This window comes from Pyrus communis, chromosome 11 (assembly GCF_963583255.1).
Source record: "Pyrus communis chromosome 11, drPyrComm1.1, whole genome shotgun sequence".
NCBI lineage: Eukaryota > Viridiplantae > Streptophyta > Magnoliopsida > Rosales > Rosaceae > Pyrus > Pyrus communis.
The window spans coordinates 21696023-21768111 of record NC_084813.1 but is presented as its reverse complement, the minus strand read 5'-3'; the positions used below and the strand labels follow the sequence as shown (position 1 = coordinate 21768111).

At 35.3% G+C, this 72089-nt stretch overlaps 5 protein-coding genes and 1 pseudogene across 7 annotated transcripts; 3 read left to right on the top strand and 3 right to left on the bottom strand.

Moving 5' to 3' along the window:
* The first annotated feature begins 20638 nt into the window (after nucleotides 1-20638).
* LOC137708298 (LOB domain-containing protein 41-like) lies at nucleotides 20639-22070 on the top strand. Its single transcript, XM_068447343.1, has 2 exons — nucleotides 20639-20968; nucleotides 21087-22070. The coding sequence occupies exons 1-2, from the start codon at nucleotides 20779-20781 to the stop codon at nucleotides 21812-21814; spliced, it is 918 nt and encodes a 305-aa protein (XP_068303444.1). The 5' UTR covers nucleotides 20639-20778; the 3' UTR covers nucleotides 21815-22070.
* Nucleotides 22071-24296: 2226 nt separating this feature from the next.
* Nucleotides 24297-27014, bottom strand: LOC137709207 (uncharacterized). The gene is made up of 6 exons (XM_068448311.1): nucleotides 26974-27014; nucleotides 26717-26849; nucleotides 26131-26234; nucleotides 25855-26026; nucleotides 25627-25758; nucleotides 24297-25511 (listed from the first exon to the last, which is right to left on the bottom strand). The coding sequence occupies exons 1-6, from the start codon at nucleotides 27012-27014 to the stop codon at nucleotides 24297-24299; spliced, it is 1797 nt and encodes a 598-aa protein (XP_068304412.1).
* A 5305-nt stretch (nucleotides 27015-32319) lies between these two features.
* On the bottom strand, nucleotides 32320-33615 carry LOC137749312 (NDR1/HIN1-like protein 6). Its single transcript, XM_068489405.1, has one exon. It carries the CDS (start codon nucleotides 33405-33407, stop codon nucleotides 32676-32678), a length of 732 nt encoding a protein of 243 aa, XP_068345506.1. The 5' UTR covers nucleotides 33408-33615; the 3' UTR covers nucleotides 32320-32675.
* Nucleotides 33616-40664: 7049 nt separating this feature from the next.
* LOC137709353 (uncharacterized) lies at nucleotides 40665-44898 on the top strand. 3 transcript variants are annotated; one of them, XM_068448439.1, is made up of 10 exons: nucleotides 40665-40827; nucleotides 41989-42091; nucleotides 42438-42538; nucleotides 42732-42800; nucleotides 43131-43246; nucleotides 43370-43424; nucleotides 43519-43639; nucleotides 43832-43879; nucleotides 44017-44111; nucleotides 44500-44898. In XM_068448439.1, exons 3-10 carry the CDS (start codon nucleotides 42446-42448, stop codon nucleotides 44599-44601), a joined length of 699 nt encoding a protein of 232 aa, XP_068304540.1. In that variant the 5' UTR covers nucleotides 40665-40827; nucleotides 41989-42091; nucleotides 42438-42445; the 3' UTR covers nucleotides 44602-44898. The 3 variants fall into 3 exon arrangements, with proteins under 3 accessions (XP_068304540.1, XP_068304541.1, XP_068304542.1); XM_068448440.1 differs by having other exon boundaries at nucleotides 42429-42538; XM_068448441.1 differs by lacking the exon at nucleotides 40665-40827 and adding an exon at nucleotides 41351-41563 and having other exon boundaries at nucleotides 42429-42538.
* A 10232-nt stretch (nucleotides 44899-55130) lies between these two features.
* LOC137709453 (xanthohumol 4-O-methyltransferase-like) lies at nucleotides 55131-56950 on the top strand (annotated as a pseudogene).
* Nucleotides 56951-66652: 9702 nt separating this feature from the next.
* LOC137707985 (uncharacterized) lies at nucleotides 66653-70416 on the bottom strand. The gene is made up of 6 exons (XM_068446944.1): nucleotides 69417-70416; nucleotides 68986-69206; nucleotides 68395-68617; nucleotides 67905-67990; nucleotides 67519-67610; nucleotides 66653-67384 (listed from the first exon to the last, which is right to left on the bottom strand). Exons 1-6 carry the CDS (start codon nucleotides 69504-69506, stop codon nucleotides 67125-67127), a joined length of 972 nt encoding a protein of 323 aa, XP_068303045.1. The 5' UTR covers nucleotides 69507-70416; the 3' UTR covers nucleotides 66653-67124.
* Between the last annotated feature and the right edge of the window lie 1673 nt (nucleotides 70417-72089).

The window sequence follows — 72089 nt, the reverse complement described above, 5'->3', positions numbered from 1 at the left end:
CATACATACATATTTGTGAATGTTGCTACTCTGAGCATGGTTGTGGTATATTTATATATTCTATTTTCTGGGAAATTATATAGGTTTTACGGAGAGGGGTTAGAACTTTTGAGATTGAAATGATTTTGAAAAGCTTTGTTTTTGCTCACTCACACTTTCTGTTTTGTGCCCCTCCATGTTCTAGTTAGAAGCGCTTTGGTGGTTCATAAGGACTTGACGGTGGTTCTGACAGAACAACACAAATGTAGGATCACCTTTGGGTGTTGTGTAATTAGTATTCGTTCTTTTGGACTGCACTTAGGCTTTTTGTGCTCTGATTTTGTTTATCACACTTAGTCTCACACTAGTGTGTTACTTTAACTAGCTTATTTAGTAGTTTGGTTTTTATTTATTCGTACTTTTATTATTATTATTGCTTCCGCACTGTGCACATGGCTACGTCACCCTCACGTGACGGCCATCACGCCTTGATTTCGGTCGGGGTGTGTCAAATTCTACCTCACTCAGACCATAATTGCACAAGTAATTATGCAAAGGTAATTATTATTTTAATGAATAGTAATTATCCGAGTGCATCTCTACTTTGAAACTGATTAGTCAAGGCAATTGGTATTGAACTTTTTTTAAATGTTAATAAAAAATAATTTTATGTTTAATTTCAAATAGAATTTTTAACCAATCCTGTCACACCACGTGTTATTCTCCAAAAATTACAATTCGTGTGGTTTGATCTTCGATTAGATATTTAATCAATTATGTAGCGCCACGTGTTATTCTCCAAAATTAAAATTTGTGTGGTTTGATTTTTCGATTAGATGTTTAATCAATTATGTAGCGTCACTTGTTATGATTTTGTAATTTTTAGGGTTCTTTAGATATAGACCCATACAACTTGTAATTTTTAGATTAAAACCCATATATCTTTAAACATCCAATATAAACCCAAAATTCAAATATGTTGCCACATTAGAAATTAAATGGCCTATTACTTAAGATAATTTACAACATATGCTACAACCCTTCTAACGTTTTCTCACACACAACCCTCCAATTTTGGCTTCAATCATGCCCACATAATATGTGCATTAAATTCTAATTAATCCTCTCGACGTTTTTTTAGCCACTTATAATCATATGTATTTGAAATAAAATAATATTTTTATATTTTGTAGGTAAACCATTTCATATATATATTCGTCACATTATTATTATGGTGTGTAACATAATTTACCTATATTTATATGTAATGTATAGGTAAATTAATGTTGTAGGTAAATTAATTTACATGTATTAGTACATATGTTAGGCTTGGATAAATAAAAAAAAGTACATATGTTAGGCACGTTTTATTGTTACCATATGTATGTCTATGTAAAGTAATTTACCTATATCTATATGTAAAATATAGTTAATTAACTTTGAATAAAATAACATTTCTATATGTTGCAGATAAATTATTTTACATGTATTAATATATACAAGGCACATTTTATTATTATTATATATGCGCGTGTAAAATAATTTGCCTATATTTATATGTAAAATATTATTATTATATATGTGTGTGTAAAATAATTTACCTATATTTATATGTAAAATAACTTTGAGGCAAATAACATTTCTTTATGTTGTAGGTAAATTATTCTCCATATATTAGCACAACTATTAGGCACATTTATTGATTCCCCACATATTTGTTAAATTACATCATATATATTGTGATCGAATCACAGTATGAATATTAATGCTTATTTCTCTTTTCAAGAATCATTAATCCACCTTTTAATCCGTATACAATTAATTGTATAGGTAAAAAATGTAATTAAGGGTATATTAGGCATTCAAAAAATGTACAATGGTGAAGTCAAACATAGTTAATGAATTTGTTTGTGTGGAGTCTAGTCAATGAGTTTTAATCAAGTAAAAAAATTATGTCGGGTTTTATGTAACGAAAATTGAATTTCAAGGGCTACAGTCATATTTTTAATAATTTGTAATTTTTTTAATATTTTGTTCTCACCCAACTAACATGGATAGTTGGATTACATTTTTTTGTTTTTTGCAATCCAACAACCCATATTATGCAATGTGGACCCAACGGTAAAAATAATTTTTTTTTTTTGCAATCCAACAGCCCATACTATTGCAAATCCAACGACAGTTGTGGTGAGACTGGTGAGTGCACAGGCCCCAACACCTGGGTTTTGGTCTGCTGAGTCACCGTCAAGCACGTGTACTAGCACATGTGAAGTACACGTGCCTGACATAAAAAAAAAAAAAAAATGATAACATAACTGACGTTAGCTTTATGTCACATAGACTAAAGCACACATGACTGCTTGATACGGAATGGATGGGCTCACGAATAGTCTGACTTTTTGGGCTGGGATGGAGAGGATTTTTTTAGTTTTAGGGGATTCGATTGCCTATCCTTGGCAATTAATGGGAGTAGAGTTGCTCTTAATATCTGATGGAACGGTAACATCTTCATATACGTAACCACACACTGATTTTTCATCAAAAAATCTTCATAACATTTGTCAAATGAGTGTAATTACTTTCATTCAGTCTCACACCAATAGCTTGAAGGGAAAATCATCTTTCGCATCCACCATATTCAATAAACGTTAGAAACGAACAGCTAATTAACCCATAAAGAAACTAAGCAAACATTCAAATTGAAAATGGCAGAAAAGTAGAATGCTTAGCACTCGAAATCGTGGGTGTACTCAAAATATGTACACAAAGAGCCAAAGCCAAGATGAACAAACAAAAAAAAAAAAAAAAAAAAAAAACCAAATCAAACCAAATCAAACCGACCCAAACAGTTTGATTGTGCGAACCAAATTGACAAAACAAACAAAAAACTCTAATCCAAACCAAACATGGGAAACCATTTCAAAACAAGGAAATGAAATTAATTAATTTGCAAGTTTTAGGATTATGTGTGGAAGTCCACTCTTCGTAGTGATTTTGGTTAAGAAGTGGATTACCAGGACTTCAATGCTCCATCTGTCAACTTGCATAACGTTATTTAAAAACAATCGATGGAGCTCTACCCCAAGCAGCTAATTAGTAGAGAGCTCGGGTGATGGAAACAATGGTTGATTTCTTTTATTTACTTTCAAACTTCTTAGTCCTTACAGAAATAACTCGTGAATCATCCCGTTAAAACACCACTCTCAATTATCTACGCCAAATTTGAGAGTGTTAACTCTATTACATATTGATCACATATTGACTACATGTCCGCATTTAAATAATGTGATTAACCGCAAAGTAGAAAAACCGTGTGTGCATATACATATGTTTGTGTATATTCTTCAAGCCAAGTCAGATTGGACTCGTCCTTGTTAAGCTTGCAGATATTTGCTTGATAATTTTGGAATACAAGAGACCATAATCCAAATCTTCCAACTTCGAGGAAACCAGCCGAATCAAATTCATGCTTGTTATTTCTTTGCCCCTTGGGTCAAGAAATTCATTCAGTTTGGGTATAACATAAAACTCAAATTATCTACATGTTAGTGGCGTTTCTTTGATACTTTCAAGGGGTCTTTGAAACTTTTGCCCTCATAATTCGGTGTTTGGTTTGATATTTCTTAAATTTTTTAAAAGCAACTTCTTAAAAAAGTTAGAGCCTTAATATGTTTGGTAAGTGAAAAAAAAAGTATTTTCTTATTCAAAATTATGGGTCCAAAACAGCAGAAAACAAAAGTAGCTCTACACATGCTTCTCAAAAATGCGTTTTTTTTTTCATTGGAGGCAAATGAACAATACCAATTAATGAAACTTTCATATTAGCAATTATAACCACTCCATCTTTTTTTTTTTTCGAAAAACAGTTTTAGCATTATATTCCAACATTTTTTTCATAGCTATTTATTCTCAATGTGAAATGGATGCCTATAGTCTCACTCCATTTTAGCATATATGGAGGCCAACAATTATGAACAAAAAGGAAGTTCTTTCCATTTTGACTCAAACACTTGCATACTCCAACATGCCACGACAAAGAAAAAACTTTAAAAACTCTAATTTTGTGGCTCATTTCTCTAATATTTTCTCTACCTGTTGTAATCATACTAACACTCACTGTCGTACTAACAAATATTAGCCTTCATGCACATGCGTGAATACAACACTCACTATCGTACTAACAAATACTAGCCTTCATACACGCGCGACGTTCATGCGTGTGCATAAGACATTTTTTGAATCACATTGTGCTACAAGCGACTTATACGTTTTAAATGTATTTAGCGTAAATTGAAAAAAGGAAAGTCAAATATTTGAAGTAAATGAATAATCTTAGATCATGCTAAAAGAAAGCCCTTATAAACAAATTAAAGCAGCTGAATTCACATAATAAAATCGGTCTCCATAGAATTTACATTAAGAATAGAGAAAATAATATTTAATAAACAATTGATTGAATCACATTATTGCTAGCTCATTGTGAGACTAAACCCACCCCCTCCCCTTAGTGTTATTCAATCATTACTAGCTCATTGTGAGGCTAAGCTCATCCTTCCCCCTTAGTGTAGATACTATCGTTTGTTAAAAAAAAATAAAAAATCATTTGACAACTAATTTAATCACATTATTATCTGCGTGCGAAAGACCTTTTTTATAACTGGCATTACAAGCCTCTTAAGATGTTTTGAACGTGTTTAAAAATAGAGAAAATAATATTTAATAAACAATTGATTGAATCACATTATTGCTAGCTCATTGTGAGACTAAACCCACCCCCTCCCCCTTAGTATAAACAATATCGTTTGTTAAAAAAAAAAAATCATTTGACAATTAATTTAATCACATTATTATCCGCGTGCGAATGACTTTTTTTATAATCAGCATTACACTTCTCTTAAGATGTTTTGAACGTGTTTAAAAATAGAAAAATTGAATCATATTATTGCTAGCCTATTATGATGTACTAATTTAAAAATAAAATAAAAGCACAAAAAAATTAATTAATAAAAAACTGTTAAAATGATGAAAATACCCCTACCTTATTTGATGCATTATTTTGGGATGCCTTTGAAGTTTTTTGTCTTAGGGGCATTTTTGTCCAAATTTTTTTGTTGAAGCTTGGTGACACCAAAATCACTATTCACTTTTCCATTGACTTTATATATAAGAAGATATGCAACTCCACATAGTTTTAGACATAAAATTGAGTGAGAAAACATAATATGAAGGAAGACCAGAATTTAATAGAAATTTTGTATATATTTGCTATATTAATGTACAATTTTCTAAATGAAAAGGGTGAGAGGGGCACACGTCCCCTGAGCCTATGCTCCTCTCCCTTTGCCAATAGTTGCGAGACAAGCCAAGATGAGGTTAAGTTATAGATTCGATTCATTTTCGTATAACAAACAAAAATTCCTAAATCTTAAAGCTTTGTTGGGTTTGAAGGATTAGATTAAAATGGATAAGCATCTATTTTTAAAGTACGTTGAAAGAAGAAATGAAAAAATTGTGATCAAAGGGAGCATGATTGTTCGAGAAATAAATTTACCTATTCCAATCATCCCCAAAATAAAAGAATAATAAAGAAGAAGTTTTTATCGTATCTAATCCTCTTACAATCTCCTCAAATTGAAAAATAGTTCTCATCTACCTTTGATATTCTTGCATTTTGTAGAGTTATTTGTTCCAGTTACATCGATCCTTTATACCAAACGACTCGGAACCACATAACTTTCATACAAAAGTCCAATAGCAACAGGAAAACAAACTAAAACACAAAACAAAAAGCTGGAAATACACATGCATGAAAGAACCAGATAAGTTGAATGCATTGAACCTTGCTTCAATCAGCAAAGTCAAACATATTGTTCTAATATGTAACTAGAAGTTTTGTATTCAACACAATCAAATACTGTGTGCTTAGATTCTATTTGGCACATAATCAATATTGTTAAACTAGATTATGAACTAATAAACAATCAGATTATACTTTTGTAGTTGCTTTACGCTTAATTTAAACACAAAAACACAAAGAACATATTCCACAAATAAAATAACGATAACTAAATAGAAAAAACAAATGCAATTAGGTTTGAGAAGCGCCCACAGATCGGATGGCGGTATTACAAAAAGGCCTCCTCAAATTGAGGAGTTAAAATTGTGATGGAGAGAGATAAAGCAGGTGACGTTTTTCCACGTAACGTGGGTGGAGTCTGACATTGGAGATCAGAAGAAACGTGGTGGTCACGCGCTGTTCTCGTGGGGTTCAAGGTTCATGGGTTGTTGGAAGCTACTTGCATTTGCATGGATGCCACATTTTCCGACCTTTTCTTCTGCGTCCTACACGTGTCATTATGTTTCAGAAATATAATAAATTTTTAATTGTGACGGAAACACAAGGAGTACACCACGTGTTTTAATAGAAGTGGTGGGAAATTTCATTTTTTAAGTTATTAACTTTTTAGCACATATATCTCACTATTTATACAATTACACATGATGTTTCATCTTATATACCCATTACATTGAAAAATCTCTTCAGAAATAGGTACACCACTTTTTCCTCGACGTTCTCGTGTCCATCCCCTCGTCCTCGTTTGCTTTCCGCAATGGCAAGGTATGGGCTAACAATAAAGGAGAGTTTATATCTTCAAAATTGAGGGGTTATTCTTCAAGATATTTTATTATTAATTTTATAAAATTTTGTATTTATAATCAAAACGGTTAATATTAAGAAATTATTCTGTAAATATTACTTGGAAATTTATTTAACATGAGGTTGTTTGGCCAATAAATTGTAGCAATAAAGAGACAATTTGTATACATTTCAATTATTAGACATATTATTTTCTATTAACTTTTTTCAAAAGTGATTTTTGTAGAGTGATTTGTAGTATAAATTATTTCATTTATAATCACCAAATTCCTTAAATCGGTAACAAGACATCCAAGAACTTATCCTCAGTCAAGTTACCTTTCTAACAATATATCCTCTTTTTCTTGTATATCTTTCTTTTGAGTCATGGCACATGATTATTAGTTCATCTTGAATTAATTGAGGTTATTGCCATCATTGGTTCTTGTTGTGTTGATTGAGGTTTTTAATTTACGAGTGAGACATCTCAAATTTTAGTACTTAAAATTCTTATTATGTTAATGAGGTTTTATTAGGTTCTAGTACTGTCGTTTTATTTTGTGATACGAGTGGTGTGTACGAGGCTCGGGAATGAATTCACCATCATATGGTTGACCGACAATTATTAGCGATTCCGGCTTCATGTAGGCGTTTTGCAGCTTACAATCTAATGAGGTTTTATTAGGTTCTAGTACTGTCGTTTTATTTTGTAATACGGGTGGTGTGTACGAGGCTTGGGAACAAATTCACCGTCGTATGGTTGACCGATGATTATTAGCGATTCCGGCTTCATGTAGGCGTGTTGTAGCTTACAATCCAAAACTAAGGACGGGTTTTTGGAGTTAGCTCACCATCGCGGGATTGTGACTCTTTGTTCCGGCCATTGTAGCACGTATGTTGCCCGAGGCGTAGGGGGCATGATGATTTATGTATTCCAATGAAATTATATATTTTATAAGTATAATCAGACACTTATTTATACGCTATAATAAATTTACTTAAATTCTCCTAGTCCGCCTTGTCTTCCGCCTAGACACTTAAACGTTAAGTTCTAGCCCGCCACCTAACTAGCAACTAGCATCTTTTACAACCTTACATATACTCATCAATTAAACTCATTCATATTGAAGTCAAATATTCCCAAATATTGTGATTCCAATTTATAGGAATCCAACCTAACAGGGCAAGTGTCCTTATGTTTAATTGAGAATGTATGGTACTCATCTTGTTACGTAACACATGAGTTTGTAGACCATGGATTTCTTTATTAACTCTTGCTAACCAGCTTTTCAATCATTATCTTAAAATTAAATACAACCACAGATTAATAATTGGATCGTAAACGTGTTAAAGAAATGTATTCTCTGATCCATTTATATGTAAACACACATTGTTTTATAGGTAGAGCCACTCCCACAAGCCATCAGCCGCGAGGGCAAATATATTATATTAACTTTGTTGATGAGTCGCCCACGGGCTAGGCCATGGATTATAAAACCAAAACTAGGGGAATTGGGGAGTGGTATTTGAGAGCCTATCGACCATTTGGAGATGGAGAGTTGAACAAACGACTTCTACCATGGAAATTTGAGAAGCTTCCCAAAAATTTAGGAGCAAATAATGTGGATGTTGCTTGTGACCAAAATTGGAAAATGATGGAAATGGTCATTTTTCAATTTCACAATACTTAGTGCACGACCAAAACACATGGCTGAATGGGCATGCAGCCAATTATCAAGACGTTGTCATTCCTCAGAACCTAATCGCCACGCGCACTGTCCTCACTTCTCGTTCCTGTCCACAACCTGTGCATGGAAGGCACATTTTAACAATCGTTCTATTTATCCTACACGTATACCGTGGTGCTCCAGAACCAGAAGAAGCTTTGGTGCTTTGTTGGCTGTGCCTGCCAGTGCCATCTGACTCATTTTAGATAATACTTATTAAAAAAAAAAAAAAATTCAAAGGATACTTTTAAAAAAATGAAATTTTTACAAATTTTTTATCGACTCATATTTTTTTTATAATGTTTTATAATATTAATACGAAAATTAGTATTAAATTATGAGATGACAGAAAATGAATACAACAAAGACAAGTTGATATTTTATAAACTTGGTTCGAAAGTGTATTCGTCCTGCTTGCATTACAACGAATAAGAAGTATATATAGGCAGATAACGAAATAGCTTTATATGATTATTTAACAACCAAAGAAATGAAGCAAGTTGGGTCTGGATAAAAAGATAACAAAATAACACAGGGAAGTGAATGTCCACAATGACGATTTTATGGTCATTTTCTAATGAGACACATTACACTTATTTTGAATGAAACCAAATAAGTCCAATGAATAAATCACATTGGATTTGGACAAGATAGGCAGGACGTTGGTGCAAGTCTCTGTCTTCCAAATAAGATCATTTAGATAATTATTTATTTTTTGTCATAATTTTACTGTAAAGTTAATTAGAAGAATAACTTTCCGTCTCTGGGTGGAAAACAACTATGTGTTTTGTGTGTGTGTGGACCTAGCTTTTAAAAAAAAATAAGGTAAAGAATGCGTGCATACCATGTGTAGAAGGTATAATTAGGGTTGGGCAAACGGATCCTGGACCCGCGGGTAGGGGCGGGTACCCGTTGTTTGGGGCGGGTAAGGGCCGGGTCCAAAATTTCTAAACACAAAACGGGGCGGGGCGGTTCGGGTATACCATATTAGCGGGGCGGGGCGGATCTTGAAATAGAAGTGGACGGGCCCCCGGCCCGGCCCGTTTCTAGAATGAATAATAGAAGAAAATCAGTTTCTCTCCCTCCGACGAACAACGAAGTCGAACAACTCGTGTACCCAGCAAGGTAAATATTTTCTTCTGCTTCCTTTCATTTGCTGCGATTTTCACATGGATCTTGCTTGTTTTTTGGTTGTGATTTGATTGAAATGGTCATCTGGGTCTGTTTTTATTTGATTTTTGGAGCTGGGTTTTTGTTCTTTTGGGATTTCCCGAGCCTACCCGAGCCCACGAGACTTCGTAGACTTCGTTCGTTGATGATGGGATGGGGCATGGAGCAATTCATGGAAGCTTCCCTTGAGAAAGGAGAGAGAAAAGAGGTCACCGGAATTCGCAAGGTCAGAGAAAGAGAGAGAGGAGAGAGAGGCTCTCTAAGATGTCGACGGCAAGACCACGAAATTGGTTTTCGACGAAGCCCAAACCCGAGAACCACTCAGATCGAGTTCAAAACGGCGTCGGAGAGCCCGCTGATGTCGATCCAGATGAGGAATTTCTCAGCCCTGTCGAAAGATTCGATGCTGGTGTGCGTAGAGGAAGGCTTTAGAACGGTGATTGTGGAGTTTGATTATCTAAGCTTGATATGCATGCTACGGAAAGAGCAGCAAGAGGACAGCAACCTTGGTTGCAGAATTTGAAATTGGAAGCCTACCTTCCATGGTCGGCGTCAATGAAGAAGAAAAGGAATGATGATGAAACCTAGCTTCAGGGTCAACACCAATCCAACACAACAGGACCCGTGGACCCGGCTCGAACCGGCCCGTTTCAACCGGGCCGGGTAATGTCCGGTTCTTATATTAGAAAATGTAATCCTCGGCCCGGCCCGCCCCGTTCTTTTTGAACCTAGGTCCGGTCCGGTCCCTTCAAAATTGGGCCCGGCCCGGCCCGTGCCCAGCCCTAGGTATAATTGGATTAGGGGAATGCTAGCAAACATTTCGCTTAAATCTTCTCATTTTATCTTTTTGGCTATCTTTCTCATTCTTCAATGTTGTTGAGTTCGAACTATTTACTTCCTAGATCATCATTTAAAGATTAACTCTGCAAAAATCAACCAAATTAGAAATCCTTAACTATTTGATTAACATTGCCAAAATTTCAATGTTTATTTCTCATGGTTCATCTATTTATTGGATAATCATTAGATGACTAAATAATTTTAGATTTAGTGAATATTTTCATACATTATCTTAAAAGGGTGATCTACAATGTAGAAGGTTCTTAGTGCAAATACATGGGGTTCCCTTATCATCAAGCAACATTCCAGAATAAGAATGAGAGCTAAGAAGGTAGAACAAGAAAGTATAAATGAGAAGGTTGATAGCACTCATTATGGTAATACCTAATTGGTATTCTTATTTTTACACACACACACACACTCAACTAAGCTTATTTAAGGGACACGCTTATAAGCCGTGTGGGATCTAAGACTCTAGCCTAATGGGGTCACAATGTAAAAAATCCAAACGCAGCATGTAAAAGTTTTCCAATTTTTTGCACAAAGGCATTTAATTGAGCACTTAGTAGGCATATGTCATCATTGTGCCTAGATATGTCGATAGCTTCCCAAGACATGCATCACTTGCCAAGATTTGTCAAATTATGCTGAAGCGACATTTCGTCGAATAGTTCGGAGGCATTCCAGTCCAATACCAAATGGCCATAGGGTCATCCTACAAACCTTCCCCATATATTTTCCGACTTCCATAGGGACCCTCATGGCACACTAAGTATTGTGTTTCAATGACCCCAATCATTTATCTTTTTAAGTACTCAAATTGAAAATCATATATATATATATGATTGTTAGATTAAATGGTCGTCATTTTAGTGTTTCCTTGGAGCATCGTATTCATCTATTTGGTTGACTACAATAAGCTGTCGTTAATGATGTTAATGATGTTTAATTTATCTAATTTTTTGCATATATGATCTATGATTAATGATATCAGATCATACTTTATACAATTCACTTGTTAATAAGGCAACAATGCTAATCACTTGTTCATATATCTATTTCAATCACAATTAGGTAACTAAATAATTTTTTATTTGAGTGAATTTTTTACTACAATGATTCAACACAAGGACCTAAAAATATAAACTATTCGGGTCATGATATAGGGTTTAAGAATTTACCTAACTATTTATTAACATTGCATTGCCTTATTAACTAGTTAGTACCTGAGCACTACTCTATTATATTTTTACATAAATGATGCTCTTGATCAGCTCTTGTTTAATTTCAATTAAGCCATGTGGGATAGTACAAGCCTGGATTATGAAATTGCATTGCATGTGCAACATCTTTCATGGAATGTATACGATAGAAAAGCTTGATAAGCAATCTTGCTCGAGACTATAATTGTGGAAATTCAAAGGGTAGCCAAGTTGAATAAATATTAAAGTCCTAAAGGCTCGTAGAAGTTCGAATTTTGAGAAAGCCAAACTTAATTAAACTAATGCAACTATGCCAAATTTACCAGCAATATAATATAGAACAATCCTTGCATTCTTCGGAAGAATGCATATATTCTATATTTTGCAAATAGTGTATCTCTATCGTATAAACTCTATAATTGGAACAATTTAGTTTCTTAATTTTTATTTGAAATCTCCATGAAAAAATTATTGAAATCGGACATCGTGTGGTTATCCAAATGTATCAAATAAATTGAGGGTCATTATGGATATGTTAGTTGATACTTACATCGTCGATTTGTTTCTTACATTTGGATGGCTAAACGATCTACGATTTGAATGATTTTTTGTAAAGATGATCTTCAAATGAAGATTAAGAAATTTACCGATTCCGATTATAAAATTTATATGATAAATATACATTATTAAAAAATAAATAAATAAATAAATAAAAGTAGGATATGTGCATTCATCCGAAACTCAAAGTATCATCCCTTGAGATACATGAAGGCTTATGTATATATTAGGATAATTTATACATATTAATCTATGTTGTTGTGCGTCCCTCATTATTACAAAGAATATTGTTAATTATTTATTAAGAAAGACCATCATTAGGGTCACTGCAATAAGGTCCAAATAAGAAATGGGACGACCCAAATCTTGTGTTCGAATTCACATGAACTTAGAACTAAGTCATGTACGAATCAACATATCATAATGCAAGTTGTGGGTAATAAAACATAACATTAGTAAGTTTGTTCGCACATTCACGTAGTGCTATTAGGTACCTGAATTATTCCCTCCAACAATATAAAGCACATGTGTTTCCTAACCCAACTTGTCATCTTTTGCTTAGCAAAATACGAATACTTTTAGCTTATGATCAACTAAAATATAATGTTTAGTTGTTTTGGTTAGCTGGAGGCTTGATTTATAAGAGTAGTGTTACGGAAACCGCATTTTTATGTGAAGTTCGATTAGTGCAGAATGTTATATACAACTAACCATCAACGAGTTAAAATATTAATCAACGTGATATATATGTACATACCACTATCGACGGTAACGCATTAATTATATGATATTAATCTTATATATGGTACTAGATCTGTGACACCATTTTTTTACACAACTTTTAACACACGTTTTTTGGGCTCACTTTGTAATGTAATGTATTTTGACGATTCGAACCATCTATCTTTTAGAACATATTCATAGATCATCATTGCAAAAAATTAGACAAATCGAAAATCATTAAGACCTTCATTTGTAGTGAAGAAAATAGATGAATACGATTCTACAAGAAAGAATCCTAAACCTTTAAACTAACAGTCATATGGTTTTAGATTTAGGTGACTTTTGGTAGACATGATTTTTTAGAGAATACCTAAAATATAGACTACTCAGTTCGTTAAAATACATTATAAAATGAACTTCACAAAAATATGTGTAAAAAGTTATATAAAAAAATAATGTTACAGATTCGTCCCCTATAATATTACAAATACGTAGTATTCCTAAAATCATATATTACATTCATAATCAATTAATCACACTCCGAGTCTTAATTAATAGTTTGTTGCAAAGTGCAAACATTTTTTAATTAGAGGAACATAAATTTCCCAATTAGGAGTCTGTGCATCCAACTAGGGATCGATGGCAACAGATCGGTTTGGGGATGAAAATATTATATCCATTCCCATAATCACGAAAATTAACCATATTTATAACCACAAATTAACCATCAGATATTATCCATAACCATACTTACCGGATAACGGATTTCGCATTGGTTAACGGTTATATCCATCTTCGTTAATACAAAAAATATATTCGCCCAATTGACACATGATAATTTAGTAAATATTAATTTCGTCATTAAATATTTGATGTATAACATGATTTAATTAATGGATCTTGTGGAACATAAAAATTAAAGTTAAACATTGATAATGTTGGTTGATCTTTGATATCTCACATAAATATTATTAAATTCTCATATATTTTGATTCATATCAAAACTTTTGAACTTTGCCACAAAATGCAACTCACACAATGCAATTTTTGTATTCTCAAGGTAATAGATTCAATGAAGAATGAATATACACATATATATATATATATATATGTATATGTATACATATAATTATATTATATATTATTCGGTTCGGATTCAGGTACATATATGAATTGGGGACCCCTATAACCATATCCAAAACCATAACCAAATAATATTCAAGGTTTTTCCTCATACCCAAAATATACCTGAATTTTCATACCCAAATCCAATACATTCGAACGATTATCCACGGTTATCGGGTTTAACGGTTAGAATTGTCATCCATACATCCAACAAACCTTTTCCCTTTTTTGGTAAACATTTTCCTTTTAAGAAGTGTATATGGTCGGATGGCCCATGTTGTTTTCAATAAAATGAGGAGGTAGGGGACTAGGATTCTCTCCTTTCATCTTTCCATCCCCTCCTCTCATATTCTCTTATTTTGTCTTTCTCTTGCTATAAAAAATTAGTATAAGATGTTGACATGGCTTAACCGTGACCGTTCAAATAGGAGAGGAGGGAAGAGGAGGGAAAAAAATATGGGAGAGAATCCTACTCCGGAGGTAGGACACAGATTTTTAATAGGTGGTAAATGGTATCTTTCTTTCTTTTTTTTTTCTTTTTTTTTATTTTTTTAGGGGAAAGATAGTAATATATTGAAATCAGCTAAGTGAAATACAAACAGGAGTCGCACTTCAACTCCCAATCCCGCAACGGGGAAGAAAAGTGTTGCCTAATCACACAAGGAGCATCAAAGAACCTAGAAAGAAGAGGCAATTAAACATCACCATAATACCCTATAGGTAAACAAAAAAAAAAAAAAAAAAGGGAGAAGCCCCTAAAAAATTGCACAATAGAGGACAGGGTAGTCGTCACGAGAGAGGATCATCACCAGCGAGGGTGGAGGCATAGTTGCCCAACTCATAAAGCTCAAGCAGGTAAATGGTATCTGGAGCCTCCTAAACACTAGGATTGACGCTGCTATGCAACGATGTCATTTTGTACGCACATCTTTGGGGGCTTGTGCATGTAACCGATCGACCTGCTTTCCAAAGGATTCACGAGTGCATTTAGCCTTTTAAATTGAGTATTAACCGCTTAGTATTACAGTCTAGTAGTGTTCATTTTTACTCGTAGGTGAGATGTCTTAAGTTCGATTCTCGTTAAAAATGAATTTGAACCACATTATTACAAATTCATTGTGAGGCTTAGTCCATTGCCCCCTAGTGTAGTTTAATATTAAAAAAAAATTAGAGTATTATGTCAAAAATTTCATAGACCGTAACCACTACTAATTGACATTAATACTATCTTTGATTAAATTACTTGGACAATTTAACAAAAAAACTAAAAAATAAGAAAGTTGAGGTTTAGTTATATGAAAGGTAAATCAACTTACTTATAAGTTCATACAACTTCTTTTTTCGATTAACGTGAAATTCATTTTCAAGAAGCACAATACTCAACTACTGGCCATACCTACTCAATAAATTTTCAACCAAAAGAAATTGGTATCGAGGAATCTCATTAAATTAAGTTTATTTTTTCATGATTTCGAAACAATATGCATCATGTGGTAGGAAAGTGGAATAAATTTATTTCCAATTCTTTGTAGCCGCCCACTAGTGATCCCATGCGTTTGGAAAGGAATTAGGAAGGATGAAAAATGGATAGGATTTTACTCTTTATGCGTACATGCATTTCACCTCATGCTTTTGGTATATAATAAACAAAGAAAACGACAACTATTTATTATTTTATTTTCTTTGTTTGGTCTACTGTATCCCTATTGCATTACGAAATTACTCACTCTTGAAGAAAGAGCAAGAATTATGATGAATCAAAGTTGACGGAGGGTTGGCTTTCAACCAACTTTGTCCTCGCCTCATTGCCTGCAAAAATTGATCGATAATATTTATGACTCCATTATGTTGGAATTATATTCATGTCAATCACATTTTAATATGTACGTAAAAATGTATTTATGCACGCATGTTAATTTGTGGATTGACAATAGTAGTAATAATAACAACATTAATGTATGAATTGTAATGGGTAGGGCAAGCACTTCCAAAAAACCTATTTCCCGACGAAAGAATTTCGACAGGCTAAATAAGGATTTCATCGTTAAACGTTTTACAACTATTTCCCAACCAAAGGATTTCAAAATATTTTTTTGATTTTATTATACAAAGTTTAAGTCTCTAAAAAATCTAAACGTTAACCATTTTTGCCCAACAAAGTGTTTTATTTCGTCGGATAAAGTTACTTTGTCCGACCAAAGTCGGTACGTCAAACAAAAGGTAATTTTCGGTAGAGCATCATGTACTTCTAACTCGGTATTGTCACTGAAGATGAGTATGATGACTTTATTGGAATGTCAATAGTAGCAATCAATAAATATGAAAGTAAATAGATATAAAATCAATAAGACCTTTAGGTGTAACAATCAAGTTTTATTAACTAATTATGTATTACAATGTAATAGATACACATATTTGAATACAAGTGACGTTGTAATACTACAATGTATAGTATGATGCTCCCACCTAAGAATTTTCTCATAAAAACGAATTAATAGTGTTAGTATATGAATGACTTGATAACAACATGTTGATTAATGTTACGGTAGTATGACACTCACAACCAAACATTTCTCATACAACCGGATTAAACCATTTTTTCGAAAGAAATAGCTGAATCATTAAGATTAATTAAGAACAATCGTATAAAGAATTTATATTTGGCCTTTGGCCATAATGAAGTTGGATAGTTGTTCAATCCTAGAGTACATTAAACAAGTATTCTTTAGCAAATTCACCGAAATCCAAAATCCAGAAGAATAATCCACACTGGTACCTATCCATTTCTAACTTAGTATCGAATACATAAACCACCTGAGTGAAATGGTTGGTGTAGTCTTTATTTTCCACTAATGAAAATGAGAATTTCTGTCGACGAAGGTTGGTTGAGTTGGTAATCATGTTGCCAGTAATTCCTTAGAAGAAAAAAAGACAACGAATTTGCTAGAAAATGACTTTTCGAACTTAATAATTCTTTAGAAAAGAGAAAATGACTGAACAATTGCCAAATCAAAGAGCAGCCACATTGGCTTTTTATGAAATACTCCTGATAACTGTTTAGCAGCCAAACTTTGCTCATTACCATCCTAAACTACACCAAGCTTAAGAAAAGAGTTTGATTTCGGAACAACTAGAGGAGGATACTCTAACCACTGGTTCACGACTTGCAATTAGAATTTTTGAGGGAAAGGTACGATATTGATTGATAGAAAGTAAAATACGTACAATATTGAGGATAAAGCATATAACAATAGGTATCGATAAAAATCTTGTTGGAATTTTAACCTGATCGAAGGAAAAAAGAGTAACTTACACCGTAAAAAGTTAACTAGTACTATCCTCGATAAAAATATCTGCAATTATATCAAGTGGTTCTTTCAACTAAGTTGTACAATCATTGACACTCAGACTAAACCGTGCGATCCTGTGTGCTATCTTGTTTGCCTACCTTTCAATTTTTAAACTGTTAAATTTATTTTTTATTTTTTTAAACAAACAATATTAGTTACATTATGATGAGCAGAGTGGATTAAGTCTTACAATGATCCAGTAATAATGTAATTCAAATTCAATTTTAGCAAGAATCAAACTTAAAACCATTTATTTACCAGTGAAAATAAATACTACTAAATAGTAATACTAAGCAGCTATTAAATTTGTTAAGCAGGAATAAAAAAATTTCAACAAAACAAAGAATAAAAAAATGAAAAGAAACCCAAGAAACTGGAGTTGCGTGTGGAGTGCCGTTAGGACCGAGGTGTTGGCAGTGTCCACGTAAAATAATCCAACTAGGATAACTGTTTAGCAGCCAAACTTTGTTCATTACTATCCTCAGCTACACTAAAGCTGAACAGAATAGTTTGATTTCAGAACTACTAGGGGAGGATACTCTAGCCACCGGTCCACGACGTGCAATTAGAAATTTTGAGGGAAAGGCACGATATTAATCGATAGAAAGTAGAATACGTACCATATTAAGGACAAGGTATATAACAATGGGTCTCGATACAAATTTTGTTGGAATTTTAATTTGATTGAAGGAAAAAAAAACTCTTCACCATAAAAAATTAACTAGTACTATCCTTGATAAAAATATTTGAAATTATATCAGGTGGTTCTTTCAAACTAAGTTATACAATCATTGGAACTCAGATTAAACCGTGCAATCCTGTGTGCAATTTTTTTTGCCTACCTTTCAATTTTTAAACTGTTAAATATTTTTTTTTTTTAACAAACAATATTAGTTACAATATGATGAATAGAGTGGGCTAAGTTTTAAAATGGTTAAGTAATAATATGGTTCAAATTCGTATTTAGTAAAAATCAAATATAAAACTGTTTATTTACTAGTGAAAAGAAATACTAGATTGTAGTATTAAGTAACTATTAAGGAGGAATAAAAAAATTTCAACAAAACAAAGAATAAAAAAATGAGAAGAAACCCAAGAAACTGGAGTTGCGTGTGGAGTGGTGTTTGGACCCAGGTGCTGGCAGTGTCTACGTAAAATAATCCAACTAGGACGTCCCGCCTTATAGGATAAGCATGATATTTTAATTTCATAAACAAACATAAAACCCAATATAAAACAAAGCAAACGTAAAAGATTAAATACTTAACAACTATGAGGTGGTCCAGTTTCGAGAAAGAATTTTAGACTCAGTATTTCACAAAGTATGTTTTGAGTTTGATTCTTATATTTGGTAAAATCGTGCGATGTTGGCCTACTAACTAAAATTTTTTTGTGAGTCTTCTCGGTTCAGCTCTCTAGAAAGGTTGATTGATGTGGCGAAACCATCAACTAGTCTATTTAAAAAAAAAAGATAATTAAATACTAATTTTAGAGTTAACTCGTGAGTCAGAAGGACTACAATTCTCTCTTCTTCTTTTTCCATACTCTTCTTTCACATTTTCTTATTTTACCTTCTTTTTATTATAAAAAATTAATATAAAATGTTAACGTGATTTAACCGTAATCGTTTAAATAAAAAAAATGAGAATAAGAAGAAAAAAAAGAGCATAGACAATCTTACTCCGAGTAAAGATCCCTCCAAAACCGTTGGCGAATAGGTCATGTACTTTCTAGGGCGCCCACAGTCCCTACCAAAACCGGAAACCGACACCCTGTTTTTAATCCCCTCACCCGGTTTTTCCCGAAACCAGTACGACCTCCCGAAAACCAGGAGCTTTTTTCACCCTTTTTCTACTCCAGCTTCTTCTATAATTAATTTCCCTTTTTTATTCTTTTTTTTTTTTTTAAGAAAAGAAATTTTGCTGTTTCCTTGGACCCCACCCCACTGATATGTGGCGATTCGACCGCACCCTTGCACCTCAACGTGGCTGCCACGCGCCACTTCCATTTTTTAATTAATTAATTTGTTTTTGTTTTTGTTCCATTAAAACAGCGAGCTCTTGGAACCCGATTCGACCGCACCCCGACACTGAACGTGCCTGACACGCGCCGCTCTCTTCCCTCCTCTGGTTTTGTTCCTATCTGCATGCCTCTCCACCCTTTTCCCCACCTGTCTCTGCCTCCGCCGTGCATTTACCATCTTACCCTCACCACTGCAATCGTAATTTCCTTGAACTATCTAAATCAAAGTTCTTGAGTGTAACGTAGTAATGTTACACTTACTATTTATTTGTAACATTTTTTTAATAAAGGTAGAATTCACCGATATATCTAATCTTATCTATATTGAAGAGATGATACGAATAAATGATAATAATAATATTTTTGTTTCAGAAATTCATCTCTTTCATAATGTACACTAAACATCAAACATCATTATAGAAGTTAACTGATAAATTTCTCACCTACGAATGAAGAGATCACTAATATTATAATGGACTACTAATGTGTCTATAATCTTTTGTTTATGATGAGGTTCTTCACACATCCCTTTTTATATTTGACACACATCTCTTTATTTTGACTGCCGAATTGGATTCATGGAAAAATGATCAAAATACAAAAATTAATAAAAAATTATGTGAAAGGTACAAAGAAGTGTGTGTGAATTACACTATATTTTATTTGGGATAATGCTGAGGAGACCAAATGTAAGAGGTACAAAAAGTGCGAAATACACTATATTTTATTTAGGGTAATGCTAGGGAGATTAAAATTTTAAACTAAAATTTGCAAATCAAATAATGTGTTATCAATAAGAAATAAGGACGTTAATCAACGTTTAAATAATAATTCAATTATCAATAATTAGATTATTTAATTTATAAATTTGATTTAAAATTTTGATATAAAAAATTTAACCTCCCTACTATTGTCCTTTTATTTGTTTATAATTACCCACCAAATATTTCAACTTCAAAATTCTTGAAATTGCAAAACCAAAGTAGTTTTCCCAACTTGACACCCATCCCATCAAAAGGGTGAATCCCCAAAACCCAATGGAGGGAAGCAAAGGCTCCCACTAATTGGGAGTTAGCCTCACGCGCTGAAATCGAGAGTCATGAAAGAAATTAGTACAATGGATTAAGCAATAATAAAAATGATTAAAATATCTAAACTAATGAATCTTAATCCTTGAGTGTGGAAACCAGTGTCTTATTTTGCACACAATTAAAAAACAGCTGCGTCCCCCACCAGCCAGTGGGCAGAGAGAGAAAAATGGTAAACCCAGCAGCTCACCCCATATAAACCCAACCGCGCACCCTTCTTAAATCCCCCACCCTCCTCCTCCTTCTCCAAAATCCTAAACCCAAGAACACCACTTTCTCTCTCTAAATATCCTAAGATTCTCTCTCTAAATACCCAGAAAAATCCATCTCTCTGTTTTGAAGAAGAAGAAAGCGAAAATGCGGATAAGCTGTAATGGATGCCGAATACTCCGCAAGGGCTGCAGCGAGAATTGCAGCATCAGGCCTTGCTTGCAGTGGATTAAGAGCCCGGAATCCCAAGCAAACGCCACCGTCTTCCTCGCCAAGTTCTACGGCCGCGCCGGACTCATGAACCTCATCAACGCCGGCCCCGAACACCTCCGCCCTGGTCAGTCCTCTTTCTCTTTTGATTTTTCCGGTTGCATGTCGTTATTTTCCGCCATTTTGTTTTCCCGAGAAACAAACACAATACAGGGCGCTAATAGTTTTTGCTTTTGGTAATACAGCCATCTTTCGGTCTTTGCTATACGAGGCATGCGGTCGGATTGTGAACCCGATTTACGGGTCGGTCGGGTTGTTGTGGTCCGGGAGCTGGCAGCTCTGCCAAGTCGCCGTTGAAGCCGTGCTGAAAGGCCAGTCGATTACGCCGATTACTTCCGAAGCGGCGGCGAATGGGCATGGTCCGCCTCTCAAGGCCTACGACATTCGCCACGTGTCCAAGGACGAGAACTCGGCCGCGTCCAACGATCCTCAGAAGGTTAAGACCCGGTACCGCTTCAAACGGTCCGCTGTCAAGCCGAAGACCAATAAGGTCGGTTCCGGCTCGGGCTCTGGCTGTGGCTCGGGAGCTGATGAATCGGCCAAGCCGAGTTGGACTGGCTGCTCTGCGGACAAGTTCAACCGGTCGATGAGTCACGAGTCATCGCTGAGTCACCAGTCCGAGGCGGCTGCCACCGTGGACGGTGATAGCAAGGAATCGGAGAGCATGATTTCGTCCGAGACGGCTGAGGCTGAGCTCTTTTTCCGAGCCGAGCCAGAGTCGGCTCGCAAGCGGACGGAGTCTGTTCAGGATGGGGAGCTAGCTTTGGAGCTGACGCTTGGGTTGCAGCCGCAATCACGTGCCAACCACGTCGTTCCGGTGAAGAAGAGAAGAATTGAGGCTGGCTTCGGCGGCGTATCGCCGGCTGACGACGGCGCGTGTAAAATAGAGCTGGGGCTGGATTACGTGGCTTGAACGGTGGAAAAAAAAAAGGAAACGTTAAAAACGGTTCAGTTTTGACGGCTCAGATCGGTTCTTTTGTTTGGCATTCAAGGGATGAAGACCCCTGCTTTTGTTCAGAGTTGTTTTAAGTTTCTAAGTTTTGATTTATTACCTTTTTACCCTTTGTGAAGCTGAGGTCAGATGTACAAATGTGGTTTTGACTTTATCCTTGAACTTGCATATACAAGATGGTTAATGAACAGAGGGACAAAAACTCAAAATCTTTTTCTTTGAAATTTACATTTTACCAATCTATCATCCTTAATCCCGAAAAATCTATCAGGAAAATACACCGATACTATGACGTCGGAACAACATTTTCATGAGAATAGAGTAGCCAAGTAAGAACAAGTAGAGAGACGAGTAGAGTACAGTAAAGTACCAGGTGGGCATGGAGAAGGATTCTCTCCTTTCATTTTTTTTTTTATTTGAATAGTTACGATTTAGTTATGTTAACATCTTATATTGATTTTATTTTTATTAGAGATAATAAGATAAAAAATAATATATGAGAGGAGGTGAAGGAAGAGAGTGAGAAGAGAATCCTCCTCCGGTGGGCACTGCATGAAGCCTTGGTTTCCCTTGGACACATGGCATTGCGCATGCAAAAGGCCTTTGTCTGGTTTTATGGGTTTGTTTCGCCAAAGTGAAGGATAAGGATAAAAATCTAGAACGGATACCATCTTTTTATTCTTTTTTCCATCTATTATTAGTCTCCCTTTGAGTTAGTTTGAGTGCTGATAAGGAGAACTTGTATGGTGGCACGTCACATCGGCGTTGCATAAGTTACATTGTATTATATCAGTTATCTGGTTGTTAAATTGGTAATTTTATTTTTTATAGATGTCTATGAGTATATCATGTGGGTGGGTTTAGAAGTATCCGTTGCTTTTGTCTTGATGGTTAATACAAGTGAAGAAGTCTTAGGTTTGATTTTCGTTAAAGACGAATTTTGAACCACATTATTACTAGTTCATTGTGAGATTTAGCCTATTCTCCCATCCTCTTGAACGTAGATAATATCGTTTATTAAAAAAAGTTGTGCGGCGAGGCTACAATGCTATAATGTATTGAATATTTTGTCATTTAAAGCCTTTAAATCCACGTCAACGGCTTTTCAATTTTCTCCGACTACAAGATTGTAAAACTTTGCAAGTTGTGAAGTGTTTTGTTGTGCGTGTGTTTGTGTTAATTGTAACTCTTTGAATTGTTAAATTTTGTAGTCTCCTATTTTGTCTGATTTTTCGGTTGATATTCAATACTCTGGATACTTCGCCGCTTAGAGCCTTTATTTCTTTGATAAGTATGTGATTGGATCTAAGGCAATAAGACCAGCAATGCTTTATGGCACAGAATGTTGAGCGGTGAAGTATCAACATGTATATAAAATGGGTGTAGCGAAGATGAAAATGTTTCGTTGAATATGTAAGCACGCGAGAAAGGATAAGATTAGGAATGAGGATATCCAAGGTAAAGTAGGAGCAGCCGAAATTGAAGGAAAGATGAGAGAAAATCGGTTACGGTGGTTTGGACATGTGAAATAAAGGCCTGACGCTCCGGTTAGAAGATGTGATTACAGGACAAAGGTTCAGGGCCAAAGGGGTAGAGAAAGATTGAGGAAGACTTTGGAAGAGACTCTAAGAAAAGACTTAGAGTACTTGGATCTAACGGAAAATGTGGCACATAACCAAGCGCAATGACGTTCTAGGATTCATACAGCCGACCCACTTAGTAGAAAATGGCTTTGGTGTTGTTGTAACTAAGGCTCTAAGTGACGGAGTACTTAATACTTTAGAGTTAATATAAATTTTCGTAAGCTGTGAACTACTTTTCGTGTGTGTGTTAATTATAACATTGTAAAATTTTGTAGTCTCTTATTTTATTGCGTTTCGCTCTTTAGTCTCCTTACATTCTGCCTATTTGTCATGATAAAATGTCGTTCTTTAAACACCAAAGTTCAAATTTCATTTGATGTAAAATAGAGTACCTTAGAATAGAACATCCCCTTGTTAAAAGGAAAAACCACATAAAACACCAAATTCCCCAATTTTTAAGCACCGTTTTGTAGAAATTATGGGACTAGTGAAATACCAAAACATTCTTAAGAATTTTTCCCTGAACCAAAACAATTGGAGGAAAATGACGGAGGAGGACCATAGTGCGACACTGACTAATTGGGGTTTGAAGGCCCAGCTCACACATAAATCGATATCAAATGAGTAACTGTGTCCCAAAATTTAGAGTAACAATATCGCTCGTAGTAAAAATGAAGATTAACCATAATAACAAGTTGTTCTAAACAGTATGTAACAAAAGAACCAAAAAAAAAAAAAAAATCTACTTTCTATTACTTGGAAATTCAAAAGAAGAAATCCTCAGAAACTTGAAATGTGTAATTGAATTGAAAGATTACAAAGCTAGGGATCCTATACAGTGAAAACTGCCTTGTTCTAAGCTAAATTTTCTGGTTGCTGCAATGAGGCTTATTTTTCAGACGCTCTTTCTTTAGTGCCATAAATTTAGCTGCTATGTCATCATACTCAGGCAGCTTAGGGTGGACGTGAGTAGGATACTGGAAGGCGTCGGAATATGATCGTTGAAAGTCTTCTTTGTGATTGTCCTTGGCTCTTTCAGGCGGCATTGTCACGGTTCTGAAATAAGGAGGCACCGTTTCCTTTCTTGCACTCCAAGAATTAGTCACATTTGGAGATGTAGAACTATATGAGGCACGCCTGCATCGAAAATGCGATTCCTCCACTCTTCCTTTCAGCACCTTGTTTTGCGTATTGGGATGCTGATGATCCGGATATGTGAAAACATTGTACAGCATAGCTTCATTGCCATAGCTCTTCCTCCTCATTCGCTCTCGAGGCACTGCACGCCATTCGACTCCCCTGTTCAATTGTTCATGTCCATGAGTTGGAAATCCAACCCTAGTTGTAATCCCTCTCTTTTGCTTCCACGGTTGAACTTTACAATCAATATTTTCGTCATTTCGGATGGGAAAATAACATGGATTTCCCAGAGTGCAGCCACAGCTTAATATTTTTGTATCAGTTCCACACCTACTTTGATTTTTCAGATGCTTTCTGCCATAGTAACTTTGACATTCATTATCCTTCAACCGTTGATTTTCCTGAGAAACCGATCTCTTCCTCAGTCTTTTCCCACTTCCCTTCCAACTTGATCTCCTAGGGCTTTTTGACTCGGAATTCTCACTCCACGTCTCATAACAATCCACATAGCTGAGATCACAACTGCTTTCGAGAGTCTCCCTCTTCGGTGTGATAGCTTTGAACTTGAAGAGTCTTTGGTCCTGGGAGTCTACATCTCTTGTTGTAGAAAACTGAACCTCTTCTATGTCATCAAGGTAAATCACAATATCTCCATCTCTTGTTGTAGCATGACTTGTGCTGCCAGAAGTACTGCCCCGACTTTCTTCGGTGCCCGGGGTAGATATATTTGGAGAACCAACTTCAGAAAAATTCCCTTCAATCAGTGGCGTAGCTAATGAAGAACTAGCAGAAGTTCTAGATAAATTAGAATCAGCATCTACGAATTCTCTTTCGATTTCTTCAACATTTAAAATTTGCATTTCAGATGTTTCGGTCTGTTCATAATAAGTCTGGACATCCGCATCCAGTACTTGATGTCCACTGATTTCCTTCACCTAATGTGCATTGAACAAGGGACTCAAATTCTAAATTTTAAGTATGATAAAAGCTATATAATAGCATAAATGCTCTATACATATATATTTATTGAAGTATGTAATTTGTAATTACCTTTTGTTGCCATTCTGAATAGTACTCAATAGCTAAAACCTCTGGTTCGATGCAGTAATTTCTTGCTATTTCACCGATCAATGTATGCTTCATATCATCTGTTACCGACTTTTCGGAGAGTTTCTCTATTACCTGTAGTTTTGGATTTTGTTAGTTTACACCCTTATGAGACCAACAGAAACACCCTTTAAAAAACTTGTTGCAAAATCGAATAACTTGACATCGTACCTCACGGTTCACCAGATTCCCAGGGAGTAGTTCAAGAGCACCCATTGTGAATTTCTGCCCGTAGCGTTCACCGAATAGCTTCCTGATCCCCCTTAGCTGAGGCAGATCCCCACATCTTGCAGAAGCATATATAAGACTTGAAACCGCCTCATTTATGTCATTTGGGCAGTCCCTGAAAAACCACACATTGCAGCAAAAACACAATTACTTGAGATCAAGTGGAGGAAAACACAAAAACTTAGGAACAAAATAGGAAAAATTCAAATCAAGGCATACTTGCGTCTGCGGATGTAAGGAAGGTGGATGAGGATGAATTCACAGAAATTGTCCAACAATTCATACAATGCTACTACGGATTCGTCTTTGACTATCTGCTCAACCTGAAAAATGAGAAATGTGAATTTAATTTTCCATGCAGCAGAAATTTAATAGTAACTTGTAGCACACAAGCACACCTAAAGTGTTAATAGTAATTTGACAATAAAGTTTTCTCGGTAGCACTTTAATTTAACCGCACCACTTTTGTCACCCCAAATTAGAGAACTAAAACCAACGAGAAAGAAAAGTAAAAGAATCCCAGAAAACACAGAATTGTTGGCATCACAATAATATCAAGAAATTCCAACAAAAGCATATTTTCTGGTGGTTGTACTTTTATGTTTTAACTAACAACTTTCTTAACCAAAATGCTTCTGGGGGAATCACGGAATTCAGAATCAAAAAATGGTAACGAACTCAGCTACCAGATTAGTTCAACCAACTATATTTATTGTACTATGAAATAATTAACTAAAATATTCATGACGAATTAAATGAGAAAAACAGAGAAAATGTCACGGGGTTTCAACTGTTACATTCATACCCTGTTGAAGGCTTTGTCTTCGTGACCGCATTTGATCAGCTCCGCCACGTCTTCGCGTAGTTGCCTCACAATTGTTTGCCTCTTGTTTTTCAGCAACTTGAGCCGGCACTGCACCTCTTTGGTCAGCCTCTTGCTGTGACCGAAAAACAAGCACACACAAAACAAAACAATGAGTTTGGTTTATAGAAGAAGAAACCATGATACATTTCCAACAAAAGAAAAACAGCTTCAAAATTGCAAGTTTTGTAGTAAATTACCACTTCGAAACCTTTCGCCACCCGAATAAGATGTCAAACATGTCTACAATTGCAGAACAAATTTTGGGCTGTTTTGAAGGTGAAAGAACAAAATGGTAGCAATGAAAACCAGCTTCATTTGCAGCTAAAGCTTTGAGGAATTATGGGAAAGAGAGAAAATGTGAAGGAGAGAAGTTGAAGAACTAGTAACCACCATGACAGTTGGGTTGATCACTTTAGGAGTGGGTTTGAGAAGGTTTATAGAGAGAGAGAGAGAGAGAGAGAGTGGAGGCACGTGACAGTTGTTGGTCTCCTTGAGAAACTGCTCCCACTGCAAGTCTTTCGGGACACTTGTGAGGCCACTACGGAAACCCTCGTTAATAGAGATTAGGCAACGGGACATGGGGCTAAATTTTTTGCAAAGGTCCGTTTTTTAATATAATTGTGATAATTGTGTGTTGAAATGAAAAAAGGCTCATTGTTGATCATTGAAGAGACAATCTAGGAAAAAGGATTGCATAATGATGATGACTCCAAGAGGAGACAAAATGAGAAGGAAAAAAATAACCCCAATTGAAGTTTCTTGATCAATAACTTACTATGGATTATGGTTTTGATTTATTTTATTGACATGGGTACTAAATAGATAATAAAACACGTTATGGACTTGTTTGAAATTGCTTCCTGCAACGGTTATTCTTCTTGCAAGAAGCATTTCAAGTGCATTTTTGAGATTCACTTGCATTTTTACTAAAGTTTGGTACCAAAAATATTTTCACATTTCAGCCATTTTAAAAGTACTTCCAAACATAATCATAGTAAAAAAATATTATATTTTTAATTGTAAATTTGTTCTTTTTAGCAGAAAAAGTTCTATTTTCCGATTTTTTGAAAAACTTATATAGGTATATTTCCTTGTTTTCTGTTGAAAATAAAGAAATTGTTGATCAAGCCAAATCACAACAATCCCTGAAAATTCATCTCGAATGAAGTCCGCCGGCTCCAAGAAGCCAGAACAAAGTGGTCATGAATCAATTAGAAAGTGGCAAAATCACAAAAACACAAAAGCTATATAAACACGGGCTGAAAAAAAAAAAAAAAAAAAACCGAATTGGACGAAAATTGGTTACAGAAACTTCGATAGCAGAAAGTTTATATAGGCATTAAGATTCCTAATTTCAGATAAAGATGAAAATATTGTGTAATGAAATTGTGCTCTTTAAATAGTAGGTGTTTGTTGAAAAGTTTCAGGTTCGATTCACATGAAAACATAAAAAAAAATATAGAAGTTGTGCTTTTGGCCTATTGCATGGCTTAACTTGACCATGTGTATCGTTCTAATTTTATCGGATGTTTCAAAAAAGACACTTAACACCTCTCTAATACGTTAAAATATCGTTGAAAAAAAATAAAAAACATAAAAATAAAATGTTCCAAGTGTGAGTTTGCCTTTTTCTTTTTTGAAAGAACAAGAGAAATGGTTAAAATCTTTTAACCACGAATAAAGAGTACAACGGAAAGACGTATTACGCATAACATTATTGAGCCAAAAATTGGTATGGTTGGGAACAAGTCCTTTAAATAGAATTACCCAACTTTAACTAACATCGAGACCTTTTGTATTAAAACTCCACACCTGATGGATTGAGCAGGTGGCCAAGTGGGGACAGTATCAGTATTGTTGGAGTAGGCCCATGACCCGTCTACCTGAAATTTAAGATGGTATCAGAGCCAAGGGACGGCCTTGTACTGCCATGTGAACGGATGGTCACCTTTGACCCCGCGCAAATGGGTGAGCCTCGACTTGGTTCCATGTAGCCAAGAGATGTCACGTGAATGGGTGGGTCACCATTGGCCCCGTGCGAATGGGTGAGCTCCAGCTTGGCTCCACATGGTTGCCAATTTGTGGAACTTCATGTGTGACCCATAAAATAAGGTCTCACATGCGGGGGAGTGTTAGAATTCCTCTGTCCCACATCGGCTAGAAGACTTGAGAACAAGCCATTTAAATAGAATTACCTCACTCTAACTAACACCGTGACCTTTTGTATTAAAACCCCGCACTTGACAGATTAAGCAGGTGGCTCAGTGGGAACAATATCGGTGTTGTTGGAGTGAGCCCATCACCCGTCTACTTGAAATTTAAGACAACCTTAACACATGCATTGACGTTGGACCCCATCTGATCATTCTCCTCCTTGTCGGATAAAAGTGATAAAAGAAAAATAATATGTAAACGCAGAAGCTCCTTCACCTAAACAAAAGCACAAAATGGCTGCGTGGTTGGTTGTTTTCCAGGAGTAGGTAATCAAACCCACCTCTCTCTCTCTCTCTCTCTCTCTCTCTAAAACTAGTAATTTATGAGTAAATGTTGAGCTGGTGACCAACTGATGCCACAGGGGCATGCTGCATACATGAGAGATGCCATGCAATAAGGTGCAGACCTGCAGTGTTGAGTTGGGGGAGCAAAGCATGGCGTGGTGGATAAAGGCAAGCTCCAATGATGAATAATGATGCCCAATTTATAAGATAACCAAAAAGGTGGCTTGCTCACTCTCACAACATTCATTTTGTTGTGTTTCTTTCTTTGATAATCGTTAGTGCACTCCGCACAATGGAATGGATTCTATTCCTCTTTTCTTCTTCCCTTTCTCTTCCTTTCTCATATCCTTCTACGTAGTTAATATAGTGTCGGTAGCAGTCATGGTTTCCGTTATTTCGATCTCGTTTGCGTGCAACTAGATTGAGTTTTTCTTATGTTCTGTAATTTGATTTGCTGATTTCTTGTGTAGTATCAAATCTAACCAACTTTGTTGTAGCATGTACGTAACAATAATGTTTGCAAGAAATTAATAAACCACGATGCGCAGATACTTCCCCAGTTTTTTATTTTATTTTTATAGAAATTTGAGATGTAAAAGCCATAAGATGTAATGAGTATTTTATATCTCATTCATTGATGTGTTTTCCGACAAACAAGAAATGTAAAATATTTACATCTCCAACAAGAGAAGCTGTGTTACCTTGCACTTACAAGTGGTAAGGTGGACTGACCCGACTACACAAGGATCTCCAAAACAAGAGGAGGCATGCATAAACTAACAACCAAACCAATCCCAGCAAAAAGAAAGAAAAATAAGCTCCCCAAGTTGATCCAAAAAAGTCTTTAGTTACGCTGATTTTAAACATCGGTGTTGTCGCAATGTATTTTTTTTTTTTTTTTAAACAAACGATATTATCTACACTAAAAAGAGGGTGGACTTAGTCTCACAATATGTTAGCAATAATGTGGTTCAAATTCGACTTTGGCGAGAATTGAACCTAAGACTTCTCACTTACAAGTATAGAAAAATATCACTAGACCGTATTACTAAGTAGCATCGGAATGTATTGTTTACTATTTGATAATATAAACAATTGTCTAACAATAAGGACATTACTCTTTTTTTTTTCTTTTTTTTCTTTTTATGAGTACATCAATATTTTTACAGTAGGAGGAGGGGAAGTTCAGCTAAGCCACACAATGAGCAGCCTAATTTGATATCAAATTTGTCATCTATGAAATTCGAACTTAAGATCTCTCACATTACTTATATACACATTTCTTTTGGAAAAATGTATCACGCATATTTTTAGGATCGTTAATGGTTTGGGCCGGGCTTTCGCCCATTGAGTTCCAGCCGGCCGTCTGGAGCCCTACAACCACATGATGACCCTTACGTGTGTGTTGAAAATTATTGATGAATCCCAATAGCTAGGGAGGTGTCAAATACCACGTTCATCTTAACGAGTGTTTTTAAGTAGAAAAACAATGTTAGTGGATTCGATAGTTGTTATATGAGAAGGAAATTGATGGGATCGAACCCGTATATTCGTATTTGACACAAATAGATTATTGTATATGGTTTACAATTCAATTGATCCAATACATGTTTTCATGATCAATTTCTTCTCGAAATTGAAGGGAAAAAAATATTTGCAAAACTATTCATGATCTGATAATTAATTACATGTTTCTGACCCCATGAACCTTCCTACATTAGTGTTGTAACACTCATCTATACCAATGCATGCACCCACAGAAAGCAAATTAAGGTTTGGTTTTGTTTGCTTTCTTGTATATAGGACACATTTATAACAAGGTGGTTCTTGAACAAAAGCACCGATAAACCATGCACGTACGTCCAAAAAAAGGTATTTACACAAGGAAAAATTAGTATCTAATCCTTATTTACTGATATTCATTGACTGAGACTTTATTAGTTTTAGATTTAGACGAAGTCCTTAGCTTTAATGTGTTAATGAATTTGCATGTAAGTTACATAATTTGTTAAAATAAAAATTAGTAATTGGTTTAGAGTTGTAATACCCACACCTTTATTAAACTCCTAACTAGTATATGCGCCCACACACAAAGTGTGTAAAATTTTTTACTTTTGTTTTTAAAATTGAAGGAGAGATGAAGAAGTGAGAGAGAATGTGGGAATGCGGAGAGATTGTGAGAGGTTTGTTTTTTATTTTTATTTTTTTAAATTAAAGATGATAAAATCACCTGCAGGTGAGGGCTTAAACAAACAAAAAAAAAAAACAAAATTTTACTTTGTTAAATTACGTTATTGTCCTTAATTTTTTGTTGTGATAGAAAACAAAAATGTATTTTCACCTCTTTTGGTTCACAAAAATAGTTTCATCAATATATAGTTTAGATTAATTTTCAATGCAAAACATTTCCAAATAAATTAGAATAAGTTTCTACCCATTAATTTTTTATAAAAATATTTTTAATGTTTTAATCTTAAATGTACTTTCATATAATATTTTTATTTTTTTTAATCTTAAATGTACCCATTCTTAAATATATCAATTTTTTTATATGTAAAATGTATCATTTTTTTAATATAAAACGTACCCATGTTTTATATAAAATCAATTCAATTTTTTTTTCTAATCCTTTTTTTAAACTTAAATGGGTACATTCTATTTCATTGATTTGAGAATGTATCAATGTCCAGTTTAATCGAAGAAATTTAATAATGTTATTAAGACTAATATCTTTTTTTTTTGTTTTTTTTTGGTTTTGAAAAATGTACCCATGCTTTGGTACAATAATTTTTTGGTTAATTTTGATGAATATACTCATGTTTATATATACATAAAATACATTTTTTTTTAAAGGGGGATAACTGGTGGCAAGCCACGGTTATCCATCCTTTCGGGGGCCAAGAAGACTCACAAAGGCATTTCAGCCTCCTCTGACTACAGCCAAACAGACTTACCAGCTTTAATATAACCTTTAATATTTTTAATTCCACAAATTATGGGCTTAATTTAAAATGTCATTAATATAATCAACTACAAATTTCAAATTTTTATTTAAAAAATAGCCTACACGGTAATATATTATTACATTAATGTCAGGAGCTTCCATCAAAAACTCAAAACCAACAAGGTTTCAATCAAAGCTAGAGACCACATCCAAAGTCCCGTTACACAAACTCTTTAACATGAAATCTTCTTCAATGATATGCAATCTATCTACATTTGAAAGAAAAAGGAGGGAAATTTTGTTGTGTGCAAGAACCACACTTTAACTAACCATACAATCGATCTTCCTCAGCAGAAATTAAGCAGCTAGCGAGCTAGCAAATAGCTTGTCTAATGCTTAACTTCCCACACCTTGTAAATTTTTTCTGAAATCAAAGTTATGACATTTATGTGGATTATCATTTTTTGAACTTAAATCCAAAGTTAAAGTCATATTTAGTGTCTGAAATCTGTACTTTCTTATCTGGCTGGGACAAATTGTTGACAACCATGGAGGCATCGACGTAAATCCCGATTGGATTCAGCAACATATTGTATTTCCCAAGCCCTACATTGACCGGTACCCTAACCGAAACAGTCAAAGGGACCCTGCTACTCTTGATTTTCTCCATAAGTGACTCCCCAATGGATCCCTGAAAGTCATTCCCTTTCAAGTCTCCGTTCAAATTCACGTTGATCATGGTGGTATTGCTCGTCGGTTGACGAAAATGTGGGACCACCCCGGTACAAAGCTTCATCCCGGAATACTTGAGCTGCACGGTGCTGCCCTTCTCATATATAATGGAGATTTTTTTGTTGGGATTCACAGCCTTTACCGTGACCATAAATTGCGCTTGGAGGTTGAAATTAGGGGTGACGTTGAATGCCTTGACAGAGAAGTCATTGATACTGTATTTGGGCACACTGGGATTGATAATTATTAAGCTGATGACCACGGCTGCAATGATCACCACTAGGGTTATGAAGATGCAGCAATAACAACAACAGTAGCATCTCAGACAACTGCTTTTGCGGTGCCCGTTGGGACGGTATTGGCCATTAAAGCGAGGAGGATTGCGGCCATGGGGACCTGGATGCCCTTGATCTTGGAGCATAACGTATGGCGGAGGGTGATTGGGGCCGGGGTGCATAATATATGATAAATTTCGATGGTACGACTACCTAGGTTGCGATAGCAATTGAATCAAGAACGTATTACCTACTTAACCCTTCAATTACTTAATGTGCACGCATGTGCATGCATAGATTGGACGTACAACCTAGGTAAGTTTGGAGATCGAAGAAGAAAGAGAGGTACTTGATCTTTCTTCTTCTTCGATTGAATGATGGTCTGGTGGATGATGGATGGAGGCCAAAGGTGGACGTCAATGTGAGGAAGAGGAGGTGGGATTTTCGTAGGGATATATATGGTGATTTCGATTGGTTAAGGACATTGTTATGTATGTGTGGGCATCGTCAAATATTGACTCCTGCTGGCCTTGTATTGTAATTGTGCGTCAAAACGGGTTTTGTGGGTTTCACCTACCAATTTTCTATTTTACGCTCAAAATCATCCGCTAAATTTACTCCCTTTTGTTGTAACGAATGCAAATGTTATTTGAACTGATTTGGATAACTTCATTGTTAGTTACAATTTAATCAATATTACATACATAAACCAAATGATTTTCCTATAATCCAAATAGCGATTTACCGCATTGGCGGAAAACAATTATTATAACCTACATAAACCAAATGATTTTTCTATAATCCAAATATCGATTTACCGCATTGGCGGAAAACAATTATTATAACCTACATAAACCAAATGATTTTTCTATAATCCAAATATCGATTTACCGCATTGGCGGAAAACAATTTATTATAACTGTGACTTGTTATTTTTCTTCAATTAGAAAATATTAGACGATTTCTTTTTAATGTTTGATGTGTTATGTATTTATTTTTTATTTTTAACAAACAATATTATTTATAGTAAGGGGCGGGAGAGCGGCTAAACCTCACAATGAATTAGCAATAATGTGGTTCAAATTTGCTTTTGGCGAGAATCAAACCTAAGACCTCTCACTTACAAGTGAAGAGAAATACTAATAGACTGCAGTACTAAGTGACGTGTTATGTGCTTATTACAACTAAACATTTATTATGTTTTTAGTGAAGTACAGCTGCCCACTTAAAATTTCACTCAAGGGCGCCTAGTATCCATCGTTTACTGCTAGAGCTATTGAGGTATCTAATCCCATTTGCTCTTTTAGCTTTCTCTCTTAGTGTCAGTGTCAGTCCAGCAGGATGCTTTTGCCGTTGGTGTTTTTTTTTTATCTATACGTATTTCACCGCTTCACCGAAAATTCCCTCTACCCCTACCGTACTCCAGCTTAATTAATAGTTTCCACCACCTGTCCGGGGTTAGCTGCCAACATTTTGGTTAGAAAAGGGGCAGGTGGCTTTTAGGTAGATTACGGTAGTTTAAAAAGGAGAGGAAAAAAAAGGTAGAAAGCAGCGGCCTGATATTAAAGGATTTTTTTTTTTTTTTTTTTTTTTTTTTTTTTTTTTTTTTTGTGCTGTGCAAAAGTAATACCGGAGTTCTAATCAAGTATGTTTGTAAGCAAAACTTAATTTCAGTTAGGGTGCATGTAAGTTTTTACAGAAGGATTATAAATTTTGAGATATGACAACAATAATATCTATGCACCTTGGTGCGGGTCTGATTTTAACCAATTTCCTTCTCGCCTAACATTTAACAATTTAACTCATTAACGCTATCGTTTGTCAAAAAATGATCTCCCTACTCTTCGAAATAACCAATTGCCAATGAATTTCCAACTTATCTCTGATAATTAACGCGCAATTAAATATGAGTAACATTCACTTAAGAATCGCTTCCTACTATGAAGACGGTGGCACTCAGGATTTATAACTTCCAGATGTAAGAATACTTACTCTAGTAGTCGAGATTCCTAATTAACCCAATTTCATACCATCAAAAAAGAAAGAAAATATTTAATTTCTCCGCGGCATTGGAGAGGAGGCGCGGATGGCCTGACTGCAGTTACAAAATCGGTAAGCTCCAATTCGAAAGAATGACGACACGAACTTCACCACAACAGTCTTAACCTTACGAGCCACCTTGTTTACCTTCATACATCTTGAGCGCTGCGATTTATCAGGTGATTCAAACTTGTAGGAGTTTAGGAATATCTGGCGCTTTTGCCTGGCTCGATCCTCATTATTTCTCAACGGAACATGTGCCACCTTCTTACGCTTAAACGACATCGATCTCCTCCTTCCAGCACCATGCCTGCTTGCAGTTCTCTTCAGTTGATCCAACGGCTCGTAATTGTAAACATCAAACCGCCGGCTCATGCTGGCGGTGACGCTGCGGACTAGGCCGTCCATGGCTCTGTATATGTGCTTAACTATGGACACTAACGATGAGATTAATTATTGAGCCGAAGAAGATTTTAGGTTGCTCTTGCAGTTCACTTGGTCTTATATACAAGAATTAAGTAAGAATTTTATTGTTGATTCTACACGTTTTCTTATGGTTTGAATCGATCAAATAAAAGTAATCGTTGACTGCTTTTCATTTTTTCGTTTTTGGCTGGCGCCACCACCCGCTTTATAGCAAAGCCAATTGTAACGTTTGAAACAGCAAGTCAAAACTCACAGCAACCACCAGGAACTTTCAGTAGTATTTGTACTACCACAGAATTACACGTGGCACACACCCATTGTTTCTGATCCACCATTTAAGAAAATATATATATATATATATATATATATATATATGAGGATTCTCTTTGTGGGGATTCTAGGGATCCTCACATTTTAACTGTTCATTGTAAATCGTATGACCAGTTTTCGTTAGACTATCTCCAAAGGAGGTGTCAAATTTTAAACCTAAAATTTAAATTTGAAGGCTTACATGGCACTTTGATATCTTTTAAACTTTTGTTCTCCAACCGATATGTCAAATTTTAAACATAAAATAATAATTCATGTACTTTCTTTGCATTGGGAATGAAAAGAAACAAAAGGATAATGCTTTAAACTAATAAAAAATTAATAAAAAGTATTTAATAATTAATTAAAAAAATCTGAAGGTGCTGTCAAATTTGGCAACAAGGGGGAGAGATGTCAATCCATGTCATGCCACATTAGATTTGGCTTCTCGGTTGGAAAACATTAATGTTGTATTTTGTTACCGTTATTGATGATTTGGACAATTTGACATCTCATTTGGAGATGCATGCTCTTAGGTACTATTTGTTTTTAATTTTAAATAAAAAAATTCAAATAATTTTTGACCGCATGATGTGCAATGAATGATTAGGATGTGAGGGTCCCTAGAATTATGCAATCCTTTGTCTCCCCCTTTGCTGATGTGGTTTTGCAACTTCACGTTTGTGTGTGCGCGTATACAATGTTGAGGGATTGCAAGGTTTTCCAAGCAGAGAATTTTCGAGTAGTACTAGTTGTGGGAATGGACAGAAGACCGACAACCATCCAGGAATCCCTCATCAGGCTTTCTATCATGGAAGGTGAAGTTCAAATAATTCTCAAGGTGCAAAAACAGCATGAACCTGACATGTACTACATGACTGGTGGCACTGTGCCACTCCAATATCTGATGCGAGATTATTTTGAACGTAAAAATCTTATGTTCGAAGTTGCAAAACCACATCAGTAAAGGGGGAGACGGAGGACTGTGCACAACTAAGGTTTCTTCCTTTTTAATTTTAGTTTTAATTTTTTAGATTTTATTTCAATTATTTTTTATCTTTAATATTAGTTAAAATCCCCATAAGCATCAATGTAATTTAATGAATAAATAAGAACTATTGGATGTTATGTAATCAAATGGCTTAAAAAGAATATAAAAGTATTTGTAAAAATATTTGTCTCTTGATCCTATCCCTATATATATAAGCTATGTTTAAGATTTTGAAGCGCATATAGTATTTAATTAGGTGGATGTAAACTATTCGATGATTTTCAAGCTAAAGTCTATCTAGAAGGGCAACACATGTATTTTAATATTGACTTTGGATTTTACTAACCTTTTTAACAACAATATAATAAATGAACTTTAATGAAAAGTTTCTGGTACTGTTCACTTTAACGAAAAATCACATTTTTACACTAAAAAGTCAATCCTGGTATAATTCACTGTACTTTTTATTTTGTCTTTATCGTTAAAACTCAAAGTTTTCAAATCATTTTTATTCGTTTTTCCTATAATAAATTATTCCTATTACAATGGAGTACATTGGAGCATTGGTTCTTAAACGATGACTAAATTGTATAACAAACAAGAACTAACAGAATTAATTAGGATTTTTTAATTGATAAACCATGCCTACAATTCAATCATAGTTTAAAGATTGTTGCTTCTATGTACTCGAGATACGTCGATAACACATTTGCATTTTTAAATGGCTCGTCTACCAAATTTGAAAAGAGGACACCAACTTTGAGAGCTATATTGGGACTGGTGCTCATCGATTACGTAGTACATGCTTGGTGTGCAGCAGCCAGCAGTACTCAGGCTTTTAGGCCTTTAACTAGCTTGAAAATATGGGCATCATAAATTTGAGTTCGCATGCGAATGTATTAAGTTCAGGACAATACATACACACATGCATACATACATACATAGATACATATATATATATATATATATATATATATATGAGAACTGTTATTAGCATTTTAAAATTCTCATTCTATACTCCTAACAAGTATATTTTTCTTTCTAATTTGAAGTGCGAAATGAAATTTCTAAAATGTTATATATATATATATATATATATTGTTATTAGAAATAAACCTACTGGGCTAGTTGCCAATGTTTTTTTGTGACAAAAACAAAAACCTACTGGGCTAGTAAGCGATCAAGTTAAGCTCTTTCTTCTATGTTTGGCGAGAACCGGTCAATCCACATATTGAAACGAAATATATATACAAGGATATGCAGTACAAGCCACCACCAAACAAAGGGGCTTTACTTGAGACGGTCCATGAAGAACAATAGAGTAGCTTATCAAGTTCACCAAATATAGCAGCTACCTATCCAGCAAGCGGAGGAAATGTTATTAATGGCAGTCACAACAGACCCACGGTGTGAAATTTATTATCAATCTTAAGCCTTCAATTTTCTTTTTTACAATAATACATTAATTAATAAAGCTTGCATTTATGGCTATGTATGCGTTTCCAAAGTGGAGTCAGAGTAGTTCACGTAAAAAAAAGGCACCATTTTAATTTGGTAAATTCTTGAGCAATTAGCCATATCACCATTCTTCCATGGAACCACAAAAGGCAAAGCTTGATGAGTCCTGTGACTATCTGTTACTGTAAGCATGCAATCTTGTATCTTTCATGTGATCTTTTCTTTTCGTACCACTTTTCTCCTGTGATTTGCTTCAATACTTTCTTCTTAATTTTCTCATTTCTCCAATCCTTCATGCCCTCTATATATTCATCCCCTTCAACCCTTTTCTTCGTACCATTCTCTCAATCTCCCAAAAGCCTCTCTAGCTTGCAAAACCCTACTATTTTCCGAAACAAAAGAAGAAAAAAGAAGCAAAATTAAACAAAATCTATGAAGGGTTCAATTTGTGTAGCTACATTTCTTGTTCTTCTTCTTTTACTTCCACAAGCCATGTCCGCAAGGCGCATAGCTCGGCCTCATTCACGTAAGATTACTCTCGATTAAACCTTCTTGTTGTCAACTGTGATTATTAAGATTAAACATGTCTTAATTTTTCTTCTTGTTTTTTTACATTTTTTCTGATTAAACATTAATCTTCTCGTGTAGGTCATCATGGGCGCCATCTGAAGAGTACCATTAGAGAAGGATTAGTGGATAAAGAGTCAATTAATTACAAAAGAGTTAGGGGGCCAGATACACTCCAAGTGGCAGGGTCGAGCTTGCCAGATTGCTCCCATGCTTGTGGATCTTGCAGACCATGTAGACTAGTGATGGTGAGCTTAGTTTGCGCGTCAGTCGCTGAGTCTGAGACATGTCCAATGGCTTACAAGTGCATGTGCAATAACAAGTCCTATCCTGTTCCTTAGTTCACTTGTCATTCACAGTGATTTTCAATGTCAACTAATGTAGTCAAAGTGTCCTTCCTTTTTGGACCTCCAGTTTCTTTGCTAGGTAGAGATTTTGTGTAATCAAGAGTTTTGTTTACTGATGTTTAATATTACGAAATCACAAAAGACTTGGATTTTCTTTGTTTAGTGGGTTCAAATTATCTGAGTTACAAAGAGTCCTTAGTGTTCTGGATTTCGTACGTAACAAGTTAAAATTTGTTAAGCATACGAGGACACTATGAAAATAACTCCAGTGATGGCCTTTTTATAGTCACTATTATGCAGTTTGTCAGTAATTTGAAGTGGCCAAACCTCAAATTTGGGTTTGAATTTCTTTTTACCACACACCATACTATGTTACAGTTTTTATTTTTATTTATTTCTGAACAAACCTCTAATAATTGAAATTGGTTAAACTTACCCGTATATGAATCGTTCAATTAATCGTCATTAGAATCCTTGAGTCATCTCAAGTTCATCATAAATATTTAATGTGAGATTTACAACCTATATAGACCTGTTCATTTGGAGAGTTATTTGAAAAATTAGAATTACACACCATAAAGGCCAAAAAGAAACCAAGGGCCAAAATTACACCATTACTAGATATCAAACTCAATACATATATGTACATACAAGCCCTTTATAAAAAGGGGTTTTTATTTTTTGGGTAAAAATGAGGACTAGTTGTAGGGCTCACTTCATGTCGAACTTCAATGATCCAAACTGTCTATTTTGTAAGTCTAGATTCATAGATCATCCTTGTAAAAATTCAATTTAATCCGAGACCATTTGCCTACTTAATCATTACAATAAAATTTCATTGTTTCTTGTAGAATAAAGTGTTCGTCAATTTCTTTAAACTCAATTAGATGTCTCAAATATTTTTAATTTGGTTAATATTTTGAAGGATGATTTATGAAGTCTAACTTGAAAAATAAACGATTTAAATAGTTAAAGTCCGATGTGATAGGCCCCACAACTACTTCATTCCCTTAAAAGCCTCCTATATATATAGTTCATACCGTCATTTATTTATCTGAGCGGAATAATGTTGGTTGGTACATATAAACCCTTCTCAGAGTAACATATTTTGGCTCGTGCGAGGCCACAAGGAACAGAACAAACCCGCCAAGGCCAAAAGAGAAGCACCGGAGGAAGAGCTAATATCTAGGCTGGTATGCAGGAAATTGACCGGTTTGAGTGCCACTTACAGATTGAGACAAAACTTCCCAAAACAAAACAATGCTTTTTTTTGAAAATGCAAAACTGTTGATTCTAAAAAAGCAAAAAAGGGATAATGTCATTCTTCTTCCTCCTCCTCTTCCTTCTGTATCGTTCCTGCTCCCACCACCACCACCACCACTTTCTTCCAGTGGGCCCCGCCGTGACACCATCATCTTTAATAGAACCTCCACCGCCAACATGTCTCCTCAGATGCCATAGCAGGTACTCTCTCTCTCTCTCTCTCTCTCTCTCTCTCTCTCTCTCTCTCTCTCTCTCTCTCTGTATTGTATGTTGCAATGCAATATTTGTCTTGTCTGTCAATACCATGAGTGCTTGGGTCCCCACCTCACCTATTCAGAAAAGTTTCAATATTTGATCATAAATGATGAAAAAGGAAGCCCTTTAATTGTGCAATTAATCTTTTCCCTGTAAAAAGTTCCCATCTTCATAGCTTTTGGGGCACCATGCAATTATGCCATTATTTCATTCCTTGACTTTCTGTGTCTTTCCTTGGTGATTTGGGGTGGGGAAAAAAAAAGAAGGAAAAGTTGGATAATTGTGAGGGTGAATTATTGGGGTAAGGTTTATATCTCTTTTCTTGTTGATGTATTTTTTTTTTTTTTTTATATTACGAGGAATTTGGTTTATATCTTTCTGACTAGGTGTAATTTTTTTCGATATCAATAAAGTTTTCATTGTACTGTCGAGGTTTTCTTAAAAAAAAAAAAGAAAGGGCGAGGTTGATTTATAGGAGAATACTGAGCATGAGTTGTTGGGTGCAATCATTTTGCCTTTGCCACAAATTTCTTTTCCCAATCCTTTTTGTTTTTCGCCTTTTTGCTTTCGGTTAAGGAGGGTGGAAGATGCTCTCTTTCTCTTCCTCTCTCTGGATATTGGCCTCCTCATGAGATTAAAGAAGCGTATACAATGCTTTCCTTCTTGCTCTTCCCTTCGCAAAGTAAGCTCTTAATTAGTCCCATCTCTCTTGTATTCTGTTTGTGTACCGAAGATTTGTGTTACCTGAATTTTTCTCATTGATATTTACTTAGAGCCTTCTAATGATTCATGATAGACTTGCTGGTAATCTGAATTCATCTTTTACAATTTGATGCTAGAGACATCTGCTACTTTGTTTTACTTTTCCTCAGAAAGTGTTTGTATCAGTTGAAGGCTCTTATTTTTGTGTTGTGTTTGCCACACTTTAGTAAGGAGTTAGAATTTGCTTTTTGTCTGTGTGCTCTACATTCTACGTTAGCTTCTAAACGTTTGATGTTATGGAATTAGACTAGTGGTAAATGGATCGGTCCATAATTTGAAACCTTTTCTATGCTATCGTGTGTTATCCGCAACAATTTATAAGTATTGAAATGCCACCAAATGTAGGTTGATGAGGATGAAAATTATAGAAGACGGAAAAAGTGCGATGAAGAGTTGGAATGGCCACACAATTCAACTCATGTCAAACCGCAGTTAGCTCAATGTTTTAGTGAGTAGAGTATTTCTCTTCCATTCAATTTATCTTTTGTGCTCCCAACAAAAGAACGTTGTGTCCCCTGTATTTTTCTCTCAATAATTATGGTGACGGCATTTACTTGGAAATAAGGAACAGAACACCTTTAGTTCGTGCACACATTTCATCTGTTATATCGGATGCATTTTGACGGCTTGAAGAAAATCTCTCTCAAATTGTAATATCGCTTGTATACACTGGGACCAGTGCTGCACTGATCATGTTCTTGTTAAACTACCAAAAGTTTATAATAAAATGTGCACCTGTGATCCTATTACGTTCACAAAATTTCTTATCACTAACTAGTTTTTAGTCATTGTAGTTAATGCTATGGTTGGACCACGATCATGGACAGGACTATTTACCCGCTCAAGTAACAAACGTAATGAGAAGCCAGATGACTACTCTTTGAGTCCTCTTCAGGTATACAGTTGTGGTGTTCTCCTGCCAATTCCTAAAAACTTGTATAGTTATATGTTAAACTGCCGTAGAGTTTTCTTGGAATTTCTGAAGACTTAAGCATACAATTCTATCTTTGGTCAGTTTTAGGTTCTTGAAGTTATGTACTTTGCTGTTATCCACTTTACTGGACTTCCAATATAACTTCTATGTACAGGAACAGAGACTTTTGAGGCTTCAAGCACGACTACAAGTACCTTTTGACGAGAATCGCCCTGACCATCAAGTATATTCTTCATGCTGGTTCAAAACATTTTCTTATTTTTACTCTGGTCCATTTTTCTTGGTTTAATTTGGTTAAAATAAGTTACGATAGATTTTGATGATCGTTCATTGTTTATTTCATTATCTGTGATTTGTGTCTGCTAGAGAAACAACTTGCTATTATGACTACACCATTTGATTGCAATTTAGTTTTTTCATGCCGAAACTTCTATTGAAGTACAGGATTTAAATCTTGTCTTGTTACCAGTATGCTTCAGGAAGCCTAAACCCCTTTTCATTAGCTATTTGGTTCTATATCATTGAATAAGACTGTTTTTCCATTTAACTTCAGGAAGCCTTGAAAGCATTGTGGCATGCTGCCTTTCCAGATGTTGCTCTGCGAGGTCTGATCTCCGAGCAATGGAAAGAGATGGGTTGGCAAGGTTCTAACCCCTCTACTGACTTCAGGTACCATTTTGTCCAATTGACACAAAGTTTGTCTGACAGTGTGAAATTGAAATACTTCATCTTACTAGACTGTAATATTGCAATTCCACAGTTTATTCTCTTATAGTGAAATGCTCTCTTCAGGGGCTGCGGTTTTATCTCCCTCGAGAACTTGCTTTTTTTCGCCAGGATTTATCCAGTATGCCTTCTTGACTGTTGTGTAGCTGCTGCAAATAATCATATCTTCTTTTTCTGTGTCTTTAGCTCACTAATCATATAAATTCAAAATGAAGGCATCTTTCCGTAGGTTATTGTTCAAGCGAGACGGGAATCGAGCAACTTGGGAATACCCATTTGCTGTTGCTGGCATAAATATATCATTTATGTTGATCAAAATGCTGGATCTTTGCTCAGGTTTGTAAAGAAGTTCTAATATCTATACCATGTATAGCTTTTCCTATCATGTTTAACTCTCACATTGAATTGAAATCAGCTTCTTTCTTGAAGCGATAGTTTCAATATCTCTACCATCTGTTTCACACAAAAATTTACAAAAGGAAAGCTAATTGTTCTTGAATCTTCCTCGTCTCCTCATCTACTTTGCAGAAAAACCAAGGTGTCTTCCAGGAATAAATTTCGTGAAACTATTAGGAGGTAAATGTACATCTCAGACAAGGTTATGCTCAAATGTCTTCTGTTTGGTTACAGATCAAACGTCTTAAGAGTTAGAGAACAGCTAAAAAAACAACGCAGGTTACTGACGACCCTCATGAATTATGATTTGCTTGCAGAAGATGAAGCCGCCTTTGATGTACTGTACTGTATAGCTTTTGAAATGGTTGATGCTCAGTGGCTCGCAATGCATGCGTCCTACATGCAGTTTAATGTAACTCTCTCGCTCTACACATGCACATTGACACAAGCACACGCACACAATTTCCTAATGTTCGAAGTCCTCAGAAATCATGCCTTCAAATTCCACATATTCTCCTCGTTTGTAATAACTTCTTGACAAGATATCCTTCCACTATCCCAAAACGCGCACAACTCATCTATTTATTTTTCAATGCGTTCGTAAGTTAAGGATGGTTTATATTTGTTCACTTGTTTCTTATCTTTATCTTTGAAGACACATCTTGATAATTTCACTCTTAACTATTAGAGTTGAACGTTCACTGCATCACAGCTTCTAGTTTAACTTAGGTCAAATTGGCTTGTTTCTTCTGGTCAGCTCTCCAATCACTAACCCTTCGTTTCTGCTTGCAATCCTTCAGGAGGTTCTACAAGCAACAAGGACACAGTTGGAAAGAGAGTTGTCTTTAGAAGATACTCAGAGAATACATGATTTACCAGCTTATAATCTATTGTACCAGTAGCTAGCTGTAGAGGTAGTACAAAATCCCTTTGAAAAATCACCCGAACTCCCAAAAATTTCCGATGAATTAAAACGTTTGCGTTATATATAATTGATGTCCATAAAACAGGGTAAGATCTTTCTTATGGTTTCATCTGCAGATGAAAAGAACAGGTAATCTTAAAGGCATTAGGTGTGATTGATACAATTGAAAACAACCTCATGCTTGTGCGGCAATGCTTTTGAATGGTTGCTAGACAGAAATGAATAATGATGATGTAACCAAGATTGCAACAATTTGAGTACCTACAATTATTTGTTGGAGAAATTGTAATATGCGGGTTATGGTTATGATGAGAGATGAATGACTGCTTCAAGCCGAGTAATAATTGCGTTATTTTTCAAACTTTATTTGCCCCACATCTAGAGTGCAAATTAAAGTGCATATACGAATCAAAGTTTTGCACACCTAAAATAAATCAAACATAGTAAGAGAGACAAGAATATTCAAGACAGCTAAAACCTAATACTGCATAATTTAATTTCTAGAGGCTCGTGTTATAACAATGTACAGATGGAACACGCATTTTTCTAGAAGTCTAAATATACTAAGAGACATAATGGATTTGGAGTGTCTCCTGGATTTGGATACGGATGATTTCAAGACTTGGATGCGTTCTTTTACTTATTTTCGAACCTGTCTCGCCCTTAAGTCCTGGTACAATGACAATTAGTTTGACTAAGTCGGCCTTTTATGTTATGCTGAAGTCTCTTTAGATTGAGGACCTATTGAGTTTTATCTAAAATGTTCTCTTAATTTGATGTTTGCATCAATTTTTAATATTACAAGAAAACCAACTGTCATATAGCCTAAAAAAATATAATTATAGTTAGCATAAAAAAGAAATGAAAAATGAGAATGAATGATATGTTTAAAAAAGAGTTGACAAACCTTCTTTTTTTTTTTTTTTTTTTTTACCAAACGATAGTATCTAGATTAAGAGGGGGGGGGGGGTGGGGGAGTGGGTTTAGTGGCGAAACCAGGCATTGTTAGAGGGAGGGGCGAACTTAAAAAGTGCAAGGTTAAGAAAAATGGCAACAACTAAATCGTTTTATATAGTAATGTCTTTCCTAATTTATCAATACAAACAAATTACAATTGTTGCCGACAGGTTTAATGTCATGAAAATATCGCATATTAGGCTCATTATCAATAAAAGCAAATACATCTCTCTCAATGTAAACAATAATGCTATCACTCATCCATTGATCTCCCATTTTGTTACGCAATGGTGTTTTCACAATTTCCGCAGCAAAAAAAGCTCTCCACTGAAGCTTCACATTAGTACCCATATTGCTTGATTTCAACGATTCATCATGCCTATGAAAAAGCATACCTTGTCGCAACAACCATCTTGTGCAATCAAGTGCTCCACTTAATAAAGTGTGATAACTAATGTGAGTTTCATTGATTTACTTAATCACAAAGGTTTTAATGTGTTACTTTTGTGTCCTCAAATCTCTAACTTGTTGTAAAGATTTATTATGAAGACTTCCAACACCTCCCTCATGAACTAGAAAATTTTCAAGTCATTTCTTCCAATTTGTAAACCATTTCTCAGTGAAGACACCACTTCCAGTAATACCCGCTTTATCAAAAGCACATTTGAAAAGATAGCAATAACGACAAAATGCAACAACTTTTATTATAATATAATCCAACCACTTAAAATTATCAAACAAACCGATGGTAAAACATCGATTGTTGCTAGCTTTTCTTGGCATGATGTGGTCTTTAGGTTGACAAGGATCATTTTGGAGATAGTATTTATGAATTGCTTCACGATTATTAGGTGGAATCAAGTATTTGACGTCTATATCTAGGGTCTGCATGAAGATTAGCCAATATTTCATTCAACTCAGTGACCTCACTTTTTTGTGAACTATCTGGAATATTTGAGGGATGACTACTTGGAATATTTGAAGGAGAAGGATGACTACTTGGAATATTTGAAGGAGAAGGATGACAACTTGGACTATTTGAAGGAGAATTTAAGCACTATTTCTTATATTATCATTGTGAAATCCCGTTCCCGGATTTCACTGTTATAATCTACGTATTTGTATTATTGAAATTTTATATTCTTTTTTCGAGAATTTATATTAATTTATTTAAAATTAGATTTCAATTAAACTAGTTACGAAGAGTGAAGTTTGAAAAATTATTATTTACTCGTTGACCTTTCGAGGTTGTAAGTAATGTTTTCAAATAGGTCTCGCGGCCACAAGCGCTTAGGCGAAAGCCGTTTGCGAGTTCGGGTTAGAACGGTATAGTTGCGGACATTTGAAGTTGTAAAACTTTAGGTTGTAAAAATTATTTAATTTTCCACTAGAGGGTAAAAGGCCCAAATATATAATTGGGTTAAGTGAACTGGCTAGGGGAGGAGGAGAAAGGACCAATAGGGGGAAGTTGACATTTTCTTTCCCCCATTTCTTGAAACCGTGTACTCCACTAGCCATTTTTCAAAACCGGCCAACTTCAGGCCAATTTCTACCATTTCTCAACTGATTTTCTTATCTCCTTTACCTGCAACCTGCTCAACTACCTTCCTGTTTCCATCTCCACCAAAAATCAAGGGTTTTTAAAGTCTAATTCGGGTAGAACTCCACCGGAGAACCCGGGGGTTCTCGATGGCGATTCGTCATTCTGGTGAATATCACCATGCACCATCACCCTTAATCAACTTCCCTTGGACCTAGGAACAAGACCCAACTGGTGGTTAGGGCGTAGGAACACCAAGGAAGCCGAATTGAAGAACACGCACCTTAGGGTTCAGGCGGTTCGTGGCCAGTTTGGGGTGTTTTCCGGTCAAATTGGCCTTGGCCACAGGTATAAAGTTTACTCTACTTGTTGAGATCTTCATTCTTGTGAAATTTGAGAATTTTTGAAAAAAGTCAAATTTTCGGAAAAAGTAGAATTTTCCGATATGTAACATTTGATTTAGGAAATGCAGTTGGTTGAGTATATTTTCGATAAGGTCCGCCACTTGAATATTCTAACAATTGACGATCTTACCATTGAATTGACACCAAATTTTAGTATGCTGTTGTAGATATGGTTTACGGACCTTAGGGTATTACTAGTGTAAATCTAGTGGGCCTATATTGGTTCGATAGCGACTTGAATATATGAGACATGATTACTATCTTAATTTCTTATATTGGTATCAATTGTGATTAATAATTGGTCTTATGAATATGATTTCTTTTGAAATGTGATTTTTATATATTTAGCCATAGACCTATGCTTATTAAATAGGATTTGGCTTGTGCACTGATGATGTTTGGGACATATATGTGTTTAATTATCTTTTTAATAATGTGATTGATAATTATGATGAATGTTATGACAATTATGGGATTTAAGTATTGGTTGATAATTATTTGGATATGATTACCAACTGTATATCTATTTGAACTTGGCATTCTACCTAGCATGAGATGGAGATGGAAGGCAAGAGATGAGTTAGGTACTTTATTAGATTTTTAGTAGAAATAGTAATTGAGGGAATTCATTGTGTTGTGTTCCATCTGACTTGATGCTGGTCAATATGTGTAATCGATAGCATGTATGCGTATAATTATGTGTAATGTGTCATGATGAGATTGCACCACGTAGTTGTGGTGCATGGATGGTCCTGCTTGGTATATCTGTGATGGGGGGACCATATGTATTCAGAGGTGATCATGCTTGGTATACTCGCGATGGGTGATCACTGCCTACACAATGAGTTTATGCCTATGGTCCTGCTTGGTATATCCGCGATGAGGGACCATACGCATTCTAGAGGTGAAGAGGATTAGTTGTACATGATACATTTTTAGGCGATCATATTTGGTTTGGTTCCGTTGAATGGTCCGGAACCCGAGGTTGTTGAATTTCGTGGAGTGGCCTAAAATCCCATTGTTTGGAGAAGTAGGCTTGGCCTAATTGTGTCACTCTAGCCTTAGTTATATATATATATATATATATATATATATATATATATATATATTGTGTCAATGGTTTCGAGAGTCTTGTGAATTGAGTTAGAAAAGATGTTAGATGTCTGAGTGACTCCTTCGGGATTTTCTATGATTCGATTATGATTTCATAAGTTATGAATTTAGAAGATATGGGAATGATTGTTATTACTTTGATCAAATTAATTAATAAATACGGCTAGAGAATGGTTTTGTGTTTCGTCGGCTCTTAAATATGATGTGTGTTGTGAATTGCGATATCATGATGAGACATAATGATTTATATGTTGGATGGGAGAGAAATCATGTTTTCATGGGGATTGGTTATGTAGCCTGAGTACAGGAATTACATGTTGTCAGGTTATAATAAATGATTGAGGAATGCTATGCTTTTCTGCTTGAACTTAGTGGAATAAACGTCTGATTTTGTGATAAGTGAACTACGAATGACTTGATCCCTATTAAGGGTACGTAGGCAGTCTAACGATGAGATTAGATGCAGCCATAAGGTAAACGAAAAATTTCTTTGCAAATTGATTCTCGAATTATGATTTGCCATATCCCGGAGATGGGGTATGTGAGATATACGAATATTTGGTGATGTCACATGTCGACCCTGGACGTATGTCAGGATCGGGGCGTGACAATCATTCCATTAAGTAACTGTATAATGGAAAAAGAAAATTCTTAGACTCTTAATGTTGCAACCCGTCCTGAATTTTAATATATTAAATTTTTGTAAAATGTGAAATGACCAAAATGTCAATAAAAGGGTAAATGTTGACTTTTGTTGTAACAACCCGTTCATGAAGTATAGTATTTTAAATTCTCAATGTGAAAAATTACCCTAGTGGTATGTGTGTATTTGTGTTGACTTCGTAGTCGGAACATGTATAGTTGAACAAGAATTAGAATTAGAATGAGAAAGTTACGAAACACTAAGTCAAGGATATTTTAATAATTTTAAGAATAAAGGGTAAGTTTAATAATAATAGACAGAATATATATAAATAAATAGATAATAAATAAAAGAAAGAAGGGAAAAAGGGAGGAGGAATTGAGAAGGGGGGAAGTCGGTGGAGAAAGAATAAAACGGGGGGAGGAAGGGAGGGGAGGAATCCCCACAAATGGAAAAGGATCCTCTGATCCTTTTTTCCTAATCTACATATCAAGGAATCCGTACCATTAAAATTTGATCAAACGGCAACAAATAGAGGTTTACTTTAAAAATTATAATAACTTCAACCGTTGGATCAATTTTTAATGACATGAATTTTTTAATTTCATGGATTAAGAGGAATAGATCTGGAAAGGATTCATTTCCCCACAAATATCTCTATATCATTTGTCATGCTCTCTCTCTCTCTCCCCCCCTTTTTACGTTTCTTTCTCTCCAAAATCATGAGGTATGCAATTCTTCAATTCTCTTTTTTTTTCATCTCTCTCTCTCTCTCTCTCAGATTATGATGAATTTTGTTATTTCTTTTAGATTTTCAGTATACTTATCATTTGTTTGCATAATTCACTTAATGCTGATAATTTCAACTATCTGAGTTGGTAATCATTCTATTTTTCTTTTGTTGTTTTCTTTCTTGGATGTGAGTATTTAGAAATTAATTGTTTGTTTCAATTGTTCGTTCCAATTATGCTCAGTAAGTTCGAGAGTTTTTTACCATTTACATGAAGAAGATATATATCATATATTCATATGATCATCCTGTGTAAACCCAATAATTGATCGATTGCTCTGACAAAGTAATGTCAAGAAAAATATGGTGAAGTGCAATCAATTTTCGCATGGTTCATTAATAATTAATTATCTCCATGACTAACAAAAGTATATTAGAGTTAGAATTTAATGTTATTACAGCTTGGCGGCATTACTTTTGATAACTCGAAGAAAACCACCAAAAAAAAAAGGAAGAGATTAGTAACTTGACGAAAAAGGAAAGTATTATTGGCACTTCAAAAATTTCATTCTACACTCCTCACAAGTGTATTTTTCTTTCTTAATATAGAAAATTTAGAGTATAGAATGAGATTTTTGGAGTGCCAATAACAATTTCCGACGAAAAATCATAATTAAGGTAAAGATTAATAGTTTGATTAAAAGTAGTGTATTTAGCACTTTGAAAATGTCTTTTGCACTCCAACCTAGTGTATATAATAAAAATATGTACGCAAGTGAATGTGGGTTTCAGATATCGCATTTGGAAATTTCTGAGTCCCGTTTTCAGTAATTTTAGTAGTAATCGATTAGGTTGCTAAATAAGGGTTGTGGAATTTTGGCTGTGAATGAATAGAATTGGCTGGTGGATATCGGTAATTGTGGTTTCTTATCGGAAAGACAAAATTAAATTAAATAGTGAATTACAAATGGTTTCTTATTGAAGGCAAGGCATGTTAGATGTACAAGTTGACACATCTCGACCCGGAACGTTCACCTGAACTCCGAATCGAGCTATGTTGGCTGACACCGGGAAGATGACGAAGTCATAAGGTGTAGTGATGTGAAAATGTGAATAAATTTAAATCTAAAAGTGCTTAAATATAAGAGTGTGCGGTGAGCAGAAATGAACCCATTTCACTCGTGATGTTAGAGCATAAGTAAAGTACAATAAGATAGAATAAGGATTATACCCTTAAAGGTAGCCACCTATACTGAGATTTGCAAGAATCCTTGTCGATAGGGTAGCTTAGCTGCTAAAACCTGGAGGGGCGAAAAACAAGGGTGAGTGGGCTTGAAAATTTTGTTTTATAAAAACCTTTCTGAAAACATTGTAACCCCTCGCCGTAAAATAAGTATAGTTTCCAGAAAATCATCCTACATATAAGTACGAAATCAAATGCATCCCAATAGTAAATCTAGAAGTATGCCACAACACGGTATCTCATCAGCAATATAAATATAATCATGTGATCAAAAATCTATACTAGCACGCAAGTCGGAGTCACCTAATGTGACCTGTACGACAGGATTAGGTGTAATAATATACGCTCTAGTGTTACAATCACGTGAAGACTAGCGCTAAGCGAATCACCTACGAGTCGGAATCGCCTAACGTGACTTATACGACAAGACCTGGCCCGAGGCGAGCATGGAGTGCGAGGTGAACATCACGTGAAGGACTAGCCCTGGTCCGGGGCGAGCATTAACACCGGTGCAGCAATGATGAGTAAACTATATGAAAATATGCATGCCATAACTAAAACATTCCAAACAACATAAAAAACTCACCTATACTTACTTGTGTGTCCCGTAGAATTATTTAGCATTTCACAACAACAAAATATTTATGAGCAGGTAAAATGCATATGAATATGCCATGATCAAGTATAAATCTCAACCACCATGGCAATATTTTAAATTCAAGTAAAACGTGGCATAACATGCATAAATCAATTCAAAAGTATTTGTAGAAACTATCAATCATATATATTTACACACACACACACACACACACACACTAAAAAAAGGAAAATATCCTTTCACCTGGAGTCCGTGCTATAACTCCCTAGCACGAATATCGAGATGTCTCGAACGATCGGCGCCTAAAACAATTATCAAAGCACATCTCAGAATTCTTATCAATAGAATATGTAACTTACATAAAATACATCACCAATGATGTTCTAGAATGATTTGAAACCCATTGATCAAAAGTCAACCGTCGGTCAAAGGTCGACGGTAGGGTCCTCAACCCTACGTAACTCGATCCGAAAGATTCGTACCTCAGATTTCCAATCCGTAACTTCTCAAGAGTTTCAATAAGCTCTTAGAACAACATTCTCAAGTTTCGGAACGATCCAACGGTCGAATCTCCGCCAATCACAATTCAAGTGGTGGTCAATATTTTATTTTACGAATTTACGAATCCAATTTAGGAAGATTTGTACGTCGGATTCTTGATCTGTAAGTTCCCAAGGTCTTCAAATATTATGAATAATAACCTACTAAAGTTAGGTGATGATCCAACGGTCAGATCGTCAATTCAAATAATGACCAAGTGGCGGACCTTAGCGAAATTGTACCCAAACAATGGAATTTCGTTAATCGGACTTCACATATGGAATCAGGGCATCCAAATTAGCCTAGGATGGGCAGGTGCGATCTCGACGCGCTCGCCGCCGCACGTGGTGGTCGGCCACCCCGAATCGCCAGAAAATTCAACGATTCTAAAAATTACTAAATTTCACAGGAATGAAGATGTCAACGAGTAGAGCAAGTTTTATACATGTGACCAAGTCCAATTTGGACAGGAAAGGCCCCAAATCGGCTCGCACCCGTCGGAAACCCTAGAATGGGTGAACTTCGATTCTCATTCCTCGGTGTTCCGACGCCCCTGCAACTTGTTGGGTCTTGTTCTTGGGTGGAAATGGTAGAGGGAAAATGGTGGAAGAAGTTGCAGGTGAAGGATGGATGTAAAACGCCTGAAAAATGGTGTGCACGAGTTGACGATATGGGGATGGATGCTTCTCTCTCCTAATTGGCTGCTAACTTCTCACACTTGATTGGTCCTTCCATTTTCCCTTAAATTTCTGATTGGTCACTTAACAATCTAATTGGGCCTCTTTCCCACAAGATGGGAGTTCAATTTATTTAACTAAACTTTAAATAACAAATTTCAAACGTTCGTAACTATACCATTATAATCCGGACCCACGAACAGCTTCCGCCTATTTGCTTGTAGTAACGAGTACTATGAGGATATGCTAAAAGAATGAGTCATACATCTTTCTAATCGATGGTCAACGAAAGTCAAAATCTTTGGCTCTTGGGGTATTTTCGTAAAATCACTATTTTAAAATTTACAAAATTGTAAAAGTAGGGACGAGTTGTCACACACATACTAGTGACGCCACGTGTCGATCCTGGACATATTTTGGGATTGGGTGTGACACTTAATCCTTGAGTAGACTATATTAATATGACTAATAACTAATTAAACCCAAATTCAATTAATCAATACCAATCATACAAATTATTCAATAAAAAAAAAATTCAATTCAACTAATTAATATGAATAATTGTATACATTATTCAATAATTCAATTAATCAATCAATAACCAAGAATTCAATTTTGGTCCTAGACAATAATTTCATTCATCAATAATCATAGATTCATACCAATAATCAATAATCAATAACCAATAACCATATTAATGTGTTACCCTTTGATTCTATACTAATTGAACAAAAATTCGTATTAAATGATTAATTAGGGTTTGAAATATTATAAATTTACAAAATTTAAAATTTACCTAAAATTGGGAAGGATGGCGTGGCGACTTAAATGGAAGCTGGTGTGGTGGCTGGAATAGAAGGACCCATGGATGAGGATGAGGATTCTCTTTATGAGGATCTTAAGGATTCTCACATTCTAACCATTCATCATATATTATGCGGTCAGTTTTCGTTAGATATTATTTATGTTTAATTTTATATAAAAAAATTCAAAATAAGTTTTAACCGCACGATATACAATGAACGATTAGGATGTGAGAATTCCTAGGATTCCTACCATTTGAATCCGGATGGAATCCAACGGGAATGGGTTGGGGGTATTGCTGCATCCTGCCTGGCTTTTGGTGATTGCTGGGAATTGGGGCACAAATAGAAAAGGGATATTTGTAGTGTTTGGTAAAGTGGGATAGATGTAAAACTCAACGGGATAGTGGCTAATGGGGACCAGTGGTCCCCCCTAATTTTTTTTACTGAAGCAGTAAGACGATGTCCTTTTACTCGAAATAAATGTTTGTTTTTTTTTTTTTTTTTTATAGAAACAAACCCTGCTGCGTGCAGGGGAAGCTGCACAGCAGCAAAGGCCAAAAAATCACCATATTTTCCAGTTTCTGGTCGAACTAGAGGGGCTTCGAAGTCTCTCTTGGGCTTGCCGACAGCTTCGCAACTGAGTGGATTAAATCTTATACTGGATTAACTGTAATAATGTTCTTCACTTTTTAATAGTGTGATCACTGAATAATATTTTACCCAATTTATTGAATGAAATCAAATATAGCTAGAAAAAGATAAGGACCACCCCTATGATTAAAACATAACAAGAAAAATATAAGAACTACCCCAAAAATTTATAAAACCAATCACAGGACCTCTCAATGTGATTCTGAATTGAGCTACTTACTCAAACTAAATGTGCAATCTTAAACAGTAATTTGTTGTAGACTTAGGTTTTGTCATATTGATTAGAGCAGTGTAGTCGTTTTTTGTACATACATTTAAATCTAGTGAGGATGAATTTAGTGTAAATGATCTCATTATTTTATTTAAAATACAAATAGCAGTAAATTTATGTGCTGCTTAATGATTGTGCATTAGAAGATTCTACACACCTACACATTGCCAAAAGTTGATTTCTTCAACTTTAATCACTACCTACTCCACCAATTGAGTATTACACTTTACCAAAATGTTTCAACATTATTGATAAGATTATATAATATATGTTTCCCTTCTTTATATAACTCATGTAATTAGCACATCTTTCAAAAGTACTCTATAGATGGAAATGCAGGAAGCAACAGAAGTTGAGGCAAGCCTAAGAGGCCAAGCAGATAAATGGAAGTACATGTTTGGTTTTGCTGATTCCATGGCCTTAAAAATGCGTTGTGGAGCTACGCATAGCCGATATCATACACTCCCATTGTCCTAGTGCTGGTGCCTCAAACTCAAAGCCTATGATCACTTTGTCCCAATTAGCCTCATGCATAGCACCCTCCCCAGCAATCACATACCTCACACGCATCATGAGACTTCTTGTCCGCCGAAATATATTCACTGTTCATCACCCATCCGATGCCGGGGAACCTATCTATGGGTTGACACACTCATCAAGATGGTTGCTATATGATGCTGAGCTGAGCCGAGCCTAGCTCCAATGCTTGTGATGGAGAATCACACTTGCCTAATGGCTCCCTGGCACTATTTCGATGCATCAAAGGAGGAGGTCCATGTGCCTTTAAGATGGCCCATGGGCTTGAGATTTGGGACTACGCGTCTCAAAATCCGGAGTTCAACAAATTATTCAATGGTGGCATGGCCTGTACGGCTAGGGTTGTGATGAAGGCAATACTCACAGGTTATGAACATGGGTTTGATAGTATAGGATCGTTAGTGGATGTAGGTGGTGGGACTGGAGGTGCAGTGGCTGAGATTGTCAAGGCCTATCCCAATTCAAGGGTTTCAATTTTGATCTGCCGCATGTCGTAGCCATGGCGCCGATGTAACATGGTGTGTCACATGTAGGTGGTGATATGTTTGAGGGCAATATTCCAAATGCTGATGCAGTTTTCATGAAGGTAAGTCACCAGAATCTTTTACATTCAAGTTATCCATTTTATTAATTTATAATAAAGAAGTTGGGGGTCATTAGCCGGTATATGATGATTGTAGCCTTGTGGGCATTGTTCTAAAATTTTCCGTCCAGCGTTGTTTAGGCATTGCATAGGCGTTAGAATGTTGTCTACCATTGCAATTAATTCTTAGATTGAAAATTAAGAAATAGTGTCTAGATCTGCTTAGGTGCCTACTTAATCCGCGAGCTCACTTAGCAGAAAATAGATAACTTTCACTTTATATTTTATTCTTTCAATAAATTATAAAAAAAACTTGTTAAATATTTGGATGAACACTCATTATATATTGTTCTTCACATTTTCAATTTGTTCTAATACTTTATAATTTATATGTTATTATATTTTGCAATTCATGTATTCCAATACAATTATGTATTTTTTTAAGTATAAGTAGACATTTATTTATATGTTGTATAATAAATGTAATTAAAATTTAAAAAAAAAACCACCTACACCCCCCTTAGATGTCTAGGTGATAGGTTCCTACTCGCCTCTTGACTAGCGCTTTTTAGAACCTTGCTTATAGGTATGAATTTTTTGCAATTTTTTTTGTCACCTCGAATGGGGAGATCTAGTAGTTTTTTTATCTGTGAAGAAACATTGTTAGTTAGACATAGTAGCAGTCTTTGTTAAAATTTGAAATGACAAGCTAATTAACTTTTGATTAATGTAGTGGGTTATGCATGATTGAAGTGACAGTGATTGCATCAAGATTTTGAAGAATTGTCAAAAAGTAATGCCAGAGAAAAGTTGGAAGATCATTATTGTTGATATAGTTCTAGAGCCAAATGGTGAAGGGATTTTGGATGACACAGGATTGGTCTTTGATTTGTTGATGATTGCACACGCGTCAGGTGGAAGGGAGAGGACTGAGAGTGACTGGAAGAAGATATTGGAAGGAGGAGGTTTCCCTCGCTACAAAGTCATCAAAATTCCAACTATAGCATCCATTGTTGAGGCCTACCCTATGTGAACTAAATTACCAGTATGATGCAAATGTTGTAGTTATTATGCAATGCCAATATAATGATGCTCAATCATGGTGACTCCAGCTGGTTTAAGCACTTCCATTAGATCCAACTTATTTGTAACCAAATCCTCAATATCCAACCCTTTTTTTTTCGCTCTAGTATTCAAGTAAATAAATATAATGAGCCAAAAAAGAGGGCAAAGCCTAACTACAACCAAAATAAGTTTACCCACACTAGCAACAGGTGCAAAAAGCTTGTAATTTTTTTATTTGAACAAACGATATTATCTACACTAAGAATGAGGGGTGGGCTTAGCCTCTCTCCACACATGATAGCGTTAATAAGTTAAATTATTAGTTGTAAGTCGTTAACGGATCTGTCATTTTAAGAAAGGGTTCAAATGTCTAGATTTGTGGTTCTGCAGTCGAGAATATGTCACATGTTTTCTCAAGCTATCATGTTGCTTTATGGATATGAAGAAATACTTATGTTCCACATCATCTTTATTGGAACCAATTTGATTCCTTCCTTAGTTGAGTGGAGGCAAATTTAAAATGCAATGATCCGCATGAGCTTGGGTTACCTTGGAATCTTGTTTTTGTTGTAGCCTTATGGTTCATATGGAAGTGGAGGTGTTGTGCTATATTTTGTCCTAATTTTATTAAACCTCCTGATCCAAAGAAATGCATATTGGAGTATTCTACTAAATGGCTCAAAGTTAATGTTAGCATCTCTAGTAAACACAACTGAGTGCAGGTTCTCTTGGCTTGGATTCCTCCTCCATCTGGGACTTTTAAGTTAAATGTGGATGGTGCTAGGCTCGGTTCTAGTGGGGTATTGGAAGTGGAGGACTAATTAGAGACTAGCACGATAACTGGATCACTGGCTTTATTGCTAAAAACGTAGTTGGGGAAGTTCTCCTTGCTGAGCTTTGGGTTTTGTTTTATGGATTGAAGATAGCTAGCTAAAGTTATAAATTTCCCTCATCTTATTGTGGGGGCTGATTCTGCTTTGGTGGTCTCTCTCCTTCATGGTTCACCTAGCCTTATAAATCTTCCTCTTTATGGTCTTGTCTTGAAGTGTAGAAGTTTGATTATAGAGAATTGGAGTTGTAATGTGCAACATGTTCATATAAAGCGTAATTTTGTAGTTGACGGGTTAGCCAAATTGGGCTTAAATAGCGAGATGGAGTTTCAAGAGCTTGTGGAGCCTCCTTCTTGTTTAGTTCAAACTCTTTCGGATGATTGCTCTGGAGTTGCTATAGCTAGATTAGTTGTTTCTTAGTGTTTTCTTTTTCTTCTTCCATGTTACCGGGAAAAAAAAAATAAAAGGTTTCAAATGAATAAATTTCTTTTTGAGTAATCCATCTCCTATTTTCAAATTGGTTACAATTCTTTGACAACTTGATGGAAAAAATTAAATGTGTATTACAAGTTGTTTCCCTCTTTTCGGCAAATATTTAGTTTTAGTTCTAACGTGGAGTACATTAATAAATAATAGGCTTTTTAGCTAAAATAGTCCCTGATATTTGAAATAAATAGAATTGGTCTTTAAGTTTGTCCACAATTAATTATTTTGGTCATTCCATGAAAAATCTCCATAAAATAAGGGTAAAATGACAATAATATCCTCAATTTTTGTCAAATCATTTTTACCTATTGTTTATTAAATTGAGGTTAATTTTATCATCCTTATTTAACATAATTTTTCGCCCAAGGACTAAAATGATTGTTTGTGGACAAACTCAGAGACCAATTCTATTGATTTCAAATCTCAAGGACCAAAGTAAGGAGTTATGCCAATCTCAGGAACCATTTTGGCTAAAAAGCCTAAATAATAATGATATGTAGTGAACACATAAAATATTAACAAATCATGTGACAGTGAATTGCATTAATTACATTGAGAAAGAATCAAAGAACAATGAGGAATGGAGGAGAATGAAGAATTAGGGAGAGAAACAACTGAAGAGAGAAAGAGTAAACTATATGAATTGTATTTCAGAGTTAATGAATTGGATCCTTACAATTATAGAGATTTTATGCACACATAGATCTAGTTTAAAGCTTCCTTCTTACACTTCTAACAAACTAACTTCTTAACAACTTAACAGTTTTAGTATGACATGACAGCCTCACTAACTAAACCAGTGCTAAGTTGTCATTTATTGATACTCAACAAATTGATGATATAATCTTGCTTAATTATAGTACAACCATGTCTAATGATTTTTTTTATTGCAAATGTAAAATTATTATTTAGGTACAAACAGTGTTATTCACACCCTTATTTTTACCTTCCATATACTCTTGTTAATTTTTTGTCATTGATCATCTTCAAAAGCGGCCAAAACTATTAAAGAAGAAAGTAAACCTCATTACCAGTTATTTAGATACAAAGAAGAGGCCAAACCTATTGAAAAAAAGTGTTGGAAATGTGCCCTAAAGCCAATCATATGATGATACTTTACGAACATTTCACATGTTAAACTAATCTAGTTTAATATTAAGGGCAAAAATTATTGTTTAAAGCCGTCTCATATAAATATTATATGCTTAAACGATAAGTTCAAGAAATATGTAATTGGGAGAATGTGATCTAAAGAAGTTAGATTCATGAGACCATTCTCTTCCGTATACATATCCTAAACGTTCTTAATCATAGGATTGCCAATTGGGCATTGACAATCCGTTAAGATCAATACGTGATATGCCTTCTCTTAGGGATAGTGACTGGTCTCGAGTCATTGGTGTGATTGACACCAAGACAAGCATGTAGGTGCTTAATAGAGAATGAGTCCACTGAACATGATCAACAAGGAGTTCTCATACTCATGTCACATGAGAACTCATGGTTGAGATAATGCAAAGTAGTCCTTTGACCTGAGGCATCATAGTTATCTTGTGGTTAGGTCCTTGATCTTTGACTATGTCAAAGTCACTCCATCAAAGGGCGTCCATGGCATAGCTGGGGTTAAGCCACTTAGCCATGGAGGCAAGTGAATGCACAACAAGGGATCTCTAACCTTCAAATCGTTTGAGGGAGAATACTCTATGATATGATTAAGAATCTCTGGCCAGAGTATGAATGAGATTTAGGAAGTCATTTCAAATCACATTCAAGGTAATCATATAAGTAAAAGAATCACATTGGATAGTAGACATGAATAAACTATCAAACCAAACAATGTGGTCAAGAGTATTGTATTAGAGAAAGACCGTATTGCATTGTAATCCTAAACTTAATAGGTTCTTTACCTTTTCTGATTAGCTTGGGTAGCCATGATATACTGCTAGGTGTCACTCATAGTTTGTGGAAGCCCTAAATGTGTATAATCACTAAAGGGAGAATTGAAAGTATGTTTCAATTCATAATCGATTTGAAGAGTTCTAATTGCCCACTGCCTCGCTAAAAGGAATCTAATGGATCATACACCGTGTAAGGTAGAAATTGAAGAAACAACGGAGATGAGTAAGGATAATTAAATGGTTTAATTATTTATGGCTAGGATTAATTAATATGTTAATTAATCAAATGAATCAGTTCGTATTAGACCTTGGGTTAGTTTTGGGCCTCAAGGTCCAATGGGATTTGAATGTCAAGTCCAATAACTCAAGTTGTATGACAACTTGAAAACATAAAGGGCTTGAAAGCCCAATAAACCCATCAAGGCCGGCCATAAGAGTGAGGGGTAGTAAACTTGGCTTAATTGCAAGTTTGCCACTCAAATGTGAGGTGGTATAAATGCATCCTTATAGCCATTTCATCATTAGGGTTTTCTTTAAGGAAATTGGAGAGAACACAAGCTCGCCTTTTTCTCTCTAAGAGGCCGGCCACCCTAGAGGAAAATAGCTAGCAATCTTTCTTCTTCTAGGTCACTCATCTTTTCCTCAATGCTTTTCTTGGTGTGGAGACCTAGAGGTTCCCTATTTTGGGAACTTGGAGAATCCATTCCTTCATCCATCCAATAAGTCATGGAGTCAAGAAGCAAAGCTCCTCCATCCACATCCATGGAGTCAAGGAGCAAGAAGGAAAGAATGCTCTCACATGGGTGAATATCCTTTGCTAAGCAAAGAGGTGCTTCAAAGGTATAAAAGTTTCTCAACTCTTTTCTTTAAGATTTGAGTTGAGTCTTGGTTCACCACAATTACTAGGCCTTGAATTTCATGAGTGAAGTTTTGTTTTTGAGTGCATGATTTCACCGTTTAATTGTTAATTGCATGCATAGATGTTGCTCAAATGAACAAGTTTTCACAAATATTTCCTTCAAAAAGAAAGTAAACCTTCATTACCAGTGATTTAGGTACATGACAAGACTAAAGAAGAGCCCAAACCTATAAGAAGGTAAACCTTCATTACGAGTTATTTAGGTACCTGATAAGACTAAAGAAGAAATTAGAAATATTGAAGAAAGAAGGTAAACCTTTATTACCAGTTATTTAGGTACATGACAAGACTAAAAAGAGGCCAAACCTATTGAAGAAATAGGTAAACCTTCATTACCAGTTATTTAGGTACATGACAAGACTAAAGAAGAGGTCAAACCTATTGAAGAATGAAGGTTGTTGATGTACCAAATTGGGTTGACTTTAGAACAACTTAAAGTGCCAAGGTGTGACTTTTCACAATGTTGCTTTAGTTATCCAGTGAAGATAATATGTAAAATGATAAGAGATAAGGGGAGCAAACACAAGATGTGTGTGGTTCTCCCTAAGTTAAGCTATGTCCACGAGGGTAGATGAGTTCTCATTAGTAATGTAGAGTTGACATGATGCAAAAGTTTAAGTATAATCAATATCATAAGTGAGTTCTAATAATTGCTTAAGTAGAATAATGTCATCAGGGATCAATTGCAGGTGAATGATCTCTTTTTATAGTAGAGGTGAGTCTCTCGTTATCATCCGTAGTCGATGTGGGACTCTAGGAGCTTTATTCAGGTGTTGACATGTGTCACTTGTGTTTGGTTTCTTGATTGAAGAGGAACTTATGTGCTTCGGCAAGGGTGTCTCTGCACGAATCCTTTAGTAGGTCTTCGAAGGTATTTCGTTGACCAGTACTCGATAGATTCAGAATTAGTGAAGTAGGGTAAAAAAAAAAAAAAAAAAAAGGGAAGGGATGAACATTCATCACCAGTTATTTAGGTACATTACATGACTAAAGTTTGAGTACGAATTTACAAAGATACACAGAAATTGGGTTACGTTGTGTTTCGTTTATCTTAGGTTTTATCATTTCGATTTCTGACCATAAAACGATAAATTATAAGCATGTCAGTTCATGCTGGTTATAACACAAAGCCTTTCTTGATCAAGTAGAACTAAAAAAAAAGGAAAACTTAGAACTGAAAAGAAGGAAAACATGGTTGAGAGTATGAATTTCACTTAGAGAAAGAAGATATGCATTTATAAAGAGTTAAACTACTTCTCATATTAACAATTAGTTTATCGTAGAAACTCAACTTCCTTAATTTATTAGCATATCTTGGCCTATGTGTGAAGCCCAAATGCCACAATCTAATTTTTATTGTCCACATGTTAGGCTTGAAAATCTATCACATGTGAGATCGTGTTGAGAATATAAATGTTGTTCGGGAAAAAAAATAGACCTTGCATGTGCTTATAAGAAGTTGGATTACTCCTCATACTGCCAATTAGTGTTATAATAAAACCTTAATTTTCTTTCGAACCCTGAGATGATGTAAGGCATACTTCTTATCGGTTAGTTTTTATTTACTCGTGATTAGGCATTAACATAAATTTATTGTTTCTTTTTTTTTTCGGGTACATGATTAGGCTCTAGCACAAATTTCCCTTGGATTCAAGCTAATTATGAGGATCTGCATGATTCAGCTAGATAAACATAAGGACAACGCTATTTGTATACATACAAAACCGAGGTAATTAGCTACATGATTGTATACATACAAAACTGAGGTAATTAGCCAAAAGCACTAGTGGAGCAAGGCTGTGTGCAGATGCTATTACACACATGCATGAGATGACAATTCTTTTGTGTTTCAGTGGATAATGCACAATTGGAATGATGAGCAATGCATTAAAATTCTGAAGAACTGCTGCAAAGCTATCCCTGAGAAAACTGGAAAGATCATTATAGTTGATGGGGTTCTACAGCCAGATGGTGGTGGACTACAGGATTCTTTCGTTCAAAGGTATGACCTAACGATGATGGTTCAAACTTCAAGCGGGAAGGAGAGAAGTGAAGTTGAATGGAAGGAACTGCTGAGGGCAGGAGGACTTTCTCGCTACAAGATCATCAAAATCCCAAGTGTCCTGTCAATCATAGAAGCTTACCCGGAATGAACTGCATCGGTTTTGTTTTGCTAATTCTATCATGTATCTCAATATATAATAAAGCGATTAAAAATGCTTAGCATGCAATAAGAAATTTGGCTTTACAATTATATTGTTTGAATATAGTGGAATACTCAAAAGAAACTCTGAAGTTTTCAGTGCGCAAAGTTTGATCAACTCTTTTTTGTGTGTATTGATCATTGGTAGGGGTGGACATCTGGTGATTCGGCTCAACCCGCCAATCAGTTCATTAGGCTCGGGTAGGCATTTATCAAGGGTTTGAATATGATGGGTTCAACCCACTAACCTGCAGGCTAAAAGCCTTACCAAGCCTCCCCGAATTGGATGATTTATGGGATAAAATAGTCCACACAGCAAATATAAGAATACGATGTTCACCTATGACTATCGTAGACATTATTCTGTGGATTACAAAATCAAAAGCCATCTTTTGGAAACCAATATTTAATTATATAGTAGCTCAACAATTTTCGGTAAAGCGCGTATGTGAAACTACGATACAAGAGAATAAAAACGAAACAAAAAATAACAGTTCTATATTCCACATGGAGAACCAGGAAGGTACAAGTTGTGATTAACTACTCACCTAAAGTTATTAGAGTGTCCTACTAACCTAAGTAATTTAAGACGTGTTTAATGTGACCTCATATATTAAACTATGAAGAAAATTAGAACACATGCATTTACCCAGTTAACTTAGACTCCATTACACAATCAATCACTTTAATGTACGTTTTAGTTATACAAGGCTTGGTAGGAAGGTATGAGATACATTATACATATAACGAATGAAATTTGATACAGCAAATAGATGGAATTTCTCAACTTAATGGTTGTAGTTTCTAGCTCATGCGCTCTTGATATCCGAGGTCCTTAATTTGTAGCTAAAAAAATTAATTAATAGGTGATAATATCCCACTTATAGCAAATTGCACTCAAATTCTTACAAAAACAAAGCAACTTATTCAGAAGGAAAGCATTTGTTCATTGTCATACTTATTTTTTTATATAAATGCTTATGTCGTCATTTTATTAATCTAAATTACAAATTTAGATATGAATTTACTGAATTAATAGTCTAAATTTACAGTCTGACAACTTTAACATAAAAGCATTTTCCTTAAAATTTATCCAAATGATAAGGCCAGCTAGGAAATGGTTTAGATTTAGCTATATTAAGATTTTGATGACATCCAATGTATCAAAAACATTTATGAATTTCTTTTATTAGAAAAATCAGAAGAAGAAGAAGAAAGAAGAAGAAATTACCTTAGCATGGCATGTGGCAAGCTATTATTAATGTCTAAGTGGATTATCAGATTGAGTGAATTATATCAAGTGCAATACAGCAAATCCATCCATGATCAATGTCTCTAGACCCACAAAACCCAATGGCTGGTGCAATTTTGGTGTTTGTTGGTAGTTGGACTCCAAAAGTCCTTGTTATTTATATCAGTTCGTACACAACATGTTACAATATGTGGTTAGTAGTTGCACTTTTGAGATCAAAACGACATGATGTTTCTATCTCTATAGATAAAATAGGGAAATTTGGGTTTTCCCCACTTTGCAACCAAAGCCATAAGTGGATCACATAGTCGGTTGCACTCAAAAAGGAGCTTACAGATTTGTCAATGGGATTGTCTTAGAAACCACTAACATTCTACAAGTGCAGTAATGAATGACATGGGCAAGAGATAAGTAATTGAGCACTAATGGGATTCAAAAACACTCAAACCCTGGAATAAATTTTTATCCTTCTAGAGTGAGTTCTTCCCCATTTTGAATGTTCAAAACCAATCTATAGAGTCAATACCTAACACTCACATATTTTAACTGTAGATTGGTTATAAAATTATGCGCGCACTAGGTTTATCAAAACTAAAGATGATTTTTTAAATCGCCGGCAAAAGGACACCACCATGGACAAAAACTTTACACATCTTTATTTTGTTTGCACAAGGACGTCATCGGGGTGATTTACATGTGCCGTGTAAGTTCTTGTCGCTTTTTAGAGAGAGTGATAGACTTTCAGTATGCCAACATTCCTTTCACACAGTAGGCTAGTTAGAATGTTTTGGTCTCAATCCAATAAGCAATAGCTACCACTTTACACTATACTATTAATTAGTAAGGATGCGTAGTAACGTTCAAAGATCATTCTTTAGCCTTTAGACTCGCTTCAGCAACTTCGCCCTTTAAGTGACAGGGGGGGTGGTAAGGAGTAGTATAAGAGTGGTCATCAACATGCCTCTCCTTATTCATTCTATAGGGCGGGCCTGCGGACCAACAATTCAGCAAAAGGGCTTAAAAGCTCATTTATCAAACCTTCCCCTTTGAATAATAATAAGGTAAGCTCGCACCATTCTCATTTCTAGTCCCATGTATATATTAAAAGTAGAAAAGAAAATGTGAAGATTCTGTGTATGGGTAAATACACTTAAACTAAATGCCACTTGTACATAAAGTTAGCATATGAAAATTTCATCCAACACATACCTAATAGTTCACACCTATTGTACCGAAAATTGCTTTTGACAAAACCCCTTTTTTTTCTTTTTTTTTTTCACTCGAAGCCCAAACAAAGTCTTGAAATATTAGTCAAATGTCTTACATGTTAATCTTAAAACCTCCACCAAAAACAAATATCCTGATAACAATTTAAGTAAGTGATTTTCACTCAACGAAAATAAGTGCGAAAGAAGAAAACCGAAATATGAAAATCGTAACCCTAATTCTTTGCATGTCTCAAGTCGACGGTGACAGCCAACATTCATTGCGCGACAAAAGCATGATTACTGGTGGAGTTATGATGACTCTAATCCCAAATATTATAATATAACTTTGTGCAACCAATCTACTAAAAGCAATAACTTATGTCATGTGGTGGTTCAGTCTGACGCGAGCACACAGAATGATATAGTATTGCACCTAGTCAAGGACTGAAGGCAACCCAAGGCCATAAAGAGTTTTTGGTTGGTCGTTTTGCTTTGGAATTCCATGTTTCCAACTGACAAGATAAACTAGTCAAAATACACAGAACTTCCCATATTAGTGAGATTTTGGCTGATGCAAGAACAACCAAGGATCCACTTCTCTAGTTTCATAATTTATATCATGATGTTTTCCACAAAATCCCTTAAATAAGCTTATCCTTAACAGCGGTGTACTTAAATAGGCTTATCCTTAACAACAGTCTACTCCTGTCATAAAATTTCTTTTCATTCAGCATTTTAATCATGTTATAAGTATTATAAAGATAAAATTTCTTTTCATTTAGCATTTTAATCATGTTTTAAGTATTATAAAGATAAAATTTCTTTTCATTTAGCATTTTAATCATGTTTTAAGTATTATAAAGAGTGGAATATACACAGTAGAAAGCAACATTCACTCCCAGTATGTTGACCACCCAATATGTGATCAACATCGATGACCACACGCTAGGGTTTGGAAAATCGGAAGAAAAATATTTAAATAAAAAATTGCAAAATGAGAAGGCAATTTATCCTCATCTCCCCAGAGTTCCATAAACGGTCAAGAGAATATAATAATTTACACAAACCACCATAAACTCATGATTCAAAGAGCCCTTCTCTATCCTCACCCATCTCTCAACTACATACAAAGTCCCAACAAAAGGAGTCGAAGTCATTCATCACATACCCTCATATACTAACGTCAAACATGAGCTTAACACTAAAACACCCTAGCAAATAACCACAATCCTAAATCAGCCTCATCGGCTAATTAAACTCCAAAACAAAAGGTTAACAAAAACCAAATTATCCCAAGAGAGGAGTTTAGAGGTCAATCACTTTCACTATCAAGTGAAGGAGTTCTTTTAAAGGTATTGACACTGGCCACGCCTAATAGTTGTGAAGTAGTTGAAGTCATGGTGCTGGACCCTAAGTTGCTTTAGCCAAGAATCCGCCACGCTCAATAGAGACGTGAGCCTCTCTTGGTCCCTTCCACAGTTGCCTGAGACCCACACACTCCCTTGCATCTTGTAAGTGGCCAAACCAAATGGAGGGAGAGAGATGCCTTCCCCTTTCTTTCGCTTCCGTTGCTCATCGTTCTCAATATCATCCTCAAGGTCCATGTCTACATACAGTGCAACAGGACGTGTAAGTAAATATCGTGCATATACATAGCTATTGGAGAACTTGGATATTTATGGTGAAAAGGGCTTGAGAATGGAAACAAAACTAAGTGAAATGGACGTGGAGAATAAATACCTTGAAAAGAAGATGAAAGGGTGTGGTATGTGAGGAAGGATGTGGACAGATCCCTTATAGTCCTTCCCATCGGAATGTGATAAATTGGGTACCTGAAAATAATCACATCAAGAAAGTTAAATTAAATTCTGCTTTCTCCTAGTAAGGAAGCATGCGCATCTGTGTAATTACGGTCATTTATAAGCAGTATTTATTCTCTACAACGTGTAATAATAACCGACATCTGAGTGATTTTCCAAAAAAGTTGCACATTCTGTGTTTTTCATAAGCAACAAAACAATAAAGTTTAGTAACATGCTCAAGACAGATTGCACGCTTTACTCTGATTCTATCTAGGTAATTATTTGGGTGTCACGTGTTAAGGCGCGAAAGAAAGAGAGATATACCAAGAAACAGCCATCCAACTAGCTGGTGAGAGATCAACACTCCTTAATGACATCAAGCCTGGGTATCGTTGCGCTAATGTATTGATCTGAAAGCGCATAACGAACAAAGTGTCAATCAAACCAACATACTTTTATTATGCGGTAATATTATGAAGCCTGATAAACTAATCAGCATAAGTTGTCCCGAGCGTCCAAAAGTTAGAACCTCATATCTTTAAGGGAATCATATATTTTTCTTCTTAAACAGAGAGTCAAAAAGAGAAGAACAACTAAACAAGAACATATTCTCATGAAGAGAGATGTGGATGTTAAATTATCAAGGTCAAAAGTTCAGATACCAAAACTGGAGAAAGTAGTCGCATGACTATAACAAAACCATTAATTTAAGATTACTACCAAGTTTAATCAGATAAACTCAAATAGAACCGAAAAAAGCAAATTAGAAAGGCACAGAGTAAGGTTTGCATAAGAGGAAAATACAAATGGATACCTTATCCATGAGAGGAACTCTTCCATAGGGAGTTGATCTCTCAAAATACTCAAAATATAGGTACCCTAATCTATCATTCACATGCAAGAGATTGTCTTGCTCGAACCCGCCATCTTCCGAAGAGCATCCATCCCATCTCCACAGCTTATCATTTTCACTCTCAAAGCTGCACGAATCGCTAAACGAATCCCTCGTCTCACAGTCGCCTGACTCGGGCTCTTCCCTGAAAAATTCATTTGAATGTGATTCTGCCATTTACAGCAACTTAACAAAGACAGATACCATTATTAGACTGTGAATTACACGAAATTACAGTAAGTAAAGCTGTATCAGATGGGCATAGAATCACCAAATCAATGTAGTCCAACAGTCCAACTAACCCATATCAGAATCTTAGCATTTCAATTGTACAACAAATCACAACCAAAACTTGGTTGATTCCATATCGGTTTTAAGGCAATCAAAACCACCATTTTACAAATTCGATCACCGGAACAATCAGATTGCAAAAACCAAGCTGACACAGCTACTACAAATGCAATTTTGAACCTTAACACAAGAAAAATTACGTGTAAAATCTGACATTTATACCTGAAGCGGTTCACAGATGAATTGCTAGTAAAAATTTGGATAGCAGAGAGGTAAGGCACATAGTACTGCACAAGAGTCTCGCCGCTGTCCATGGCGATTGGAACTCCGGCGCCATAAGCACTCCATTCATCATAGCAATTCCAGAGATCACTCAATGTGAAATACTCAACCTTTTCTCTCTCCCATGGATGCCATAGCCGATTGAGGTTCCTCATCTCAGACTGCAACGCAATCAGCAGCAACAGCAAACATTAAAAAAAAAAAAAATTAAAAAAAATTAAAAAATCAGCATGCAAATTGATCAAAAACCATTGATTTAAAAACAACCCAGAAACAGAAAATCAGACAGCAGCAAAATCAGCATGCAAATTAATGAAAAAGTATTCATCCAAAAACAACCCAGAAACAGGAAACTGAAGAAAAGTTCAAACCTTGGGAAGGAATTGGGGTTGGAGCACCGGGGTTGTCGAATGGAGGAAGCAGTCAAGGTTTGATTGCATTGACCCTTTGTCTAAAAGCATTTCTTTTTCTTTCCTCTGCTATTCTAGAGAGAGACAGAGATATGAGAGGGGGAGAGAGAGAAGGGGAGAGAAAATTTGGGTTTTCGCTCACCCTGAATCAGAGAGAGAAAAAAATGTTTCTCTCACCCCAACCCGGAAAACAGAACGAGCCTTATAAAAGAGAGAAAAAAACAGAGAGAGAGAGAGACAGAGGAGAGGAGAGAGAGAGGGAGAGAAACTGGAAAGAGGGGAGAGACTGATTGTCGGGATTCGATTTCCCTTGAAAAGTGAGACAAAAATGCGAAATGGGCCTACGAAAGAGTTCTATTTTTTGGAGCTTGGACACAGCAATTCACGGGCGAGTCTTTGCACCTCTGTTTTTTTTTCCTTCACAGATAGATTCTTCGCTGGCAATGCTATCAATTCCCAACGGATTTCCGTTCGCCGGAGAATTTATACGCTGGTCAAAATTCCCCGGACACGGAATTCTCTCCCTGTTTTTCCTGGTTTTTGTAATCGTTTTTCCTTCTTCACCAACCTTAAAGAAAACTCAACCCTGATCAAAGTCACGAAAATTCAACGTTAAACCTTCAAGCTACATCAAACCCAAAAATCAAAATTACGAAAAAACCCAGAAAAAAAACTGGCTTTCAATTGAATTTTCCCGAGAAAATGACAGAAAAAGTTTTGAGGAAAAAAAAAAAAAAAAGAGAGCTGAAACCCTAGTTTTCTGCGCAAGAGATTTCTGGGTTTTGTAGTTTTACAAACAAAGACACGATTTTCTAACAGAATTGCGAGAAAGGGATTCAACTTTCCCGGAAAAGCAGAGAAAGCAAAGGAAAAAGTAACAAACAGAGAGTGACGGAGGAAAGAGGAAGAAGGAGAGAAAAATATCAATGGAGGTTTTTGTTCTAGAAAGAGCGAGATTTTGCAGAGAAATGGATTTGAATATCAACAATAATTAAGGCATCAGAAAACCAGAATTATCATTTATGAGACTCATCTGTCTCAATCAAAGGTCCCCTCCTCCCTCTAAAAAGATAAACCATATGAATTTATGAATTTCTTTTTCTGTTCTACTGTTTTTAATTTCCCTGGATATTATGATATTTTTAAATCCAATAGGAAGATGCAGGCAGCTGAATATTTTTATTTATTTTTTCTTTAACTGGATGAGACTTGGTCCATGGCTTTGCTTGGTAAGTAGCATAATCATCTTTGAATTCTTCATTCTCTTTTCAACACTGCAATTGTCAGAAGGAAAAATGTAGAGGAAAAGCAGGGGTGGAAGAATCGTTCTTAATTTGGTTCATAATATTGCCAAAAAATGTTGAAACTCTTTATCTTATTTTAAACTGAAAATTAATATGCTTTTAACTGAACAACAGTTTTAACATAAGATTTAAAAGAATTTTTAAAAGAGTTTACGAATTCATATGTATTTAATCAAAATTTTAATTGAATCTAGGGAAATGGAAGTTTATGGGTATTTAATCAAGATTTTTAAAAAAAAATTAATCATAATTTTTTATAGAAATTCGAATGTATTTATTCAAGATTTTAAAGTGTATTTATTCTTGTTTTTTAAATAAGTGTCACATTCCGGCCCAATTCCTCACAGTTTTGTTTTTGGAATTCACATGAGAATTTCTTAGTGGGTCACTCATCCTGGAAATGCTCTCGCGCACTACTCGCTTAACTTCAGAGTTCCGATGGAATCAGAAGCCAGTGAGCTCCCAAAAAGCCTCGTGTTAAGTAAGGATGAGAATATACATATAAGGCTCGCAGGATCCTCATATCTGGATGATGTGGGATCTTACAATAAGTGTATTTAATTAGAATGTGACTTTAAAGTATTGTAAAAGATGAAAGATTTTAATAAATTTAAAGCTTTTTTTATAATTTTTTCAAGCTTTAGGAAATTAGAACTCTCTCTAAAATTTATAATAGTTTCGGCTAACAATTACATAGTCTAAGAAACCTCATGAGTGGCCAATCTCCACTCTACCTAGGAGTTTGGATTCGCGTTGTAAAGTAAGTCAAAAGAGTTGGTTCATGTTTCAGTTTCTTCTCTTTCTATATCTATTGAGTGTCCCCAATTTTTTTATAAAGAAAAAAATATTAGATAAACTCCTACTGCGATCAAAGACGTCTGAAAAACATCAAAGATACATGTGAAATTTCACCAACTCGGTGAACTAATTTCTCTAATCTCACCTTTCATTCTTTCTTATTTTCCTTCAAAAATATCTCGCCTTTGATTCTTATACCCAATTTGGGGATTCCCTCATATCCAAAACCATTTACAACTTCTAAAATTATTGACTCAAAATGTGCAAATATTCCATCTCTTTTAGCAATCACATCTTAGAATTGCATGAATAATCGTTTTATTTCCTTCTTTGCGTTCTCCTCATTTGTAACAACTAAAATTTTGCTCTCCTAAACAAACACAAAAACTAATTTTGCATTTGAATAATGCATATGCCGATTAAATAAATAAAATAAAAAGATAGTATTTGTGAGAAGATGAGGACAAAGTCCCATATCAATGAATGACCAAATCATGCAAGAGCTTATAAGGAATTGGACTACTCCTCATAT

What these genes read in the sequence shown, in the direction of transcription:
- LOC137708298 (XM_068447343.1), top strand. Translation starts at nt 20,779, where the DNA reads ATGCGGATAAGCTGTAATGGATGCCGAATACTCCGCAAGGGCTGCAGC. An exon ending in CCCCGAACACCTCCGCCCTG is followed by an intron (nt 20,969 to 21,086) that starts GTCAGTCCTCTT and finishes TTGGTAATACAG; the next exon opens with CCATCTTTCGGTCTTTGCTA.
- LOC137707985 (XM_068446944.1), bottom strand. Translation starts at nt 69,506, where the DNA reads ATGCTTTTAGACAAAGGGTCAATGCAATCAAACCTTGACTGCTTCCTC. An exon ending in AACCCCAATTCCTTCCCAAG is followed by an intron (nt 69,207 to 69,416) that starts GTTTGAACTTTT and finishes ATTGCGTTGCAG; the next exon opens with TCTGAGATGAGGAACCTCAA. An exon ending in AGTTGGATGGCTGTTTCTTG is followed by an intron (nt 67,611 to 67,904) that starts GTATATCTCTCT and finishes GATTATTTTCAG; the next exon opens with GTACCCAATTTATCACATTC.
- LOC137709353 (XM_068448441.1), top strand. Translation starts at nt 41,510, where the DNA reads ATGAGATTAAAGAAGCGTATACAATGCTTTCCTTCTTGCTCTTCCCTT. An exon ending in AGAATCGCCCTGACCATCAA is followed by an intron (nt 42,801 to 43,130) that starts GTATATTCTTCA and finishes ATTTAACTTCAG; the next exon opens with GAAGCCTTGAAAGCATTGTG. An exon ending in CGTCCTACATGCAGTTTAAT is followed by an intron (nt 44,112 to 44,499) that starts GTAACTCTCTCG and finishes GCAATCCTTCAG; the next exon opens with GAGGTTCTACAAGCAACAAG.
- LOC137749312 (XM_068489405.1), bottom strand. Translation starts at nt 33,407, where the DNA reads ATGCACCCCGGCCCCAATCACCCTCCGCCATACGTTATGCTCCAAGAT.
- LOC137709207 (XM_068448311.1), bottom strand. Translation starts at nt 27,014, where the DNA reads ATGTTTGACATCTTATTCGGGTGGCGAAAGGTTTCGAAGTG. An exon ending in AAGACAAAGCCTTCAACAGG is followed by an intron (nt 26,235 to 26,716) that starts GTATGAATGTAA and finishes CTCATTTTTCAG; the next exon opens with GTTGAGCAGATAGTCAAAGA. An exon ending in CCTTACATCCGCAGACGCAA is followed by an intron (nt 26,027 to 26,130) that starts GTATGCCTTGAT and finishes GTGGTTTTTCAG; the next exon opens with GGACTGCCCAAATGACATAA.